The sequence below is a fragment of the Bos indicus x Bos taurus genome, chromosome 11, assembly GCF_003369695.1.
Source record: "Bos indicus x Bos taurus breed Angus x Brahman F1 hybrid chromosome 11, Bos_hybrid_MaternalHap_v2.0, whole genome shotgun sequence".
NCBI lineage: Eukaryota > Metazoa > Chordata > Mammalia > Artiodactyla > Bovidae > Bos > Bos indicus x Bos taurus.
In genome coordinates this window covers 2,385,399-2,456,916 of record NC_040086.1, presented here as the reverse complement: position 1 = coordinate 2,456,916, position 71,518 = coordinate 2,385,399, and the positions used below count along the sequence as shown (strand labels likewise).

At 47.6% G+C, this 71,518-nt stretch overlaps 1 protein-coding gene across 1 annotated transcript; it reads right to left on the bottom strand.

Annotated features, from left to right (window-relative positions):
- Nucleotides 1–34,646: 34,646 nt before the first annotated feature.
- Nucleotides 34,647–68,181, bottom strand: NCAPH (non-SMC condensin I complex subunit H). The gene is made up of 18 exons (XM_027554573.1): nt 68,075–68,181; nt 59,778–60,021; nt 59,554–59,644; nt 58,770–58,862; nt 58,307–58,445; nt 57,698–57,822; nt 50,578–50,767; nt 49,083–49,174; nt 48,086–48,291; nt 43,909–44,057; nt 43,280–43,383; nt 42,849–42,971; nt 40,066–40,176; nt 38,673–38,846; nt 37,906–38,019; nt 37,483–37,571; nt 36,984–37,059; nt 34,647–35,146 (listed from the first exon to the last, which is right to left on the bottom strand). Exons 1-18 carry the CDS (start codon nt 68,091–68,093, stop codon nt 35,087–35,089), a joined length of 2,199 nt encoding a protein of 732 aa, XP_027410374.1. The 5' UTR covers nt 68,094–68,181; the 3' UTR covers nt 34,647–35,086.
- Nucleotides 68,182–71,518: the final 3,337 nt, after the last annotated feature.

The window sequence follows — 71,518 nt, the reverse complement described above, 5'->3', positions numbered from 1 at the left end:
CAGGCCCTCCTGCCATCACCGCTGCCTTAAGCCTCACACACTCTGGGCCCCCACCTCCAAGGCCCCTGACCTCCAGCTGGACAATTGCTGTGCAGCCAGAGTGCATAGCTTAGCAGAGCTGGAGGGACCCAGTGCCCCGCTGTGTTCAGTAATGCCCAGCTCAGTAGGGTACACTGCAGTAATCGGAAATAAATTGGATCACAGAAGTGCATGCCTCCCTTAAGCCTTTGGGAAAGGTCATACTTAGCAGGGAGCCTGGGGAGAGTTCCAGGAATCCAGGGGTTTTCCCGGCGACATTGCTAGGGGACTAGCTCTGAGCTGTCATATTCCAGGAAAAGGTTGCCAAGGAGGAGTGCCAGGCAGTCAGAGGACTTTGGCCACATCTGACACTGGGGTGAGGGTAGAGTGGGGGAGGGGAACCAGTTACAGAAAGGAAAATGTCAGGGCCTGCCCGCCACTTACCTGGGGCCTGACCTGCTTCCTCTTCACGGTCCTCTGGACCTCCGCCTTGACCTCTGCCAGGAGCTGCTGCTGCTCACCATGGATGCCAAAGGGCGCTGTGAGGACTCCCCTGGTGACGCCTGCTACTGCAGGGGACACAGGTTCCATCCCTGGTCTGAGAAGATCCCACATGCCGCGAGCAATTAAGCCCCTGTGCCACAGCTACTGAGACAGCGCTCTAGAGCCACCGCTGCTGAGCCTGCGTGCTACAGCTCCTGGGGCCGCGTGCCCCGTGAGCCTCAACTGGAGAAGCCACCACAGTGAGAGCCCATGCCCTGCAACTAGAGAAAACCCAAGCAAAACAACGAAGACCCAGCACAGTCAAAAATAAAAATAAAGCAAAGGGTGCTGAAAATGGTAGGAGATGGAATTTCACTTCTGCCTAGCCCATGCCCCCCGACAGCTCCCTTGGGTGGGAACTGTACCCACCTCCAGGGACCAACACCCCGCCTTTGGAGGTGCCCACCCAGGGGCTGTGCTGGTGGCTGGGACGGACAAGGGTCTCCATGAAGAAGGCTATGCTTTCGGCTGTCTTCCCTGTGCAGATGGGGCCCTGGTCACACACCTATCTACCTGGGGTGGAGTTCTGATGGGCAGGTTTGCAGTGCACGAAGGACCCAAGAGGTTCTCGATAACCCTGCACATTTTTGGCTGTTGGCGAAGTTAGAACAGAGGCAACAGAAAGGAAGTAACTCTTATTCGTAAGAATATTATTGCATGCTCAGTCACTTGGCCATGTCCAATGCTTTGCGACCCCCATGGACTGCAACCCTCCAGGTTCCTTTGTCCATGGGATTTTCCAGGCAAGAATACTGGAGTGAATTGCCATTACCTTCTCCAGGGGATCTTCCCAACCTACAGATTGAACCTGAATCTCCTGCATTGGCAGGCTGATTCTTTACCACTGAGATTATCGTTAGCTAGATTCTAAAAGCAGATGAGAATAGAAAACGAGAATAGAAAACGAGAATAGAAAACCATAAGCCTATCTCACTTGTGAACACAGATACAATGTCCTAAATAAAACACAGGTCCATAACCTGTTATTCAAGGCTCTGAAATCTAAAAAGCTCTGAAACTGCAATATCTCCCATAAGTCATTTGGAGGCAGAGCTTGAAGTGAAGAGAGGCCAATTATACGCCTTATTTTTCCCACTTAGGTTAATTTTCAAAAGTTTGTGGCAGAAATTTTATGATGTTTAATTACAGCGATCTTCTCTAGATTTGCGTGTTAACAGAGTATATGGTATATCCATTATTTTCCCTTTCTGAGATCCAAAAACATTGAAATTCTGGTTGCACTGTGCAGCCTGTGGAATTTTCCTGACCAGGGACCGAACCCATGCCCCTGAGAGGGTTAATAGCCTTGGTAGGGAGACCAGAGGTCCCCAAACAGCAGGAGGAAATAAGCTGCAAGCGGCAGATTCTTTTTTTTTTTTCCCTCTTTTAATCCTGTGTTGTCATGGAGACACCTGGTTCCACCTGAACTTAACTTTTCTCAAACCTTGAGCTAACCAATGCGTGTTTCTTATGGAAATGTTTTTCTTAAGCTATGTTAATGAAACTATGTATTTACCTTGAAATCTGCCTTTTTTCAAATCAGTTCCACCTAAGACTCAAACCTTGAGCTGATAATGGCTCACAACAAACCAGTACTCCTTACTCATGAAAACCCTCTCTTAAACTATGTTAATGAAACTACCTATTTGCTTGGAAATTTGGCTTTCTTCAGGATTCATGTCACCTGTTTTATTCCCGGGGATGAGTCACCTTGTGCCAATGCTATCTCAAAATGTGTGTTGGGGGCGAGAGCCTGGTGCAGCTCCCTCAGTTTTGAGGCAGTTCTTTATCTGATTAGCAACCTGATAACAGGCATATAACGCCTTGCTAAAAACTATCAGGGGGTCACTTTTTCTGCCTTCTTCTGATGTCTATGTCAGAAGCTTTCTCTATCTCTTTTTATACTTTAATAAAACTTTGCTACATAAAAAGCTCCGAGTGATCAAGCCTCGTCTCTGGGCCTGGATTGAATTCATCTCTTCTGGAGGCCACAAATCCCGGCGTGTTCTTGGCTCGTAGCAGCCAACTTTCACCCCCAGCAGTGGAAGCATGGGAGTCTTAACTGGACCACCAGAGAATTCTAAAAAAAAAAAAAAAGTTCAAATTCTGAAACAGTTCACCCTCACAACTTCTCAGTTTGGGGATCTGGACTGGACTGTATCTCCCTCGAGTTCATATGTTGAAGCCCTCACTGCTCATGTGACTCTGTCTGGAGATGGCGTCCTTAGGAGGTAAGTAAGGTTAAGTGAGGTTGTTAAGGACGAGATCCTAAGCCAACAGAAGTGTGGCCATTTTAGAAGAGAAGGAATTCTTTCTGTCTGCCTGTCTCACTCTCACAGTGAGATTCTGTTAAGTGCTGGAGTCTGCAAGCCAGGAACCCGGTCCACACAAGAGACTGACCATGACCCTCTGATCTCAGACTTCTAGCCCCCAGAACTCTAAGAAAATAAATTTCTGTCTTTGAAGCCATCCAATCTGTGGTATTTTATTATGGCAACCTAAGCAGCCTAAAAACATATCAGATTGCATTTATCGCAGGAATTCAAAGATAGTTTGACATTAGACAGACATGCCATGTCAATCACCCGTAACTAGACCATGGACCTAAGCCTCAGAGGGCTGTCTCTGCCAGCCTCTCTGCAGGGACAAGGAGACATGTCCCCTCAGGGCCCCTCCCTGGATGCTGGAAGTTTAAGATCAAACAGCCTCATGTGGAGAAGGAAATGGCAACCCACCCCAGTATTCCTGCCTGGAAAATCTCATGGACAGAGGAACCTGGGCTACAGTCCATGGGGTCATAAAGAGTCGGACACAACTGAGCAACTAAACAATAGCAACAACAAATGTTGAAATCTTTCTAGTTTCTAAAATATAAAGAGAAAGATTGAGAACATGTCAATGAGAAGGTTGCTATATTTTCAGAAACCCATAGAAGAAAACTATTGTCTGCGAAGTAATGAAATCAACATTGATCATGGAAAATACATTTGTACATTTCAGTATTTCTACCCTCTTGTCCATGTATGAGAGAGTCAATTCCTAGGCAGGTTGATAAGTCCAGGTTCCCCGAGGAGGAGAGAGGGGTCTGGAATTCTCAAGGAGGAAAGGAAAATCATCTTTTTTTCCTCTACATTCCTTAGTCTTAGTCATATAAAATGTTTTTTCCTTAAAGGCCAGAACTGATGATTACACAACAAACTCAGTTTAAACTCTGTACTAAGGATTATATAACAACAATGTATCCTGCTTGAGGACAGTTTCTCCCTCCTGAAAATCTTCTGACTAATTCTGATATTTTAGAATGTATATTGTGGGAGTGGGTCTGGTAAAATTTTTACAACCTTGAGACCTTCTTTTGATTTATTGTAACAACTAATTAAAAAATAATTCCCTTGCTAAAGACTAGCGAGCGGGGCACTCTCCGTCCCCCTTCTGATGTCTATGTCAGAAGTTTTCTTTGTCCCTTTTCTTATTTTAATAAGACTCTGCTACACAAAAGCTCTTGGTCTCTGGTCCCAAAGATAAATCTTCTTTGGAGATCACAAATCCAATATTGTTCACCATAAGCTATCATCTTGGGGGCTTGTCCAGGATCTTCTGGACAAGGTAAGAACACTCAGAGCTCTAGCCTCTCTGCTTTCTCAGTATATACATTTTCCACTTTACTAACTCTTCGGTGTGCTTGTGTGAATGAATGACATGCCCTGCACGAAGCAAGTGATGAGCCCTGCTCTGCGGTTTTGCGGTACCTCATCATGACTGAAGGCAGCCCCAAAAAGGGGAGCCTTGTTGGGTGTTTATACCGACCTGCCAATGCCAAGAGACACCCAAGGTCCCTGCTAGGGAGCGACCAGAGATGGGGAAAGCGTGTGGACTGAACTTTCCTTTCTCGGTCACCTTTTCCTGGTCCTTTTGACCATTTCGTAATTGCGTGGGCAATCAGAACTACTAAACTAATCTGTCAGATCGTAGACTTTCCATGGACTTGTGATTCATGCCATTACTACATTCTTTTACTTAGATCTCAAGCTTAGTAGTTATGGGGAACCCAGGCTTGCCAGCAACATGTTCGGGAACTAGGCAGAACTCTAGCTTCAGCAGAGTCTCTCTCTTGGCTGACTGCCTCAGGGGCCAGAGTCCTAAAAGTGAGTCCGTGTCATAGCTGTGCCTCCAAACTATATGGATGGAAGTGCTGCTAGCGAGCATGAGGTTTCTAAGAATGTAAGTCAGGAATCCCAGTTTGGGAGTACAGTGGGCTTCTTCCTTCGGTAGTACTAGCTCTTAGTGGACTAGATAAAGCTCTCCAGTGGCTTACTGACGTGGTAATGATTCATCTACTGCTGTCAGGACTGTACTCAGGGACGTGAACGGGCACACAGAAGACGGATGCTTACCCTAGTAGTGCCTCCTTGGGAAACATTCCAGGAAACTGCTCTGGAAAATCAAAAGCAGAGACATTACTTTGCCAACAAAGGTCCGTCTAGTCAAGGCTATGGTTTTTCCTGTGGTCATGTATGGATGTGAGAGTTGGACTGTGAAGAAGGCTGAGCACTGAAGAATTGATGCTTTTGAACTGTGGTGTTGGAGAAGACTCTTGGGAGTCCCTTGGACTGCAAGGAGATCCAACCAGTCCATCCTAAAGGAGATCAGCCCTGGGTGTTCTTTGGAAGGAACTATGCTAAAGCTGAAACTCCAGTACTTTGGCCACCTCATGCGAAGAGTTGACTCATTGGAAAAGACTCTGATGCTGGGAGGGATTGGGGGCAGGAGGAGAAGGGGACAACAGAGGATGAGATGGCTGGGTGGCATCACTGACTCGATGGACGTGAGTCTGAGTGAACTCTGGGAGTTGGTGATGGACAGGGAGGTCTCGTGTGCTGTGATTCATGGGGTCGCAAAGAGTCGGACACGACTGAGCGACTGAACTGAACTGAACTCTGGAAAATCAAACAAAGCTCGTGGTGGTATGGAACCAGAAATCAACTCGGGATGCCCTCAGGCCTCCCCCGGTGCATCTCCACCCCGCCTCGGTGGTAGAATCGGGAGGGACGAGTAGGGTGCCTGCGTCTAGAAGGGACAGACTAAGTCCGGCCCGGGAAGGGAAGCTTCGTTGGAAAGTCTGTGTATACCGCCATCTACAGCAGGGGAGGGACACCTCCGATGGAAGGAGGCAAAGGCGCTTGGTGGCCGCTTTTTTCTCTCTTACAGATGGGAGCTACTCAAAGGTCCAGACTCACACCCTTGGATTGTGTCCTGAAAAACTGGGATAAGTTTGACCCCCAGAGTTTGAAGAAGACACACGCCTGACTTTCTTTTGCAAATCCGCATGGCCACAGTACCTGTGGGAGGGTGGCAGACAATGGCTGGTTGGAGGGTCTCTTAATTACGATACTGTTTTACAGCTAGACTGGTTCTGTAGAAGACAATGGAAATGGGTAGAAGTGCCGCATGTGTTACTCTTTTTCTCTCTGTGAGACATGCCAGACTTATGTCCTAAGCATACAGATTTGGGTGTAAAGCCTTCAGCTCCCTCCTGTCCTCTGCCTCTGCCTCTGTATTTGGGGCTCACAACTGAGCAGCCTGAGGGTCAAGGAATCCCTCTAGGAAGGGTTACCTCAGGCTCAACAGAAGTTCAAACAACCCCAGTTCCAATGCAGCCTCAGACTACTTTGGTTTCAACAGGAACTCAGACAAAGTAGAGGAGGCGCAGACAACCAAAACAGGATGAGACAGAGGACGAGGAAGAGGAAAAGCAGGTTTCTCTAATCTGTCCCTGGGAATGTATGCGAAGGGTAGCTAGCGGGGCTGAGGAACAGCCACACAACTTACTGCCTCTTCAGGAGGCCCCCACTGGGGAAAAGAACCAACCCATAAAAATCCACAAGCCCTTTTCTTACCCAGAGGTACAACAGATAAAGAGAGATCTGGGAGACTATCTAGAGATAGTAGAGATAGCAGATCCAGATTCTGGATAGTAGATCCAGAAAGAGATCTGGATACTACCTAGAGATACTACATCCAGAAAGTAGCCTTTAGTAGATAGTAAGTAGTAGCCTTTACGGGACTAACTTTATTTTATGAGCTTACTTGGAGAGATGTAATATATGCCTTGGGACAGACACTGACTCCTAACTCGAGAGATCAAGTTTTGGGGGAAGGTACTGCTTGTGGAAAATTCTGAAAGAGATGGGAATACCAGACCAACTGACCTGCCTCTTGAAAAATCTGTATGAACATTTAGAACTGGACATGGAACAACAGACTGGTTCCAAATAGGAAAAGGAGTACGTCAAGGCTGTATATCGTCACCCTGCTTACTTAACTTATATGCAGAGTACATCATGAGAAATGCTGGGCTGGAAGAAGCACAAGCTGGAATCAAGATTGCTGGGAGAAATATCAATAACCTCAAATATGCAGATGACACCACCCTTATGGCAGAAAGTGAAGAGGAACTAAAAAGCCTCTAGATGAAAGTGAAAAAAAGAAGAGAGTGAAAAAGTTAGCTTAAAGCTCAACATTCAGAAAACTAAAATCATGGCATCTGGTCCCATCACTTCATGGGAAATAGATGGGGAAACAGTGGAAACCGTGTCAGACTTTATTTTTTTGGGCTCCAAAATCACTGCAGATGGTGATTGCAGCCATGAAATTAAAAGACACTTACTCCTTGGAAGGAAAGTTATGACCAACCTAGATAGCATATTGAAAAGCAGAGACATTACTTTGCCAACAAAGGTCCATCTAGTCAAGGCTATGGTTTTTCCAGTGGTCATGTGTGGATGTGAGAGTTGGACTGTGAAGAAAGCTGAGCGCCGAAAAATTGATGATTTTGTACTGTGGTGTTGGAGAAGACTCTTGAGAGTCCCTTGGACTGCAAGGAGATCCAACCAGTCTATCCTAAAGGAGATCAGTCCTGGGTGTTCATTGGAAGGACTGATGCTGAAGCTGAAACTTCAGTACTTTGGCCACCTCATGTGAAGAGTTGACTCATTGGAAAAGACTCTGATGCTGGGAGGGATTGGGGGCAGGAGGAGAAGGGGACGACAGAGGATGAGATGGCTGAATGGCATCACCAACTCGATGGACATGAGTTTGAGTGAACTCCGGGAGTTGGTGATGGACAGGGAGGCCTGGCGTGCTGTGATTCATGGAGTTGCAAAGAGTCGGACACGACTGAACGACTGAACTGAACTGCTTTTGGAGATGAATGGATTGAGGGTGAGGCAAGGGGAAAGCAGGAACATGAAATAGCTCTCCTCCCTATGGGGAGCCAAGCAGTTCCCATAGCAGACCCAGGTTGGGATGATCACAAAGAGAAAGGGATATGGGGGCAGACCCACTTCTTCAATTGCATTATTGAAGGGCTTAAGATAGCTCGAACTAAGCCTCTAAATTATGCTAAGTTGGCTGACATAGAACAAGGAGAGAGAGAAGCTCCCGGCAGATTCCTAGAGAGACTTTGGGAAGACCTTAGAAAGTTCACTAATATTTCTCCTGAGAATGCAGAGGGAGAGACAGCCTTAAAAGATAAATTTCTCACTCAGTCAGCTCCAGATATCCGCTGTGAGTTACAAAAATGGGCGTTTGGACCAAATCAGTCTTTAGAAAAACTGCTGCAGCTGGCTCAGACAATATATTACAGTGAAGAATATGAGGAGGAAAAACGACAACAGAAAAGAACCAAAGGAAAGGCCCAGGCTCTAGCGATGACTGTGGAAAACGTTATGAATCAGCCTGAAGAGAAGAATGCCCAGAGGAGCCCAGGTGAAAAGGGACAGGCTTGCTAGTACTGTGGAAAGGAGGGGCATCTCAAACGAAGCTGCTCTCAGATGTCTAAGCCGCCCCCTGCTCCCTGTCCGGTCTGCAAAGGACCACACTGGAGGAGAGACTGCCCTCAGAGGTGGAGGCCCCAGGGGTCGGGGTCTCAGGACAGTCGGGACTGAAGGTGCCCGGGGGTCCCCACACCAGCTCCTGTCCTAATAACACCCCAGGAGCCCAGGGTATTAATAACTGTGGGGGCCAGTCCGTCGATTTCCTGTTGGATGCTGGGGCAACTTTCTCTGTGCTCACTGAAGCCTCTGGTCCGCTTTCCTCCCGATCTACCACCATAATGGGGCTGTCTGGATGAGCCAAAGGCTATTATATCAGTCATCCCTTACGCTGCAACTGGGGCTCTGTGCTGTTTTCTCACGAGTTTCTGATCGTGCCAGAGTCTCCCTCACCCCTTCTGGGAAGGGATATACTGAGCGAGGTCCAGATCTCTATTTTCATGAATACGGAGCCTGATCTTTCTCTCCCATTAATTGAACAAAATGTAAATCCTAAAGTGTGGGCTGATGGAAAAACGGTGGTCGAGCACAAAATGCTGTTCTTGTCATTATCAACCTCAAAGACCCTCACCTATTTCCATATCAAAAGGAGTACCCACTAAAGCCCGTAAGGAAGGGTTAAAACCTATCATTGAGAATTTAAGGGAGCAGGGGCTACTAATTCCCTGTAATAGCCCATGCAACACTCCTATTTTGTGTGTGAAAAAGTCAAACAATAAATGGAGACTAGTTCAAGATTTACAAATAATAAAGGAGGCTGTGGTTCCTTTTACTCATATGCTAAAAATAAATGGGTTTTTCTTGCTTATAGGTCTGGGTAGACACTTTACTGAATGGATTGAGGCCTTTCCCTACTGTAATGAACAGGCTAAGGAAGTTATAAAAATTTTAATACATGAAGTTGTTCCCAGGTTTGGGCTGCCACAGAGCGTCCAGAGCAACAATGGCTCTGCCTTTAAAGCTGCTGTAACTAAAGAGGTGTCAAAAGCGCTAGGAATAGGATATCACTTACACTGTCCTGGACACCCCAGTCTTCAGGTGAGGTAGAAAAGGCTAATGCCATTATTAAGAGACATCTGCATAAATTAACTCAAGAGACTCAGGACAATTGGCTTAAAGTTCTACCCATAGCTTTAATGAGGGCTCAGACTGCCCCCCAAAAGGAGGGACTGTCCCCCTTTGAATGTATCTATGGAAGACCCTCTTACTCACAGAAATTGTTATAGACCCTGAAGCCTTGGAATTAACTAAGTATGTGACTCAGCTTTCAGCTTTTCAACCTTCTCTTCGGTTGAAGGCTTCCCATGGTGGGTTTCTCCACTTCAAGGAAAGGACTTTCTTCAACTCTGAGAATACCTTCACCAACAACAGTTGTATGTGACGCCTCTTCATGATCTGATGACATCTAGCAGTCCTAAGATGGACTGATATAACTATGGACATAATGTAACTTTTAATTTTGATTATGTTTTAACCTAGTTTAATGACTCTTTTGCCTTACATCTGTAACTGTATAATGGGGTTTGTTTCTAACCATTTGAAAGCTTTTAGGTTACAAATGGTTGTCTAGGCTCCCTCGAGTGCCACAGCCTCCTTCAACTATTACTTGGGGCCCCTGGATCAGAGACCCTCAGTATGAGGGTTAGGAGAATATGGTGCCTCAACAATTTAGGGACAGCGCCCCTCTGCAGCAGGAAGTAGTTATGGAATGAAAACAACTCCCCTTTCCCTTGGCAACATAATTCTCCTAAGAGAAAAGGGGGAGAATGAGTCAATTCCTAGTCAGGTTGATAAGAAGTCTGGGTTCCCTGAGGAGGAGACAGGCGTCTGGAATTCTTAAGGAGGAGGAAAGGACAAACGTCTTTTCTTTTTCTCTACAGTCCTTAATCTTAGTCACATAAACCTTTTTTTCTTTAAGCCCGAAACTGATGATTATACAACAAACAACTCAGTTTAAACTCTGTACTAAGGATTATATAGCAACAATGTATCCTGCTTGAGGAGAGTTCCTCCTTCCTGAAAACCTGACTAATTCTGATATCTTAGAAAGTATATAGTGGGAATGGGTCTGGTAAAATTTTTCTATCCTTAAGTTCTAGTCCTGTTATCTTAAAATGTAAATTGTGGGAGTAGGTTTGGTAACAATTTTTACAACCTTGAGACATTCTTTTGATTTATTGTAATAACAAGTTAAAAGAGTATATAATTCCCTTGCTAACACTAGTGAGAGGGGCACTCTCATCCCCCTTCTGATGTCTATGTCAGAAGCGCTCTCTGTCCCTTTTGTTTCTTTAATAAACTCTGCTGCACGAAAGCTCTTGAGTGATCAAGCCTGGTCCCTGGGCCCAAAGCTAAATCTTCTTTGGAGATCATGAATCTGACATTGTTCACCATAAGCTATCGTGTACAATCCTTTTTGGATTCCTAAAGTGATAAAACTTGACTTTCCTCTAGAAAAAAACAGAAATAACCAAGCAGCCTAGTGCTTTCTGGCAGGCCCTTGCAGACCTCTGCTCAGCAGCCGTCCTCCGATGCAGACTGTGATGCCAGCAAACAGGGCCCTGGGCCAAGGGCTGCTATACGCAGGGCGGCTGCCATGTGATGAGTGGCTGGGCGCTCACATACATGCCTGGGGCCCCTTGTGGTGCAGGATAGAGCAGGGGCTGGGCCATGGCCGAGGCTTTCAATAAGGAAATCCAAGGAGACCAAGAAGTTTAGACTAGACTCGGCCTTCCAGGCTGGCTGAGGACACGTTTATCGAGGTCAGAAAGGAAGGATGGACTTCCCTGGTGGTGCAGTGGATAAGAATCTGCTTGCTAGTACAGGGGGACACTGGTTCAATTCCCGGCCCGGGAAGAGCCCACAGGCTGCAGAGCGGCTGAGCGCGTGTGGCACGGCTACTGAGCCTGCGGTCTAGAGCCTGCGGGCTGCAACCACTGAGCCCGCGGGCTGCAACTCCTGCAGCCCGTGCGCCCCAGAGCTGGTGCTCCACAGAGAGAGAAGCCACCGCGGTGAGAAGCCATGCAGAGTTCCCTTTTGGAAGTCTTGGTTCCCTCAGTTCCTTCGTTAACGCCTTTTCAAAAAGATAAGGGCCATCCTGGAAACCCCACAGCATCTCTGTCCCAGTGTCTTGGGTAACCTTGGGTATTAGGGTCCCTTCATTTAAAGGTAAAAAGATATTGAGAGTCTGGTTGTAGGGGAATACAGAAAAATGCATCTTTGAGGTCCAAAAGAGAGAAATATTGGGTGTTCCCTGGCACGTGGGTGAGGAGGGCATAGGGTTTGGCACCAGTGGGTGAATAGGGATGATGGCCTCATTTACTGCTCGTAAGTCTTGCATAAACGGATACTCCCTGTTAGGTTTCTAAATTGGAAGACGAGGGCTGTAGCAAAGGGCCTGGCAGGGCCTAATGAATCCATGTTTTAGGAATTTACTGAAGAGTGGTTGGATGCTGCTCAGGGCCTCAGGCTTTAAAAGATACTGTCTCTTTTAGGGGTATTTTTCTGCAGGGCTTAATCTTCTTTATTTCAACTCTATCAAAAATTTTTGACAGTGTTTTATTTTGTTGTTGTTTTATGTATTGATATTCTTATCTTTTTTAATTGAAGTATAGTTGATTTACAATGCTGTGCCAATCTCTGCTGTACAGCAAAGTGACTCTGTTTTACACATACATACATTCTTTTTTTTTAAATATTCTTTTCCAATATGGTTATCCCAGAAGGTTGGAGATAGCTCCCTGTGGTGCGCCGTAGGACCTTATCGTTTATCCATTCCAAATGGAAGAGTCTGCCTCCGCCAAGCCCTAGTTTCCAGTCCATCCCTTTCCTTCCGCCCCTCCCCTTGGCAAGCAAGTTTGTTCTCTATGTCCGTGAGTCTGTTTCGTAGGTAGGTTCATTTGTGTTGCATTTTAGATTCCACGTATACGTTATAACATATGGCGTTTGTCTTTCTGACTCACTTTGTTTGGTGTGGTAATCTCTAGGCCCATCCATGTTGCTGCAAATGGCCTTATTTCGCTCTTTTTAGTGGCTGAGTAGGGTTTCACGTGGTATACACACACACCACATCTGCTTTATCCATTCCTCTGCTGATGGGCATTTAGGGTGTTTCCATGTCTTGGCTACTGTGACTAGTGCTGTTATGAACATAGGGGTGCATCTATCTTTTTGATTACAGTTTTGTCTGAATATATGCCCAGGAGTGGGATTGCTGGGTTATATGGAACTCTAGTTTTCATTTTTTGAGAGATCTTCATACTGTTTTCCATAGTGGCTGCACCGCTTTACATCCCCACCAACAGTGTAGGAGGGCTCCGTTTTCTCCACGGCCTCTCCAGTGTTGGTTGATCTTAGATTTCTGAATGGTGGCCATGCTGACTGGTGTGAGGTGGTACCTTATTATGGTTTTGACTTGCATTTCTCTAATAATTGGTGATGTTGAGCATCTTTTCATGTGCCTATTGGCCATCTGTACATCTTCTTTGGAGAAATGTCTGTTTAGGTCTTCTGCATATCTTTTGATTGAGTTGTTTTTTTTGTTATTGAAGGAGCTGCCTGTATGTTTTGGAAGCTGATCCCTTGTTGGTTGCATCATTTGCAAATATTTACTCCCAGTCTGCAGGCTGTCTTTTCATTTTGTTTATGGTTTCCTTTGCTGTGCGAAAGCTTGTACGTTTGATTAGGTCCCATTTGTTAACTTTTGCCTGTACTTCTATTGCCCTGGGAGACCTAAGAAAACATTGGTACGATTTATGTCAGAGAATAAGTTGTGTATGTTCTCTTTTAGGAATTTTATGGTGTCATGGCTTTAAGGCTCATTTTTTTAACCTTGTAAATAAATCCACTCAAATCTTATTCAGTTTGACTACATGAGATCAGATCTCTTTTCTGCAAAACTTTTACAGCTTTCTTCTGTTCATTCAGCCCTTTGTTTATTTTCCTTTTTTCATTCTGGAAAAACCAGTCATGCTACTTTATAATAAAGTTGCTCTTAATTAAAACACATTCATTCCTCGTACATTTCCTTACGGAAAACACATCATGCTTTCCTCGCATACTTTTTGTGCATAATTGTTTCCCTTCATTCATATTGTTTCTAGTAGTTTTAATTACATATAGTAATTTATAATTTTTAACCATTTATAGACTTCCTTTAACAGAGAAAACTAGGAAGTGGACAATAATGAACTGTCTGTCACATACCAGTATTCTACGAGCAGACTAGTAAATTTTTAAAATATAGACCATCTCACAATCTTTTGTAAACGTTTATTAACATATGTGTCACACACACACACGGGAGCACTCAGAAATGAGGCACTCAAAGAGGTGTTTAGAACTTCGCTTTATATACCCTTTTTTTAAAATTCATGTATTTTTCTTTTCTTTTTTTTCCTTTCATTTGTTTTTCTTGGCTGCACTGCACAGCATGTGGGATTTTAGTTCCCTGCCCAGGGATCAAACTCTCGCCTCTGGAGTGGGAGCACAAAACCGTAACCACTGACCCATCAGGGAAGTTCCCCATCTCACAATCTTCAGAAACAAACATGTCTTTATAGCAGTTTTTCATGTTTATTCATAGACTCAAATATGTTTAGCTTTTCTATACTATATAAAAACCAGGTGCCAAGAATATATGGGCTTGGTGATAATTTGTTCAGCTAATGCAGCTGAAGGGATTTAGAACATGCCACCCCAAAATATGCCCGTTTAGAGTAAGGATCCTTTTGACTTGAAGGCAAGTGAGAAACAGCACACACAGGAACTGTTCTCTCACCCTTTCTGCCAAAAAGCAGGATGTAAATGTTCGTTTGTAAAGGTGTTCTCTTCCCATAATAAGAACCCTGGTGACCTCACTTGTTGTCTAGTCACTAAGTCTAAAATAACAGTTTTACAGCCCCATGGATTGGAGCCCTCCAGGCTCTCTGTCCCTGGGATTTCCCAGGCAAGACTACTGGAGCGGGTTGTCGTGCCCTCCTCCAGCGGATCTTCCTGACCCATATCTCCTGCATCTTCCTGCATCAGCAGGCAGATTCTTTACCACTGTGCCACCTGGGAAGCCCAAAGGAGATGCTGTGGCTGCATCAGGAAATAAACAAAGCTTTAGTTTTCCTAGTCACCTTCCCACAGTTATAGCCCCTAAGAACCCAAACCCCCTTTCTCTGTCTAGTTCAGTTCAGTTCAGTCGCTCAGTCGTGTCCGACTCTTTGCGACCCCATGAATTGCAGCACGCCGGGCCTCCCTGTCCATCACCAACTCCCGGAATTCACTCAAACTCATGTCCATCCAGCCATCTCATCCTCTGTCGTCCCCTTCTCCTCCTGCCCCCAATCCCTCCCAGCATCAGAGTCTTTTCCAATGAGTCAACTCTTCACATGAGGTGGCCAAAGTACTGGAGTTTCAGCTTTACCATCATTCCTTCCAAAGAAATCCCAGGGCTGATCTCCTTTAGGATAGACTGGTTGGATCTCCTTGCAGTCCAAGGGACTCTCAAGAGTCTTCTCCAACACCACAGTTCAAAAGCATCAATTCTTCGGTGCTCTGCTTTCTTCACAGTCCAACTCTCACATCCATACATGACCACAGGAAAAACCATAGCCTTGCCTAGACGAACATTTGTTGGCAAAGTAACGTCTCTGCTTTTGAATATGCTATCTAGGTTAGCTGTGGATGTGACTAGTGATAGAAGCAAGACCCGATGCTGTAAAGAGCAATATTGCACAGGAACCTGGAATGTCAGGTCCATGAATCAAGGCAAATTGGAAGTGGTTAAACAAGAGATGGCAAGAGTGAATGTCGACATTATAGGAATCAGCAAACTGAAATGGACTGGAATGGGTGAATTTAACTCAGATGACCATTATATCTACTACTGTGGGCAGGAATCCCTTAGAAGAAATGGAGTAGCCATCATGGTCAACAAAAGAGTCCGAAATGCAGTACTTGGATGCAATCTCAAAAACGACAGAATGATCTCTGTTCGTTTCCAAGGCAAATCATTCAATATCACAGTAATCCAAGTCTATGCCCCAACCAGTAACGCTGAAGAAGCTGAAGTTGAACGGTTCTATGAAGACCTACCAGACCTTTTAGAACTAACACCCAAAAAAGATGTCCTTTGCATTATAGGGGACTGGAATGCAAAAGTAGGAAGACAAGAAACACCTGGAGTAACAGGCAAATTTGGCCTTGGAATACGGAATGAAGCAGGGCAAAGACTAATAGAGTTTTGCCAAGAGAAGGCACTGGTCATAGCAAACACCCTCTTCCAACAACACAAGACAAGACTCTATACATGGACATCACCAGATGGTCAACACCGAAATCAGATTGATTATATTCTTTGCAGCCAAAGATGGAGAAGCTCTATACAGTCAGCAAAAACAAGACCAGGAGCTGACTGTGGCTCAGACCATGAACTCCTTATTGCCAAATTCAGACTTAAATGGAAGAAAGTAGGGAAAACCACTAGACCATTCAGGTATGACCTAAATCAAATCCCTTATGATTATACAGTGGAAGTGAGAAATAGATTTAAGGGACTAGATCTGACAGATAGAGTGCCTGATGAACTATGGAATGAGGTTCATGGCATTGTACAGGAGACAGGGATCAAGACCATCCCCATGGAAAAGAAATGCAAAAAAGCAAAATGGCTGTCTGGGGAGGCCTTACAAATAGCTGTGAAAAGAAGAGAAGCAAAAAGCAAAGGAGAAAAGGAAAGATATAAACATCTGAATGCAGAGTTCCAAAGAACAGCAAGAAGAGATAAGAAAGCCTTCTTCAGCGATCAATGCAAAGAAATAGAGGAAAACAACAGAATGGGAAAGACTAGAGATCTCTTCAAGAAAATCAGAGATACCAAGGGAACATTTCATGCAAAGATGGGCTCGATAAAGGACAGAAATGGTATGGACCTAACAAAAGCAGAAGATATTAAGAAGAGATGGCAAGAATACACAGAAGAACTGTACAAAAAAGATCTTCACGACCCAGATAATCACGATGGTGTGATCACTCACCTAGAGCCAGACATCCTGGAATGTGAAGTCAAGTGGGCCTTAGAAAGCATCACTATGAACAAAGCTAGTGGAGGTGATGGAATTCCAGTTGAGCTATTCCAAATCCTGAAAGATGATGCTGTGAAAGTGCTGCACTCAATATGCCAGCAAATTTGGAAAACTCAGCAGTGGCCACAGGACTGGAAAAGGTCAGTTTTCATTCCAATCCCAAAGAAAGGCAATGCCAAAGAATGCTCAAACTACCGCACAATTGTACTCATCTCACACACTAGTAAAGTAATGCTCAAAATTCTCCAAGCCAGGCTTCAGCAATATGTAAACCGTGAACTTCCAGATGTTCAAGCTGGTTTTAGAAAAGGCAGAGGAACCAGAGATCAAATTGCCAACATCCGCTAGATCATGGAAAAAGCAAGAGAGTTCCAAAAAAAACATCTATTTCTGCTTTATTGACTATGCCAAAGCCTTTGACTGTGTGGATCACAATAAACTGTGGAAAATTCTGAAAGAGATGGGAATACCAGACCACCTGATCTGCCTCTTGAGAAATTTGTATGCAGGTCAGGAAGCAACAGTTAGAACTGGACATGGAACAATAGACTGGTTCCAAATAGGAAAAGGAGTATGTCAAGGCTGTATATTGTCACCCTGTTTATTTAACTTATATGCAGAGCACATCATGAGAAACGCTGGACTGGAAGAAACACAAGCTGGAATCAAAATTGCCAGGAGAAATATCAATAACCTCAGATATGCAGATGACACCACCCTTATGGCAGAAAGTGAAGTGGAGCTAAAAAGCCTCCTGATGAAAGTGAAAGTGGAGAGTGAAAAAGTTGGCTTAAAGCTCAACATTCAGAAAACGAAGATCATGGCATCTGGTCCCATCACTTCATGGGAAATAGATGGGGAATCAGTGGAAACAGTGTCAGACTTTATTTTTCTGGGCTGCAAAATCACTGCAGATGGTGACTGCAGCCATGAAATTAAAAGACGCTTACTCCTTGGAAGGAAAGTTATGACCAACCTAGATAGCACATTCAAAAGCAGTGACGTTACTTTGCCAACAAAGGTTCGTCTAGTCAAGGCTATGGTTTTTCCTGTGGTCATGTATGGATGTGAGAGTTGGACTGTGAAGAAGGCTGAGCGCTGAAGAATTGATGCTTTTGAACTGTGGTGTTGGAGAAGACTCTTGAGAGTCCCTTGGACTGCAAGGAGACCCAACCAGTCCATTCTAAAGGAGATTAGCCCTGGGATTTCTTTGGAAGGAATGATGCTAAAACTGAAACTCCAGTACTTTGGCCACCTCATGCGAAGAGTTGACTCATTGGAAAAGACTCTGATGCTGGGAGGGATTGAGGGCAAGAGGAGAAGGGGACGACAGAGGATGAGATGGCTGGTTGGCATCACTGACTCTATGGACGTGAGTCTGAGTGAACTCCGGGATTTGGTGATGGACAGGGAGGCCTGGCGTGCTGCGATTCATGGGGTTGCAAAGCGTCGGACACGACTGAGCGACTGATCTGATCTGATCTTGGTTGCTCACAACTTTTCTTCCAAGGAGTAAGCGTCTTTTAATTTCATGGCTACAGTCACCATCTGCAGTGATTTTGTAGCCCCCCAAAACAATTCTGACACTGTTTCTACTGTTTCCCCATCTATTTCCCATGAAGTTGTTGTAGGAAGCGGGGGACTCCTACAGGGCCCCAAGACCAGGCTCTTGTCTAACACTCGGAAGAGAATTGTCCAAGGAGACACGTGCTGACCAAGAAAGAGATTTTATTGGGAAAGGGCACCTGGGTGGAGAGCAGTAGGGTAAGGGAAGCCAGGAGAACTGCTCTGCCACGTGGCTTGCAATGTCAGGTTTTATGGTGATGGGATTAGTTTCCGGGTGGTCTTTGGCCAATCATTCTAATTCAGAGTCTTTCTGGTGGCGCGCGCATCGCTCAGCCAAGATGGATGTTGGCGAGAGAGATTCTGGGAAGTGGACGGACAGTGGTGTCTCCTTTAGACCTTTCCTGAACTCTTCTGGTTGGTGGTGGCTTATTAGTTCCGTATTCCTTATCAGGATCTCCTGTCATAAAACAACTCGTGCAAATGGTTACTATGGTGCCTGGCCAGGGTGGGCGGTTTCAATGTCAGTGTGCTTCCCCTAACAACTCCCCCCTGAGAGACTTCATACTCAAGATACTTCTTGGGAATTGGGGCAGAGGTCTCTTGCTCTGTAACTTCTTCCTGCTGTGCATGGGCATAGGCCTGCCTAGCAGAGCAGAAGTCTCTCTCTATCTGATCTAAGTTGGGGTGTTCCACATCTGAAACCAGCTTCCACCCTTGTAGTAACATCAATTTGGCTTGGAACTGCTGGAGTCTGCTGGAAATAAACTTTGTAAGGAGTTGGAGTATACAAACAGGAGGCCTAATAAGATAGTTATCACTGGACCCAAGAACTGGGTATATACTGGTAAAGGCAAGGAAGTATTACTCCAGGCCAGATCTGTGTGGGGTGTAACATACCTTGGGAGCAAGTTCCTGACCAAAAAGGTGGTAGGGATAAATAAGCTTTATCCCCACATATGAAATAGACACCATGACTGGGTTTAAGCTGGGCAGCAAAATGGGTTTGCCAAAGAGAAACAGGATTTCCACCTGCCTTACAACTGCAACATGGCATAATGGAACACGGGCAGTCTCTTAGTAGCTGGGAGGAGACTGTCACTCCACTTGCTGCAAAACCGGCAGCAGTGAGGGCATTTAGGAAGGGATTTAAGTGTTGTGAGGCATCCTGGGTTTTGTCCTCAAGGTAGAGAGTATTTCGTTTAGGCTCCCAACACAGGGTTAGGTTTTCAGGGGTGGGTACCCCTACAAGGGAATAACAGGGGTCAGAGTTGCCTGCCTGATTTAGGAACCAGGATGAATGGGTGTGGTTCTTTGGTCGTCCAGAACAGAACATGGGTTTTCGAGACTGGTTAATAGCATCCGAGGAGAGCCTCATGTTTAGGGATAGATATAGTGTGTCAGTTCTGCCAGAACCTCTAGCTCCCAGACTTTGGGCTAAATTGTAATACCCTAGTGAAATTTCTTGGAGAAGGCAATGGCAACCCACTCCGGTACTCTTGCCTGGGAAATCCCATGGGCGGAGGAGCCTGGTGGGCTACAGTCCATGGGGTCTCGAAGAGTCGGACATGACTGAAGCGACTTAGCAGTAGCAGTAGCAGCAGTGAAATTTCTAGGTCCTGGTTTTTCCCATCAGTTTCAATAGTGAAGGTCACCACACCTTGGGAGTTGCCTAGATCTCCCACTGACGCCCCTGTCAGGGAGTCGCTTTTTAGACAGATAGGGAAGGTCACTTGGGGAATGTTAGTCAAGAGAGAAAATAAGGGCTCAGGTGGGATTGCAGATGTTACCAAAGTGGGTAAAGATAGACAGTTTTTGCTGATACCAAGGCATGAAGTTTTTTTCCCCTTTTTCCCAAAAGGCCATACCGCGACCAGATGGGGTGTGCTGGGTAACAGCATGTAGCTCAGCTGGAAGGGTGGGTAATTGATACCCTGGGATAGGGTGGACATACCCCCAACTTCTGCCATTAATGCAGATCCAGCAGGGGCTGGTTAGGTTGAGTCGAGAAGCAGTGTGGTTTGCAAGTGTATATGCCTCGTTCAGGGAGATATTAATAGCCACACAGAGAGAGATGATTAGAAAGAGGAAGAACATCATATGATGCATTTTTACTTATCTGAGGGAGAGTTGATGGGGTTCCGCCCGAACAAGAGTCTGAGATCTTCAGCAGGTTCACAGGAATAGTTGTCCTCTGGTTTCAGAGCCTCAGTCCCCGTCTCCCCCTCCTGTAGGCCATAGGGTTTTATTCTAGAATTGTGGACCCAGGCAGATGGACCCTTCACTTTTACAGCAGTTGAAGTTACTAGGACAGCCTGATATGGTCCTGTCCGTTTCTCGGACAGCTGGCTTGGACTCCCTTTTTCTTGCCAGATCTTTACTAATACTTGGTCCCCCAGCTCTACCTGGAGATTTTTCAAGTTTTCCTGTGGTCTAGGGAGGATCTGTTCTCCATATTGTTGGAGTTCTTGTTGAAACCTTCCCAGGTCAATTATATGTTTTAAGAGAGTATTGGCGTCCTCATCAAAAAACAAATCAGAAGTTAAGAATGGACGTCCATACATCATTTCATAAGGGCTTAATAATAGTGGCTGTTTGGGGGCTGTCGTACCCTCATGAGGGCTATGGGTAGCATATGGATCCACTTACGTGTTTCTTGACATAGCTTGGCCAGAGCCCTTTTAAGAGTCTGGTTGGCTCTCTCTACCTTTCCCGAAGCTTGAGGCCTCCAGGATGAGTGGAAGCGGTATTTTATGCCTAAGCAGGCAGCCAGGTTTTGGGATATCGTGGCTGTAAATGAGGGCCCATTGTCACTCTGAAGTGATGGAGGCAACCCAAACCTAGGTACTATCTCCTTCAGTAGAGCTTTACAGACTTCTGTGGCTCTCTCTGTCTTAGTAGGGAATGCTTCAATCCATCCTGTGAACGTGTCAATAAAGACTAGCAAATAAGAAAACCCTTGGGTCTTTGGCATGGCTGTAAAATCCACCTGACAGTCCTCTCCTGGGTATGATCCCCGATGTTGGACAGGTTTAATTAGAGGAGGTGGCAAGGGTCTGGTTTTTGGATTATTTCTTAGACAGGTATCACAATTCTGTGTGACCTAACAACCTTAGCCAACTGGGGATGGTAGATAATAGGCTTGAGCAAGATTTCCAGATTATCTCTTCCAAAATGGGTACTTTTATGTCAGGAGTTAATAATTTTCCAAACCTGAGAGTCAGGGAGTATTACTTGGGCCTGATCAGTCTGAAACCACCCATGTGACTGAATCTCCCAGCCCCGCTCAGCGTATCGGGAATGCTCCTCTGGGGTATAATCTGGAGTCAGGGTTTCCTTGGGGAAAAGGAGGCAGATAGCAGTGACAGGGGTAGCTTCCCTAGCAGCTCGTTTTGCCTCCTGATCAGCTTTTCTGTTTCCCTGGGCCTCCTCTTGCCCCTTTTGGTGACCCTTGCAGTGGATGGTAGCTAATTTAGCAGGAAGTCTGATGCTTCCAGGAGCCTGAGAATGAGCTCTTTGTGTTTAATAGGAGAGCTTCGAGCACTGAGCATCCCTCTTTCTTTCCAAATTGCTGCATGGGCCTGCAGGATGAGGAAAGCATACTTAGAGTCCGTATACACATTAATCCTCTTTCCTTCCCCTAATTCCAAAGCTCTTGTCAGGGAAAAAAGTTCAGCTTTCTGGGCTGAGGTGTCTGGGGGAAGAGACCCGCTTTCCTTAGTTTCTTCTAGGCTCACTACAGCATATCCTGCTTTCCTCTCTCCCTTTTCTACAAAACGACTGCCATCTGGGTACCATTTGTCCTCTGGGTCAGATAAAGGTGTCTCTGATAGGTCCGGGCGAGTAGAGTATAACTCGACTGTGATTTGCCTGCACTGGTGATCCAAAGGGGAAGTAGGGGGATCTGGCAGTAAGGTGGCTGGATTTAAAGTCTGACATGCCCTCAACTTTATTTCTGGAGTGTCAAGGAGGAGGGCTTGGTATTGGGTGATCCTTCCCCCTGTCACCCACCTATCCCTTTTAGTTTCCAAGACTGCATGCACCTGGTGAGGCGTTACACTGTGGTGGCTGACCCAGGGTCAGCTCAGATGCCTCCTTAACCATAAGAGCGGTGGCCGCTGCTGCCGGAGGCAAGTGGGCCACCCTCTGGCCACCTCATCTAGTTGTTTTGAGAGATAAGCCACGGGTTGTAATACAGGCCCCATCATTTGTCCTAACATCCCAAGAGCAGTTCCTATCCTTTCAGAAACATAAAGCTTGAAAGGCTTTTCCAGGTTTGGGAGGCCTAAAGCTGGGGCTGTAGTGATAGACTCTTTTAGGGCATTAAAGGCCACCTTGCAGGTCTCATCCCAGTCGAGTGGCTCTTCCTCTTTCCCTCTTAACTTTTCATATAGGGGTCGGGCCAGATTGCCGTAATTAGGAATCCAGATCCTGCAAAACCCAGTCATTCCTAAAATCCCCTAAGCGGTTTTTTTTTTTTGGGGGGGGGTGCGGTACGGGGTATTTAAAATGAGGGATTTCCTCTGGGGGTCGAGCATTCTTTTTCCTTCCATAATTATAAATCCAAGGTATTTTACTTGGGTTAAGCTAATCTGAGCTTTCTTGGGGGATACTTGATAACCCTTTTCATACAGGAAATTTAGTTTTAATAGTGTCCGTTTGAGAGCTGGTAAAGTCTGGACTAGCTATGAGCAAGTCATCCACATATTGTATTAGATTGCTGCTTGTTAAAGTTAATTCCCTTAGTTCTCTCCCCAAGGAAGTCCCGAAAATATGAGGGCTGTCCCTAAACCCTTGTGGTAGTCGAGTCCAGCAGAGTTGTATGGCCTCTCTTGTTTCCAAGTCCCGCCACTCAAAAGCAAAGAGTTTTTGGGATTCAGGATGGAGAGGAATGCTGAAGAAGGCATCTTTAGGATCCAAGACTGAGAAGTACTTAGCATTTCCTGGGACTTGGGATAGGAGGGTGTACAGGTTTGGGACTGTGGGGTGGATGGGAACCACAGCTTCATTAACAGCTCTTAGATCCTGGATGAATCGATAAGATCCATCTGGTTCTTTAACAGGCAAGATTGGAGTATTGCAGGGAGACTCACAGGTGATTAGAATTCCAGTATCTCGGTATTTATTAACTAATGGTCTAAGACCTTCAAGAGCTTCTGCTTTTAAGGGATATTGTCTTTTCCAGGGGTAGGGAGCATTTGGCCTCAGAAGAATCTTTACTGGTGGAACATTTATGGCTAGACCAGGGCTGGAGACATCCCACACCTGGGGATTGACCTCATCTAAGAAAGGGACAGACTCTTCCTTTTCTACATCTGACTGTAAATATTCAGACACTAGGCAAAGGAAATTATCGGCTTTTAGCTTTCCCCAAGTCACTCTGGTCTGGAGGCGGCAAAGGTCTCTCCCCAGTAGGGGAGCAGGGCAACCAGGGATGTACAAGAAGGGGTGGGTTCCTTGCCAATTGCCCACCTTACAATGGAGGGGCTTAGTAAAATTTCGGCTTTGGGGTTTTCCATCTACCACTATCACCATTTTAGTCTGGGAGTCTAGAGGTCCTAATCGGAAAGGAAGAACAGAGAAGGCAGCCCCCATGTCTAAAAGAAAGTTCACATCCTTACCTTGTATTTGTAGAGTCACCCAAGGGTCGGGAGGAGTGATCTGGACCTCACCATTCGCGGGGGTTTCTCGAGCCTCTGGGCACCGTCAGTCCCGATCGCCCAGGACTAATGCAGAGGGAGCAGGTTTAGGGGTCTCCATATACCTTCCCTTAGGGCGATATGGGCACTCCCTTTTCCAATGCCCACCCTCTTTGCACTAGGCACACTGGGTGTGTCTCAACCGCGGTGGATTGTTAAGATCCTTTTTCCTTCCTTGGTCTCTCCCAGACTCTCGCGTAGTGGCAGGATGAATCAAAGCCAGGATTTTAGCCTGTTGTTGGGCCAAGGCCTGGGTCTGCCCCTCTATTCTCCTATCTTTTCAGGCTTCCTTTTGCTCCCTTTTTGCTTCCTGCTCCTGGTCCCTGTTCAAAACACCCTATTTGCCTCCTCCACCAAATCAGAAATTGGGAAATTTTCCTAGTTTTTGTAATTTTCTCCTTATGTCTGGGGCTGCCTAGGTTATGAAGGAATGGGCCAACAGGACCCTTCCTTCCATACTTTTTAGATCTGTCTTGGTAAAGTTTTTAAAGGCTTCTGTGAGTCAGCCCCAAAAAACAGCTGGATTTTCATTTTCTTCCTGTGTAACCTCTTTTATCTTATTATAATTAACAACCTTTTGGACACCCTGGGTCATTCCCTGTAGTAGGCAAGTAATGAGGTGTCTTAAGGATTCCTTTCCTGCCCTTGTTTTAGGATTCCAGTCTGGCTTTGTAGAGGGGATTGCCTCTTCGGCAGGGGCCAGACTGACGTCTACCTGCTGTCTTTCATCAGCCAATTTTCTAGCCTGATCTACGATTCGAGCTTTTTCCTCATGATTACAACACCAGGTGAGGATGACCATTATATCCCTCCAGGTGAGGGAGAAGTTAAGGCTAAGAAGCTCAAATTCATCCTTAAATTTCTGGGGGTTCTCAGAACATGAGCCCAATTGTTCCTTGCATTGGGTAATGTCTTGCATAGAGAACGGAACATGAACGTGCATAGTTCCCCCTTCCCCGTCTGGTACCTCTCTTAGGGGGCAGATTTTGTCTGAGGATGAGCTTTCCTTCTGTGGAGACAAAGCTTACTTCCTGTTCATAACGCCATGGGGGAAGGACCATATGGAGGAGTCCGGGTCCTTGACTTCCGGGGTCCAAGCTCGTGACTCCCGGGCCTAGCCTCCTGACTTCCAGGTCCGAGCTCGTGACTCCCAGGTGTGTCTTACCCTCCATTTCCCATGACTTCTCTGCTGAAGCAGAGGAGGTCAAGAGAAGGTCAAGGGGATCTTCTGTTTCAGACCTTGCTAAAAGGATTTTGGAAGAGCATTTATCAAAGTCCTCAAGCTTATGTTTTCCCTTTTTCCCGGAATCCTGGTAGAGGGCCATAAAGGCCTGGACATAGGGAACTTCCTTATATTTACCCTCGCGTTTGCAGTCTAGACTGAGCTGTAAAATGGTGTTGTATCCAAGTGATCCCTACTGGGGCCATTTTCCCCCTCCTTCCAGGGAGTAAGTAGGCCAGTGTTGAGTACAGTATTTGATAAGTTTTTTCTTTTTTAGCCCTTCCAGTTGGTATCCCTCCCAGTGGGCCAAAAGACAACCCAGCGGGGTGTCTAAAGAGAAGCTAGGCTTATTTCCCATTTTAGTGACAGTATAGTTTATATCTCATTCTCAGGGGACCAGTATTGGGGTGGATGCCCCTATATCTGACTCTAGAGAGATTGTAAGCTCTCTCCTGGTCCCAAATTGCCTGATTGTATATGCACCAAAGGAAATGTTCAGTAGTAAGCACAATCAACGGTGCTGTAGGACTGGTCCCGAAAGGTGAATTAACCCCTAAGGATGTGTCTAGGGTGTTAATTTTCACTCAAGACCAGGTGCGACTATACTGAACCCCGTCAATCACTTCCACATGGAAGCACTCAGCCAAATGCTCAATTAAATGGCTGAATTTATAGAAACAGGGCACCCAATGGAGGGCTTCTAACGCCCGACTGTCTCCCCAAGAACAGAAAGCACAAGTGATGGGGAGCAGAGAGCATAGCCTCTCAGAAAATCTCTTGCAAAGACCCAGAACTTCAGGCCCAAGTATCGACAGACAGAGTGAATGGAAATAACTTGGTCTTCACAGAGAGGAAAAGAGGCCAGGTTGAGAGAGAAGGAGTGGGAAGAGACAAAAGGTGTAAGAGTGGGGGAGAGAAAGAGGAAAAACAAAAAAAGGGGAGGGAAAAGAAAAAAAGGGGTGGCCTTACAGACGTCTCCTGCCACCTACAGATACCCACGCGTTACAGGACTTTTCCCTGGGCCTCCAGAGAAGGGAGGACTGGAACTTGGCTCTACCAGAAATCAGAACCAGAATTCGAGTTCTCTGCCAAGAGGAGGTGATCAGTCTCCAATCCTCAGCTCAGGCTGAGGCCCTTTGACCAGACAGACTCCTGCGTCCAGGACCGGGGGACTAGAGGAATAGGATGGGATAGATTGAAAGGAGGGGTGAGACAAACAACAGAATCTCTGGTTCCTTACCCGGTCGGGGCACCCTGGCCAGTTGTCCGCGTCAGGAGACCAGGGATAAACGAGTCCCAGTTGCGGCCGCTGGGTCAGATCCATTGGCAGGCAAGCTGGTCCTGGAGTACCCCAAGCGGTCTGGATGTCAGCCCCAGTAAAAACGGGGGTGTCCCTTCATGGTCGCCAGTTGTTGTAGGAATGGGGGACCCCTACAGGGCCCCAAGACCGGGCTCTTGTCTAACACTTGGAAAAGAATTGTCCAAGGGGACACATGCTGACCAAGAAAGAGATTTTATTGGGAAAGGGCACCCGGGTGGAGAGCAGTAGGGTAAGGGAACCCAGGAGAACTGCTCTGCCACGTGGCTCGCAATGTCGGGTTTTATGGTGATGGGATTAGTTTCCAGGTGGTCTTTGGCCAATCATTCTAATTCAGAGTCTTTCCTGGTGGTGCGCGCATCGCTCAGCCAAGATGGATGCTGGCGAGAGGGATGCTGGGAAGTGGACGGACACGCGGTGTCTCCTTTAGACCTTTCCTAAACTCTTCTGGTTGGTGGTGGCTTGTTAGTTCCATATTCTTTATCAGGATCTCCTGTCATAAAACAACTCATGCAAATGGTTACTACGGTGCCTGGCCAGGGTGGGTGGTTTCAATCAGTGTGCTTCCCCTAACAAAGTGATGGGACCAGACGCCATGATCTTCATTTTCTGAATGTTGAGCTTTAAGCCAACTTTTTCACTCTCCTCTTTCACTTTCAACAAGAGGCTCTTTAGTTCCTCTTCACTTTCTGCCCTAAGGGTGGTGTCATCTGCATATCTGAGGTTACTGATATTTCTCCTGACAATCTTGATTCCAGCTTGTGCTTCTTCCAGTCCAGCGTTTCTCATGATGTACTCTGCATAGAAGTTAAATAAGCAGGGTGACAATATACAGCCTTGACATACTCCTTTTCCTATTTGGAACCAGTCTGTTGTTCCATGTCCAGTTCTAACTGTTGCTTCCTGACCTGCATATAGGTTTCTTAAGAGGCAGGTCAGGTGGTCTGGTATTCCCATCTCTTTCAGAATTTTCCACAGTTTATTGTGATCTACACAGTCAAAGGATTTGGCATAGACAATAAAGCAGAAATAGATGTTTTTTTGGAACTCTTGCTTTTTCGATGATCCAGTGGATGTTGGCAATTTGATCTCTGTTTCCTCTGCCTTTTCTAAAACCAGCTTGAATATCAGGAAGTTTACGGTTCACATATTGCTGAAGCCTGGCTTGGAGAATTTTGAGCATTACTTTACTAGTGTGTGAGATGAGTGCAATTGTGCGGTAGTTTGAGCATTCTTTGGCATTGCCTTTCTTTGGGATTGGAATGAAAACTGACCTTTTCCAGTCCTGTGGCCACTGCTGAGTTTTCCAAATTTGCTGGCATATTGAGTACAGCACTTTCACAGCATCATCTTTCAGGATTTGAAAGAGCTCAACTGGAATTCCATCACCTCCACTAGCTTTGTTCGTAGTGATGCTTTCTAAGGCCCACTTGACTTCACATTCCAGGATGTCTGGCTCTAGGTGAGTGATCACACCATCGTGATTATCTGGGTCGTGAAAATCTTTTTTGTACAGTTCTTCTGTGTATTCTTGCCACCTCTTCTTAATATCTTCTGCTTCTGTTAGGTCCATACCATTTCTGTCCTTTATCGAGCCCATCTTTGCATGAAATATTCCCTTGGTATCTCTGATTTTCTTGAAGAGATCTCTAGTCTTTCCCATCTGTCTAGTTATTTCTCCACAGTTTATCACCCTTTATTAAGCGCATAAGCGCCAGTGTCTCCCTGCTTTTGGGGTTTTCACTCCTTTTCTCTGAAACGCCTATACACACAAAATTAAAATTGCATGCATTTTCTCCTGCTGATCTATCTTCTGTTAGGTTCTGTGTAAGAGGAAAACTCTACTCAGTAAAGTGCTAGTTCTACCCAAGGGACCATTTTAGTCAAAATTAATGAAAACCTCCCTGCCTTCACCCTTCTAGCCACTCAGAGACAAACTCAAGTTGCCTGCCTAATACAAGTGTCCCCCCAGGTAATTAACGAAAGGAGAGAGCAGACACTGACCACACATGAGGCCTTGATTCTTCCTAGTCACCCCCCACACCCTGCATGGGAAGGAAGACAGAGTAGCAAAGGGAAACAAACGGTATATTACATGTGCTGCAGGAGAAACCCACAGAAAAGTCACTCACGGTGGTGGCTTGGAACTCTGGCTCATAGAGCATCCTCAACAAAGAGCAGTCAACGTGTGGGAGGATGGCAGGACAGAGGAAAGCCTTCCCAGGGAGCCAGACATGGGAAGGTAAACATACGGGAGGAGATAATGGACAAGGAGTGAGCTTCACTTGTGGATTCCTCTGGTGCCGTCTCTGGGCTGATAAGAGTCTGCCTCCAGTAAGAGGAGAATTTATAACCTGCCTTTAAGTGAAAGAGGGGGAGGATAGAGGCAGTTTTTCTTTTTTTTTTTTTTAGAGGCAGCTTTTCTGCACTTCTGCCTCTTCATTGCCTTCAACTCTGAAGCACGTTTATGCCAAAAGGCACATTTTGGGGTGATGTTTTGATTTCCTTTGCTGGCTTCGTGCTTAGGCTATAATAAAACCATTTTCCTGCTACCTCTGTGGAGTTTAATGGGTTTGGAGAAGATCGTGCTTTTTATTGTATTTCCCCAACACCTCTCTTCTGCGAGGCTGCCCTTGATGAGTTCTTGTGGGGAGCCCTCCCACCACTTGGTGCGTTGACCCCAGCCGGCGGCTCACACAGGCTCTGGGCTCGAGAGGTCCGGGTGCACTCCAGGACAGAGCGGCCGAGTGGAAACCAGGGACAGCAGGATTCAGAGAGATGGGGTCATGCTTGAGGGCAAGAAGACAGGACAAAGTGGTGGGAGGCTGGACTCCACGAGGCCAAGTTGAGGCCAGCGCCAGCCAGGCTTGGAGGCCCTGGGACTCTCAGTGCCCTGTGGGAGGGGCCAGCCAGGGTCAGCTGAGCAGAGAGACACAGGGGCAGGACCCGGGGGCAGGGGGCACACAGTTGACCTCACTGTAAGCAGAAAAGCAGAGAAGAGACCCCCATCCAGCGTCATGTATCCTTTCAGATAACCAGTCCATTGTAACTCGCGCCTGGAGGGCACGTTCTTTTCAGCCAGCTGTGGGTGCTGACGTCCGTGATCTGACATCAGTGTCCCCGCGCCGCTCCAGCCCCGCAGTTCCTGAGGCCGACTGAGTGCGTCTGCCCGGCTGGCACACTGGAATCATTGTTCTCAGCAGATGAAAACCAGGCCAGCTGGAAGAGGTCCATTCAACCCCAGTGTTTACATATGAGGGGCCCAGGGCCAGAGCGACAGGAAGCGACTTGCCCACATTGCAGAACGAGCTGCTGGCAGACTCAGGCCTGCCTGTGGATCTCCGCCCACTGCCCCAGGCAACTCCCTCCACCCTGCAATTGCGATAACTTACAGTGTGGCCATCCCAGATGGATGGATATTGGGGTGCCTCCACCTTTGGGCTGTAGTGAATAATGCTGCAGTGAACACGGATATGCGAATATCTCCTGGAGAGCTTGCTTTCAGTTCTGTGGGATACATACCCAGAAGGATGACTGGATGATATGGTAGTTCTAGTTTTAATTTTTTAATTAATTATGGCTGTTTACTTATATTTAATAACTTCATCAATGGTAGACATTTAGTATTTAGATATTTTAATTAATTAATTAATTAATGCTGTAAAGAATGTTCTTTACAAGCCTCTCTGTGTACCTAGTTGAGTATGTCTCTAAAAGAAAGATCTAGAAATGTCATTGTTGAGTTGGAGGGTGCCTATGTTTGTTATGAAATATCTACTGCCCAATTGTTCTCCACAGAGGCTGCAGCAACATCCACTTCTCCCAGCAATGGGGAGAGAGAACCAGTTTCCCCACAGTCTTGCAAACCCTTCATAAGATCTTTCATTCCCCACTGTTTGATCCCTTTGCTGCCTTGACTTGCTTTTCCCTGCTGGCCCGCATCTCCTCGCCTGCTCTTGGTGTGTCCTCAGGGGTGAGCTGCCTGACTGCGTCTGTGTCAGAGGATGAGACTCAGCTTCATCTAACAGAAAGGGCCACGTCACTGTGGTTTCAACACAGTGCTTTTGTTTTCACATCAAAGGGATTCTATCATAGGCTGTGGGGGACTGACCTGGCCGCTGCGGGGTCACTAAGGACTTGGATTCCTTCTGTCTGTGTCTTCTGCATCCCTGGGATGTGGCTTCCATGCTCAAGGTTGCCTCCTGCTCACCTTGCACCCACAGTCTCAACCGTGGTTAGGAGGAAATAGAAGAGAGGCTCTCTTAAAAAATGTTTCTGGGAATATTGCGTGTGTGCTAAGTAGCTTCAGTCGTGTCCGACTCTTTGAGACTCTATGAACTGTACCCCACCAGGCTCCTCTGTTCATGGAATTCTCCAGGAAAGAATACTGGAGTGGGTTACCACGCCCTTCTCCAGAGGATCTTCCCAACCCAGAGACGGAACTCCCGTTTCTTAGGTCTCCTGCACTGCCAGGAGGGTTCTTTACCACTGGCGTCGCCTGGGAAGTCCCTTAAGTAACCATCCTCAGCTCCAAACCCACCACCTATTCTCTTTTGGGCGATGCTGCGTCCAGTGCACTGCAGACCACATTTCCACCTTGCCAGCCGCTCCGTGTCAGTTGATGCCAAGGAGAGGCATGTGAGGAAGGCTGCAGGGCTGCAGGAAAAGTGACCTGCCCCGTCACTTGCTTCCCCATCCTGTGAGGGTTCCCAGCGACTCCCACCCCACCCCCAGCAGCAGTTATTCCTTCCTGAGGCTGCAGTTTGTACATTTCCCAACACTGAGACCCAGCCTCACTGCGTCCCCGTCAGCCCAGGTCAGTTTCCGCTCTGTGGAACTCCTGTTCAAAGTCTCTTAAGTTTTTCTCTTTGTGCCCATGGCTTTCCCAGTCCTTGCCTGGTTGCTTCTGGCAGTTGCTACTTACTTACCTGATACCCTAGAATGAGTTCTCTTCTTACCCTTTCAGTATCAACAATTCTTTACACCCAGTAAGCAGTTCTTACTACAATTTCTGTGTTCATGTATCGGATTTCTATCTCCTGACTAGTCTCCTGATGGTACAACTCCCGTCTTGACTTTAACATAAGGGGGGACTGAGGCCCAGAGGCAGTACCATAAGGTTAGCACTCTCATTCATCTGTAAGAACAGAGAGATGGTTTTCCAACTGGGCTTCCCTTTTTTAAATTAATTTTTGTTGGAGTATAATTGATTTATAAAGTGTTAATCTCTGCTGTACAGCAGAGTGAATCAGTTGTAAATATACGTATTATTACAGACTGTGGAATAGAGTTCCCCATGATATACAGTTGGGCTTCGCGGGTGGTGCTAGGGTAAGAGAATCTGCCTGCCAACGCAAGAGACACAAGAGACATGGGTTTGATCCCTGGGTTGGGAAGATCCCTTGGAGGAGGAAATGGCAACCCACACCAGTATTCTTGCCTGGAGAATCCCATGGACAGAGGATCCTGGCGGACTGCAGTCCATGGGGTCACAGAGTCGGACACGGCAGCACACACACACACATTGTATACAGGGTGTTCGTGTTGTCTGTTTTGTATATAGCAGTGAGTATAGGTCAATCCCAACCTCCCAGTGTATTCTTTTCCATCCTAGGCCTCCATATTGACACAGTGAAGCAGCTGTGTTTTGGCCAAGACACCCACGTTGTAGCGGTGTGTCCACCTCCGTGTCTTTTCTTCTTTCCTCACTAACCTACTCTCCTGGCACATGGGAGCTTTCCGCCTCCTGTCTCCCCATGACCTGTGTTCCTGCCTCATCGCTCTTTCTGCAAGCTCAGACTCTCCTCATCTCCTTTCCCTCCAGGGCTTGGTCCCTCTGCTCCCTGCTTCTGCAATATTTGTAATTCCTGAGGAACTGTCACCAGATCCCACTTTGGGAAACCCAGTCGTATGTGAATTCCACTCATTCTCATCCAAGGAAAACTGTCCCTAGGAAAAAGATTTCTGTTATGAAAAATACTCTGGGCTTCTTTTCAGAAATCATGACGTTTGCCCCAGAGCCTCCTGATAAGCAGGGAAATTTGGGAGACTGAGCTCCACAAGGAAACCTTCCAACCGACCATCCCCAAAGAACAAAGGAAGTTTATCTTTATTGGAAATGCACCCCCAACTGCCCACTGCAGCACCACAAAGTCTGAACTGTCATTGCCAAGATGGGGCGGTGAAATTACAAACAAGGAGAGACGTTTAATCGAGAATGAACAGGATTAAGATATCAACCCGCTAAGAGAGAGGCCCTCCACAGCCTGTGGGATGACAGGTACAAATGCCATATGGTCCCATTTAATCTGTAAGGGTTTTTTTCTCCCTGATTTGAGGATTTTATTCCTTTGAAAATCTTATAAAGGGACACAAATGCAACCCCAACATCTTATTTCATAAACCTTTGATTGAAAGTGTTAGTTGCTCAGTCGTGTCCAACTCTTTGCTACCCTGTGGACTATAGCCCTCCAGGCTCCTCTGTCTGTGGAATTATCCACGGACAAGAATGCTCGAGTGGTTGCCATTTCCTTCTCCAGGGGATCTTCCCTATCCAGGGATCAAACCAGGGTCTCCTGCACTGCAGGCAGATTCTTTCCAGCAGGGAAGCCCAAATTTTTGATTAGGTCCTATTTATATTTGCTTTTATTTCTATATGCAGTTGCCCAACTTTCCCATCAGCTCTTTTGATCTGAGATTTTTTTTTTTTAACAAAAAAACACATTAACAAAGAAAAACAGTGTATTAGCCTGCATGGGGGAGAAACCCACATGAAGAGTAACTCCAGTGGCCAAATGAATCCTGGCACAGCAACCATGTGAAGGAGGGGGAGAAGCTTGCAAGAAGCAGGATGGAGAGAAAAGGAATTCATTGAAGAAGCTGTTACCACCCCTGCCAGTTTTATTGGCAGACCAATTCAACGGACATGAACTTGGGCAAACTCTGTGAGGGACAGGGAGGCTTGTCCTGCTGCAATCCATGGGGTTGCAGAGTCGGACACAACTTAGCAACTGAACGACAGGCCCTGGCCAGGCCCCATGACAGAGATGTGTGCTGGACAGAGGAGGGGCTTGGCTGGCGATCGCAGCAAGAGGACGGGCGCTCCCCAGACCTGGAGAGAGGTGCTGCGGCTTCGGCCCAGGACGGGGTGTGGATTCTCACTCAGCACTGCTTTTCCTCCTGAAGCACGTCCATGGGTCTAAACCTCTCCATTCGGCAGCCTGGGTGGTATCTTGGACACAATTTGGAAAGTACATTCCTCGGGAGACGGGATTGGCTTAAGATTTTTTATGTGGACCGTTTTTAAAGTCTTTACTGAATTTGTTAACAATATTGTTTCTATCTTGTTTTGGTTTCTTGGTTATGAGGCATGTGGGATCTCAGCTCCCCGACCAGGGATCAAACCTACACCCTCTGCATTAGAAGGTGAAGTCTTAACCACAGGACTGCCAGGAAAATCCCGGGACTGGTTTTTGTTTTGTGTGCTTTGGGGTTTAGGAGCAAGTTATTATCAGGAGTAATCACCAGGCACATCCTTCACTGCTTCTGACCGAACATCCAAGCTATTTACCCCATGGATGGTGACAGGGTGCTCTGGCAGAGACCCAGGACCTGCCAAGGATACAAGTATTTGGATCAACATCTCCAAGTATGGAGCCTGTGACATGAGCACGTGGAGCATAGTAGCTAATAATAAAGATCTAAAAGCAGACTTCCTGGTTCAAGGCCAAGGTCTCGGCAGTTGGCCGTCTTCTCCCACGTGCGTTACTTTCTCTTCGTGTACCTGTCTCTCCTCTGTAAAGTGGGAGGGATAATACTTAACAGGATGTTCCTCACAGGGGATTCTGAAAAGGCTGAAAAGTCAGCCACAGAAAGTACTTAGTAGTCACTTAGTAAATGTTGGAAATTTTTACTCTTATCACCCTCTAGCAGAACTACAGGCCCAAGAGAACCAATCTTTTCTCTTTTTTTTTAAAGCAAATCTGTTTTACTTGTGGCTGTGCTGGTCTTTGTTGATGGACTGGGTTTTTCTCTAGTTGCAGCAATCAGGGGCTACTCGTCACTGCAGTGCCCGGCTTCTCATTGTGGAGCATGGCTCTGGGTGTGCGGGCGTCAGCTGTGGTTGGGAGCTCAGCAGCTGTGGTGCACAGGCTTAGTGCCCCGCGGCATGTGGGATCTTCCCGGACCAGGAATTGAACCAGTGTCCCTTACGCTGCAAGGTGGATTCTTAACCACTGGACCCCCAGGGAAGCCCCTCAATGGACCCAATCTTGAAACCCCTATTCTACAAGACAGATCACCTCAGCCCTTAAGGATTTCCTGCCTGATACCAAACAAGTGTTAAAACCAGGTCTGATACTTATGTAGTGGGCATTCAGCTAGTTTGTAAAACAAATTATCAAAGGATTTTATTTTTAAGCTTATATACACATTCATGAGCATATATATGGTGTATATATGCTTTATATACAAGGTTTTGGTAGCTATTAAAGGACAAGTCCTACTGGGGAATTCCTTTCTACAAGAATAAAGTACGGAGAACAGAGCAATGGAGGACACAAACTACATGGGTACGAAGAGTGGACACTGTTCCCGTAATCAGGGACGGTATCCTTGCCCTCTCTTCCCTCCTAGGTGGTCACCACAGAACAGAAAATTTCGATCAAGGACAGAGTTGGTCAGGGAGCTGGTTCTCAGACAGTGAAGGGGAGAAGGTGCGCTGGGAGAAGGCAGCCACGGCAGCCTCGCCTCGAACGCCTGGCATCTCAGCCCCAAGTGTGGGCATCCTGGTCACTGGGAGTGAGGAGCGCCCCACGAGCTCAGTCCTCCTGCCACACCAGAACATCCGAAAGATCCTTGGTTCCTTCCAGCTTCAGATTCTGAAGGAAGATCAAACACAGGTGAACGCTAGTACACAGAAGATACAGGAACCAGAAACCAAACTTGGAGGTAACAAGGTGGTAACCACAAAGAACCAGGCTTGTCCCCGTGCTTATAAGTGACACTGTCAACAGCGACTGTAACCTGCATGAAAAAGCTGGCTCCAAAGCTCTGTCGACTGCTGGAAGGAAAGCAAAATGCAAGCCTGGCTCCTGCGACAATCTCTGTAAAGGACCAACGGCTGAGCTGGGAGACTGGGGGAAGTGACAGGGAGCCCACCAGGGGCCACGGCACAGGCACGTCAGCCCCATCCATGCGTGGCCTTCCTGCCCTGCCCGAAACCTCCCCCTGGGTGATGCCCTGACACCGCTCTCTCTCTCCCATCTCTGCACAGGCCTTTTTCTGCCTCCCACTTCCTCTTGGACCCTCCCACCTCATGGATCCTCCACCAACCCTAGGCAGCTGTCCCCCCAGGGCTAAACAGCTGTCAGCAGCCCCTTGGCACACGGAGGCCTAACTGTACCCGGACCACACACCCCTTTCCAGGCACACCTTCCCCTGCGAAAGATGGAGAGCACACACCTCGCCTCCCCCATGACGGCCGAGGGGCAGCTCGTGACCAGGGGCTGGTGAGGAGCCCAGATGGGATGAGAGGCTGGGAGGAGGCGGACCGCACCAGCGCCATGCTCTGGCACAAGGTGTGAGACCTGTCTTGGTGGCGCTTAAGCTCTGAGTCACCGTGGATCCCTGGGGATTATCTGGTAGCTGTCAGCCAGTGCTGCCAGTGAGATCTCCTCAAACAGTCCAAAGGCCAGCCCAGCAGGTGCTGGTCTGGGAACACCTCCTGATTCTTCCAATGCTGAGCACTCCAGGGCCCCTTGGAGAAATCTGATCATAGCAAAGCAAGCAAAGCTGTCTCTGCTGCTGCGGGCGAAGCGGTGGCAGAGCATGCGGACCCAGTGAAGCCTGCAGTCGCTCGCGCTTCCCAGCACTGTCTGCCCGGCCCCGGCCGCCTGGGAGTCGAGGGAGGGTAATGAAGGATCGCTCTCAAGCAGACACGAGGCCCTAGCCAGCGCTGACCCTCCAGCTGGCTCAGTGGTGGAGTCGCTCACACCTTCAGAATCTGGACTCAGGGTGCTTCTGAGCTTCGGGGGTGGCACTGTGTTTCGGGGGCCTGGCTGGGCTGGGAGAACACACCCAAGGGGGAGCCCACAGCACCGACGTCCACGAGGGAAGCTGGCAGTGACACCATGAAGGCGTCTAGCTCCAGCCCTGGCGAAGATTGCGGCTTGTGCTACAGCCCAGCTGTGTCCTGGGCACACGAGAGGACACCACGCTTCAGGCAGCACCAAGTGCCCGGGCTTGCCGGCTGCTTCGCTGGGGCGCCTGCCTCCTGGAAGCGTCCACTGGGAAGACAGGTCCGGCCAGCTCCGCAGTGACTGCCCCATGGCCACTCCGCTCAGTCAGCTCTCCTTCAGCGTCTGTCTCCTTGCTGCCTCCTCGCTCCCCTTTTCTCCACCACGGTGCCCACCTGTCCTGACTTTCACACTGGAAGGATCTGGCCTTTGACGCCCAGTGATGTAAAAGCACCTTACGTGTTTTCAAGTTGAGAACCGACAGATCACAACTTCAACATCTAAAATTTTCCCACTGGGATCCTCCTCATAATTTTCATCTCTACTCATACATGTTGGCCTTTTTTCTCAGCAATTTTTCAGTATCTGGTTAATGCTCTGGGTTGAAGGTAGGTACTATGTAAGTCACTGCACTTAAGTTATCCCATAAAAAGCTCCTGTAGGCAGACTGTAATAGTCCATGCTTACCAGGTCTACCTACCTTCTCATTGGCTAAATGTAGGAGGCACGCAAAGGCCAGAGGTATGGAGAGGTTCTGAGCCATAAGGGGAGGCAGGCTGTGAAAGAGAAAGGCCAGGAAGTATTTAGCTGTCACTGCAACTCCAGGAACAAAGGCGCTTTCATCAAGTATGAATACACATGCCTAGTGAATAAACTAATGGGAAACAAAGAAATATTTCAGATGCCTTTTAGAAGCAGGTTTTTCCAGTTTCTTATTTGGAAATATTTCCTGTTCTATTCCAGCCACTGGTACAGAAAAATGCCTTTTTTAAAGGTGGGCTACCTTAACTCATTTATCAATGCAGAGAAGGAATGGAAAAAATGCAAGAAGTGTGAAAATGGCATGTCCTGTGTGGAGGGGGGCTCTGTTACACCAACAACTTGGGGAGGAGCGGGAGGGGTGAGGAGGGGAGGGGTGAGGAGGGCAGGGGTGAGGAGTGCTGAGGCGGGGGGCAGGGCTGTCTGCGGCACGCACACACCTCTTCTGCAGGTCCTTTGTGAGACTGCTGAGTTTCTTGTCAGGCCCCTCCTCAAGGGGTCCTGCTTCTCCATCCTCACTGTGGTTTACCTGACAGAGGAAAGGACACTCCAGGATCAGAATGGGCCCAGTTTACTTTTTGACAGCAACGTAAACCTATGAAGCTGGAACTCGAAAAAGGAAAGCCTGCATTGGAATGAAACCGAAACAATTTCTTTGGTGCATTTGGAAGAAAAAAGATCCATCTGTACCACCTTCCGTGTGACCCGCCGGTTCACACACTTGGTCCACTTCCGTTTTGGAGGTCTGATGTCGTCCTTGTATTGCTGAACAACTGCTTTTCAGGTTGGCGCTACTGATGCTGGCGCACAGACACGAGCCGCGCCCGCCTCGGTGCCGAGCACCAGAGAGAGGAACCCGTTACCTCTGCATCTGCCTGCTTGGGGGTCTCCGTCAGCAGACTCCACATGCTCTGCTTCAGCTTCTTCATGTCCATCTTTTTGGCAGTCTTGGCATACTGAATTTCAATTTTATTTACCTGAGAACGGTATGTGACAAGTAAAACTAAGCAGAAGAAGCATTTACCATCAGCTCTTTGAAAAAGTCTGGAGATGAAATAATGAATAAACCTAGTTTACACTACCAAGTTTGAGCTTTCTTTGGACGTATTAAAATAGAGTCCCTCATTTCAATCTACTGATAATTTCTTTTTGATCAAGTACAGTCTTCATTAAGGGTACCCTGGAATTGCAGTGTAAAAGAGAAAAGTGAATCAAATATATATAAAAGCACCAAGCCTGCCATTTTGGTATGGAATAGATGCTTGATACATGTTAACTTTATATGAGTTGAATCTGGTCTAGATTTTCCAAAGCTACACCTGCCCTTACCCAGCCCACTTCTCTTTCTGCAGGCTTCACTCGCGTACTGCGCGTGCACAGCAGGCTTGTCCCTAGTCATATGGTTTACCACAATCTTTGGAGAGATGGCTGGTTCCACACAAACATAATCGGTATCAGCCCATTCTCTACAGCCTTATTTAAGAATCAGCCACTTAGAGAGTAACGGGTTAAAGTCAAGAAGGAAAAAAAAAAAAAAAAATCAAGCTCAGACTAATACGATTCTCATATAAGAGGCAAATTAAGCAGCTCTCAGGCAAACATCGGCTGTAACTCCTGGCTTCGTCTTTACCTTCTGAGGCTCAGCTACCAGATTTGACTCCCTGTAAGTGGTGATGTCCAACCCGTGGGCCTCAGATGCCTCGTTGCTGTCTTGTGTGGTCGCAGGTGGATGGTCAGAATGGCCAAGGGTTCCACCTGGTCCCTCAAATAAGTCATCAGACTCTTCATAATCGCTGTCAGCGGCCTGGGCAAGGAAATAGCTCTTCAAGTTAGGCAGAGCTGTGTGAGGGGCTCAGAAACAGCTTTGCAACAGATCCCATACCCAGCAAGAACAGAGCACCTGAGAGGTCATGGGCTTCGAGGTCCTCTAGTCATCTTCCTGTTGTGCAAAGACGGTACTAGGGAGGCATCTGTTAACTAAGACCTCTGCAGTGAGAGTTCAAAGGAACACGGTCATCACCACAGCGTCCTTTGTCTCTAAACAGTTTAGGATCTCCTTTTACAGAAAGCATTCCTGAAACCCCAGAGACGTGACCTGCCAGCTGGCCAGCGGCAGGGGTCCTGCTGGGAGCTGGTGACAAAGACATTCTTGGACTGAGCCCAGCAGAAACAGACCAGATCTCTGGGTGGGGCCTAGGAGGTGGTTTTTTAATAGGCTCTCCCAGTGATTCTTACGTACACTAAGTTTGAGGAGCACTGGTCAAGTGGCCAACTAGATTTTCACTAAAATATAAATAAAAAGTAATATATAAATAAAAATATAAAAAATAATATAAAATATAATAAATATAATATAAAAAACTATAAATAAAAATATAATATAAAAAGCTAACTCTCTTCCAAGAAAGAAAGTACAGTAAATAAACTGTTCTTCCTATTCTTTCTCCTCTCCTCATTCTCAGGAACACATGGGATCTAATATCTCCCCCTCTGTCAGGCTATCTCATTCACAGAGTCACAGAAGGGATTCTGAGATTATCTAGTCTAAGCAAGATCTAAAGCGGGGGAGCAGTTTGTACAAGTTCACAATGTGTGAACCACAATCAGGGCTATAACGTGGTCTCCTGAGATCCACTCCATATACCTTTTCCCCGTTAGAACACACTGGCATCACACGTCTATGCGTTTTGTCTCCCCACCCAAAACTTTAGTTCCTGAGTGGGAAGAGCGTTTCTTTTCCTTTGAAATCTGAAAATAGCCAAGCTAAGTGCTTTGTACAGGATGAACACTCCATCCACACGTTGACTGGACTATGTCCGCTTTTCTCCTGCGTGCAGAGCTCAGCGTGAGGCAGGCCGAGGTCCGGCTGCTCCCCGGCTCTGCTCAGTTCTGAAGCTTGGGGCAGGGCAAGCACACACAGACCCCTACCGGATCAGAATGTCCTGCAGCCTTCTGCCTACAGGAAAAGACAAGGGAGGCAGAGACCCTGCCGAAAAGAGGACAGAATGCTTGCCCCTGCTTACCTGTAACCCAGGGCAGAAGTTGGAGGTGTCGTTAGGGTTGTTGTAATCGTAGTTTCCAATTTCTTCACAATGCTCGGTCCCTGCCTTCTGACCTTGGGCCACCTTCAGTAACTGAATGGAGCAAAGTACAGCTTCAGAGAGCAATTTCTAGAAAAGCAGCTAGTAGACTAGGCTAGCCTTCGGAGAAGGCAATGGCACCCCACTCCAGTACTCTTGCCTGGAAAATCCCATGGACGGAGGAGCCTGGTAGGCTGCAGTCCATGGGGTCGCTAAGAGTCGGACACGACTGAGAGACCTCCCTTTCACTTTTCACTTTCATGCATTGGAGAAGGAAATGGAAACCCACTCCAGTACTCTTGCCTGGAGAATCCCAGGGACGGGGGAGCCTGGTGGGCTTCCGTCTATGGGATCGCAGAGTCGGACACGACTGAAGCGACTTAACAGTAGCAGCAGACTAGGCTGGGGAGATGACCTTAGTTCCAACAATGCACATCCCAGAGCATTAGGGTCCTGGAAAATCACCTCACCCAGTCCACTTCTAACTCACCGCCCAACTCCACTCTAGAGAAAGCCCAGGGCAGCGGGGCTCCTAGCTGCCAGCTATCCCAAAGACGCAGAAGCAGCCAAGCCACAATTAGGTCTGCCCACAAATTTATTTGAAAACATGTTCCTTCACTAAAAACAAAACCACCTACGCCTATCTGAAACGAAGTCTACTTGAGGCTGCTTATTGACTAGTTTTGACAGCTCACTCACTCCCTGTTGTAACTCTCAGGCAGCCAGTCCCACTCCTGGGCCGTGACTGCTCCCCAGCAGCCCTCCTTTCTGCACCACACCCAAGGGCCAAGAACCACCTTCGAGGGGTCTCACAGAACAAGTCTGCCTCCTCTCCTGGGAGTGCCTGTCCACCACAGCCCTCCAGATTTTCAGGCCTTTAGGGCACTGATCTTCATCTAGGGTGTGTCTCTGGGGTGGAGGACATGAGATTAAAGGTGTGTACAGTTTACAGAAGCACACTGAATATTTCAGTATAACATAATATAATTATATACTCCAAAAGTAGCCCCCAAACCTCAATGTTTTTATAATACAAATCCAAAAATAAACAACAGATTTTTATTAAGAATTACCCACTTTCTCCCACTTTTCTTCATATGATGATTTCTAAATCCCTCCCTGTGTGGAATACTCTCGACACACTCTAAATTGTCCATAGTCTATTAGAAATGTTTCAGGAAGGGTATGTGAGACCCCTCATGTATTCACTGGCTGCTATTAACATCGCTCTTTAAGATATTAAAGAGAATGGGTGGTTGACCTGTATAGTCTTTATCCAGATTGGGTCTTTGCTTAATAATCATTTGGTGTCTACTTTCTGCTATTTAATAGTCACTTTTCTAGTGTTGCTCTCCTGGAAAGAAGAGGTGAGGAATCCTGGGCTTCTGCCTGCCTGCCCTGATAAACATGAAGGGAAATTTGTTCCTGTGGATAATCAGAAGCAAGAATTCTTTCCTCTCTAAGAAACAATGATGGGAAAAAACACACAAAATACAAAAAAGACAATTCCTGGAGTGCAGTGATGCAATGACCTTGTTTTAACCATTTTCACATCTGAAAATGCAAATTACCACCTAAGCCACACCCTTCAATGTTCATATGGCTTGAGAGAGGAGGAGGTGGCTTGTGGCTTGTGGCTAGGAAAGCGGCTGAGGCTGGGTCAGTTTGGTGGGGTGTCTCGCTGTCTTCCTTCCGCCCCCCAGCAGCCTGGCTCTGCCCCTCCACCTCAGGGCTCTGGTTTCTGACTCGAGCAAACAGCTGCGTGTCTGACACTGACTGTGGCCGTGGCTGCTTCTGCTACTGCGACTGTCTCTCCTTCTGCATTATTTTAAATTGAGGTTTAACTGACATATAACATATTCATTCTTTCCACATTTTTAAGAGCATTTCTGTTAACTGAACAGTACTGATTAGAAAGAAAATGACCAGTGTTAAATTATAAGAACAGAATGTGCAATATGAGTGAATTCAGGGAACTGTATATGTATCATTAAGACTTGTGGAGAGACAGGTAAAATAAGGCAGAGGAAACTATCAACTGTTTGTAGACTTGACAGCAAAGATGAAAACAACCAGGAATGCAAATGAGCAGAGGGTCCGGGTAAAAGGGACTGAGCACGACCCACTGCCTGGTTACCCCGGCAACAGGAGTGCAGGCTTGCTGCTTAGCATCACCGGGGGCCACGGGCAAATGAAGCGAACAGCGACTGCGGTGCACACCGGCGCAGCCAGAGCGCTCGTCTGAATAGGCATGGAAGGAATGCAGGCAGGCTGTGCAGCACTGGGGGCCCGAGGACTGGCAGCTGCACCCCCCGCACATCACAGGAGGCTTGAGCGTATGGCGTGATTGTGGGGAGGCTGTGAGAGCTGGAGAGAGCACCTGGCTTCTGAATCCACAACTCTAATGAGAATCAAAGAATCAAGGAGTAACCAACGCCATGTAAAACCTGGACAAAGCGCTGTTCATCCCCCTTGCCCGTGAGGAGGTAGGCCAGAGTGTCCGGCGTTCGAGGCAGGTGAGGCACTTCATCTGTCCTGCCAGCATTACCCTCCAGCTCTGCCCTCCCCACGCCATCTCCTGGCAACTGCCTTGGGCTCAGACGAGTCCCACCTCACACGCTCCTCCTCAGAGGCACCAACGGTCACACTACTGGCCACTGATACCTCTGATGCTAAGAAGGGGTGCAACGACAGCATGACCTCAGGGAACCAAAGAGCAGCTTTACCCTGGTGCCTGGTTTGAGATGCAGCTGGACCAGATTTTCCGTCTCATACTGGAAATCTGTAGGAAGGGTGGTGGCTCTCCAATTCTGGTTCTCCAATGTGAACTTGGTCAGAACAGTAACAGCCTATTGATTTTAAAGAAAAAGAAGAGTAGTTTTTATGCATCTTTAATAAAAATGGTCTATATACATACAGCTGCAACAGTCTTCCCCTTTCTGTGTAAAGGAGTGATTCTGTGAGACATTATTCATTGTGAGTCTCTCTGCCACTGAGTCTGGGACTCTTTCAATTCCTTCAGGGACTGAGGGAGAATGAAACTATCCATTTACTCTAAGAGTTAAATTTATATGAATTCTTAAAAAGCACAGATGAAAGGGGAAGAGGAGTGCAAAGAATTTGTGAAAGCACAAAGAATAATAAATCTAGCACAAACCTTTGTTTTTCGAAAATGTACATCAAAGTCAATATCATCGTCAAAGTCAATTTTAAAGTCCTTTGAGCTCTTCTTTCTGTGCTCTGATTGTGAAGCAGTGTCACCTGCAGAAACGAAGTCACCTGTCAGCACTGCTCGCCTCTCGGGGCCATTCATTTGCCCATCCTGCGACTCTGCCTGACAGCCCTACTGACCGCGAGAGTGCACTTGTATCGGAGCGTCGGAGCAGCACTAGGAAAGGCAAATCTTATACCCAATATCTATCCTTACGATCTCTGTTTCTGCTGAGAAAACTCAATAAAAGGTACGCTAATTAATCACTTCTCTTCAAAGAGAGAATGCAAAAGTCACAGTGCTGGCGGAGCCCTCAGGGGGCTGCAGCGTGCACCCATGCAGTCACTCACTCGGCACCTCCAGACCCTCCCACTTAGAGGCTTCAGTCTTAACTGATCCCTCATCCCGGGCCAGGTCAACTGCCTGTCCAACCAGGAGGCTGCTTATCTTGTGTATTTCCTACAGCTTGTTGGGAGGTACAAGACTGATGGGCATTTTCCCATCCTGAGCTGAAAGGCAGACTGGCTGGGTATCTGCACTTTCTCTTCTTAACAGTTCTGTCTAGAAGTACATACGTTTAAGTCGAGGTCTAAAGCGCCAGTGATCCGGGCCAGCCCACATCGACATAGTACGGGGGCTAAAGTAGGAATACTCTCCAGGTTTCATGGACAGAAGGGGACACAAGGTCCAAATGTCTCCGTCCCCGAGGGGAATCACTTCGTCTCTGCAATGCATAAGATCCATTTTTATATGTACAGTCATATGTGTGTCGATGTAGACAATACAATCGTGTATTTACACATAAAGCAGAATACAACCCAGCTGAAGACACTACTTTTCCAAAAATGAGCAACACTGCTAAGAGTAAGCCCAACATAAACACATCACTGCTGCTACTGCTAAGTCGCTTCAGTCGTGTCCGACTCTGTGCGACCCCATAGACGTCAGCCCACCAGGCTCCCCCGTCCCTGGGATTCTCCAGGCAAGAACACTGGAGTGGGTTGCCATTTCCTTCTCCAATGCGTGAAAGTGAAAAGTGAAAGTGAAGTTGCTTAGTCGTGTCCGACTCTTAGCGACCCCATGGACTGCAGCCTACCAGGCTCCTCCATCCATGGGATTTTCCGGGCAACAGTACTGGAGTGGGCTGCCATTGCCTTCTCCGAAACACATGACTAGTAATCCTTTAGTTTACTCAGTCAGTGCTTTTGCTTCTCTTCATTTTGTAACAACACGATCATATCTATGCAAGTACTTCGGATATTTCAAAGTGCTTCATAAAATCCAAGTTTACCCACTTGAGAGATAAGAAAACAGAAAGAAACTGAGTTTTTGTATAAGACTACATGGCTAGTAAAATGCCAGAGCTGGGGACTGGACACCATTCCCTGAAGCCCAGCCTCAGGGTCTTTCCACACACAAGGCTTCCGGCCACATGACACGACTGTCACAGTTCTTGCTCACCATCTTCCCATAAACGAGGGCTCCGCTAACACTGCTGTAGTTCCTACTGAAAGTGAAAACAACTAATTTATGTCTCCCACATGACTGGGGGACAATAACCTATCTGTTAAACCATCTACATTGTATTTCTTGCTGTGTATGAAGGGTCTAACTGGCCCATCCAGCATGGCAGTTTTGGACTGGTGTTTCGCCCTTTCTGCAAGGTAACTAAAACGTGTCGGGTAGGTTTCACCCACAGGCCCTGCCAGGTCAGAAAGCCTGTTAGCGCTGCTGTACTGCCCTCTAAAGGTAAAGACAATGACGACCTTTTCACCTGTACTGAGCCGTACCTATAAATCCCCTTTATATCAAACCTTATGGTATAAGATAAAAGCTTTAAAAGGACTTTGCTTTCATCTATGGAATCTTTTTTTAAAATTTTATCCAGTAAACTGTACCTGTACATTTAAGGTGTAATGAAAACAATTTTTAAAATTAAAATACACTAAAAAATCCCCACTTCTAGTCTGTAACTGCCTTCCTATGTTAAGTAATAACTGCACTGCACTCTGCTGTATTTCTCCCAGGGCAAGAGAGAAGGTGGCTTTGGGAGCATCCCCACTCAAATTCTCAGGTCCTCGTCTGTCAAAATGCTGGCAGCTGAGCTGGCAGTTTGTTGGGAACTTAGAGGTAAAGCTATAAAGAGCTTGACTCCTATCTTCTGAGAGTCGGACTTCTTCTGAGGGCCAGAACTGGATGAGGCCCTGGAGGCTTTTAATAATTCTTTCAATACAACACAGTGCTATGTGGCAGGCACCTGACTCCCCCACTCAACAACCAGCCTGATCCAGTCTACCCCTCTGTCAGGCTTCTCTCATCCCCTTTGGAGGAAGTGTTTATTTCTCCTACCCCACCCCAGCCTACCACAACCACAGTCCTTCCTTCAATTTAGCACCAGCTCAGTCGTGCTGCACGAACACCTGCAGGTTGAAGGTTTCCTCTCAACCGTCTCCTAGCACCTCAGCCAGCATGCAGCAGAAGGCCTCAGTCTTTCGAGCACAGAGCAGGCTGTGGTCTGGGCTGGACCACGGGCGAGGCCTTTAACCACAGTGAGCGCACGCACCCAGGAGATCAGAGAGCGTACACGGCCCCGCAGCTGCAGAAGACGGAGGGCAACTGAGCAGCCCTAGGTCACGAAGCGCTTTCTCGGTCACCTCCTCACTAATGTACGACGTGCACAGTGGTCAAAGGGCTGCCATCCAGGGACCAGTCACACAGGGCTTCCTGCAAGCACTGGTGTTTCTAATTCGGCATCGCTCCACCCCACCTTGAACTAGAGAAGCTCTTAAAGACCCTGCAGTTCAGTACTGTGTTTTCAGCCCTGCGTACTGCACAAGCCCCAGCAGCTCTGGGCAAGTTATGAGGCATTCCTGGCCTTAGATACTCCTGAGTTAGTGCCCCGGGGTGGAGCCTTCCACCTATAGGTCATCACATACGGCCAGATTGGTCAAGGGTGCTGAGTAACTCCCCAGCTCCACCTTTATTTACCCTCTCTGAACCCGTTTCCTCACCTGTAAAATGGGGTAACAGGACCTATAGGGTTGTTGTAAGGATTAAGACATTACTTTTACATATTATATAAATTATGTCAAATATGCAGGTAAGGAACCCGGCAGAGTATCTGGCACAATCAGAATAATCAGGAGCTCAGGAAACATCAGATACTACAATACTATTAATATTATCATCAGGTCCCAATCACTCACTTTACAGGTGAGAAAACAAAGACCCCAAAGATGAGGCCGCTTGCCCCACATCTCCCAGCCATCCGCGGCAGGGTCGGGTCTAGTTCAGTTCACACACTTGCTGAGCTCCCAGGAAAGGCCAGCACCAGACCAGGGGCAGGCATTTCAAGGCAGACGAGACCCTGGACTAGAACCTAAGCCCTGTGCCCCTAACGCAGGCACTTGGCAGGATGGAGTCTAAACTTTTATTCTGTCCAACTGGGGCGAGAAATGGAGACTTTTGTTCAAGATGTGTTCAAAATAACCATCTATGGGTTATATGGTTATAACAATGGAAGTGAGGAAAACCCTGCTACCTCAGTTCCCCAGATGCCACCTCACTGTTTACACAGTGACAGCTCTTCCCTGACCTTTGAAAATGACATTAAAAGAGCTCATCCCATCAATCTGCCTACCAGTGCTCACTTCTCGGAAGACAGGATGGGAACAGGGACAAAACCACAGGTTGGTAATAGCACACGCCAGGAGAGGCGGTTTATAAAGGGTCTGGGGGGCAGAGGTAATTTTTCCTTGAAGTCCACACAGCCCCCTGACTTCTCAGATTTGAAGAGGCACTGTCGACCTCATCATTCCCCATGCGGGCAAACAAAGTGAGTCCAGAAAGCACTCTCAGCCTGGACACTCAGTAAGGCTCTTGAAGGAATTTTGCCTTGGTGGGAATTACGCTGGACAACTTGTACAGTTTCACCCACTCTGAACCAGCTGGGCTGTCCCTGACCCGACTTGCCAAACTGCTGCTATGGGCACAGGGCCATCAGAAGGTCTGTCTGTTCTAGTCTCATGGAATCTGGTATACCCAGGCCCATTTAAGACCGTTAGAGGCCCTCACACAGCAGGACTGTGGGATCCTGCTTCCAGATCACACTCAAAATTAACATAACCTAATCTAGTAAGTACACATAATAAAGATAAAGCAAGTCCAGATTTTCCTATGACGCTTACTAGAGTAATCAAAAATCTAAATTATCAGAGACCAATTCTACCATCTCCTCAATCTCATATGCTCAATTTTACCTGCTGCCTCAGTTTTCCTTGCTTTGCTCATCCCCAGTCTACCAATCTGATAACCAACTCTGCTCAGACCCCTCTGCCCTTTAGGTCGGGCCCACGTTTTCTCAGTTATCAATACATAAGCCTGTTTTCTGCCTACAACTGAGATGGAGTGATTCAGCCAAAAGCCAGACCACGTCCAGGGGCTTGAAAGGCAGCACAGTCCGTGCTACCAAAATGGAAGTGGTGATGACAGCCGCCACTAAAGGAGCTACTATAGCCCAGCTTTTTATGTCGTAGTCTCATGCTTATCGACTCCTGAAATGTCAGGCTTATGACCAGCAAGTGGCTGAGCCGGTATTCCAAGGCAGATTGATTCCATCGTGAGTCAGAATGGCTCAGCCTGCGTAACAAGACACACCAGCCTAGCAGACCACAGAGACAAAATCGGACTGTCCCAGCAGGACGTCTGGGAGAACTGCTATGGGAACACTTCCCGAGGCCCTGAGCGCCTTACTGGCAGCTTTGAACCTGGCAGGGCTCCTTCCAGCTCCTGAGCTCGGTGCGATCCCCAGCTTCAGTCTGGTCTGCTTCATCATTGGCATCGAAGTCATCCTCCAGGGGCCCATTGGGGAAGTCCTCGCAGTCACTGTCCTCCACCTCAGCATCAAGGTCAAACACCTGATCCTTCTTCTTAAACTTGTCCACCAGGGCCGACACTGACTGGAAGAGACAGAGAGCTCCCCAGTCCCCCACATCCCCATCACCAGCCCACTCCCATCACCACCCCGCCACTGCGGGGAGACTGCCCCACTGGAGGTGCCTTCCTCCCCACGCCCGCCTCCGCGGAGCCAGCGTTCTCTCAACAGCAGAGCGCTGAGGAAGTTTATATTGTGCGCACAGGATGGAGCTGGATTGTGATCAGGCACATTTTGTAAAACACAAAACCGGAATCTGCATCCTTTAACCCCATGTTTAAACAGTTTTCCATGGAGACCATTTATTTTGGAGGTTGTAGTAAGTAGACTAAAGGGGGCCAGGCTAAAAATAGAGGAAAACTTCACACATGACAATTTCTCAGGAAACTCTGTGCCAAGGGACTCAACTCTGAAGAGCAGGAAATTCCTTGAGCTTGACAGCAGCCTGAGACCAGAGGCCACTGGGACAGCCATGTTTGAGAGTAAATCTGATAAGACTGTGCACCCAGGAATGGAAGGACTGCCTTCCCCTGGGGGGAAGACAGGAAGAAACACGAAGCTGATCCCCACACGGTACTCCCAGCTGTTTAACGGGCCTGCAGAGGGCAGCGCACAGCCCCACTCCCAGCCCTGCCCCAGTGTTCAGTCCCTACAGAGGAGCCAAAGCAAACACTTTCTGTACTACTGCCAACTAAATCAAAATGATGCCACAGTTTTGGTTCCCACTGGGCAGAACTCATCTCAGGCCATCTCACTGAAACCACGAGCTGCTGGAGAAATGCCCAGGGCCCTTAGAAGTCCAGAAATTGACCACACCTCATTATGTGCTTCACTGTCCCATTTAGTGAACTGGAAGCCGGCCAGGGAAGGGCAGATTTGGCGATCTTCCGCACACTGCTGCAGGGCCGCTGGGAGGACAGGAAGATCACAAAGAAGGATCAGAGCAAGCTGGAGACGTGCCTCAGCCCCTGGAGATGATGGAGCAGCCGCGGGGAGGGGGAGGCGCAGCCACCTCCTGTCCTCGGACAGGGAGCAGCCCCATGGAGGGGGAGGCACAGCCACGGTGCAGCCACCTCCTGTCCTCGGACAGAGGCTGGCCGGCCACCCACCTGTGTGCTGACCGCTCTCCCAGGAGAGGACGTGTGCTCAGGCTCACACCAGTGCCAGAGGTAGGCTCCACACTGGTGTTCCATGAATCGGGAAAACACCAGAGCAGAAGCCTGAAGCACAGACTTTTTGACTCTGGAATGGACTCTGTGTCCCATGCTGGAGCTGGGAAACCAAAAACCCATCCTTAAAGCGTACTAACTGCACAGACAATTGTGCAGTGGCACTTACTGTAGCCCAAAATAAACTTGGTACGGGCTTCCTTAATGGCTCAGAGGTAAGGAATCTGCCTGCAATGCAGAAGACGTTGGTTTGCTCCCTGGGTCGGGAAGACCCCTGGAGAAGGGAATGGCTACCCATTCCAGTATTCTTGCCTGGAGAATTCCATGAACAGAGAAGCCTGACAGGCTGCAGCTCGTGGGGTCCCAAAGGAGTTGAACATGACTTAGTGACTGAACAACGACCAAACTAGGTACAGATTACGCACCTCACAGGATTAGAGCCCCATTTGAGGGCACACCCCTGGACAACTGTTAGTACTAACCAGTAATTCTTAGCAAATTCTAGACAAGGACAGGAGGAGGATGTGCACCATAATATCGGTGTGGTCCTGCAGAGGGGAGGATAAATTCCATGTACCACAAAATTGTCCCACGCTAGTGCCTGGCCTTCACACTGCCCACCACATCCTCAGAGGACCCCCAGCAGTGGGAGGGGACAGGCTGGATGGGCGGCAGGGGGCTGCGGAAACCACTGCTAAGCCAGTATAGGGGACTGACGGCAGGACAGATCTGTTCTCAGACCACCATGGGGGATTCTGAAGACAGTTCATACAGCCCTTTTCTCCTCAGGGTCCCCTGGGTTAATAACACGTGAACACAAGGCCTCTGGTGCAGCAAGTCTCTTACAGCCCCTTTCCCAAGTCCAAACTCTCATCCTCCAGAGAACCAGCGGCCCACAGGGCACCAGAAGGCCTTAGGACACATAAGCCATGAGCACTGGCTACTACTGTTCAAGACTCCATGCTGCAGAGAAGCCAAAAGTGAGTTTCTCCTGAAAAAAAAAAGAGCCCACTTTGTCTTTCCAGAGGAACCTTCTGGGTAAATAAGCAAAACAAGAGCAGAGTGGGCTTGCTAGCCATGGTTATATACAGAAACCTCTCTGATGACTGAACTGCTCTGGTAAGAGCCGGCACTGGACTCACCTTTTAAGTCGGTCATTTCCACCCAGCCCAAATCCGGCAGCTCGGGAGGCTCCCCGCTGGAGAGGGTCTGGATGTCGGCGGGGAAGAGCAGCTCGCTCCTGTAGTCTGGGCAGTGGAGGGTGGAGAGAAACACACCTGCTGTGCTACACTCGTCAAACGAGGCTGCCGTCTTCTGGAACATGGGGTCAACCTGAGCGCAGAAACAGAGGGGACCCCCAGAGTTATGGGAGGCAGCCAAAGGAAACAGGAAACCCCATTCACTGGACCCTGCTCGTGTGCAGCTGCATCTACGGGATCAGAATGTCTCTGCACATGATCAACCGACCAGGTAAAACCGCCCCCCCTGCTTCAAAAGGAGGGCTGCGTGCGCTCGGAGGGAGAAAGGCACACAGTGAGTGGTGAGAAGCTGACACCTCGCCAGCGGGCTTGCCCACAGTATTCCCGGACAGGGACCTTCTGCTGGTCTCTGCACAGTCAAGTGTGGGCTCTGTGAAGATTTTATTTATTTGGCTGTGCTGGGTCTTCATTGCTGCACGCAGGCTTGCCCACAGTATTCCCGGACAGGGACCTTCTGCTGGTCTCTGCACAGTTAAGTGTGGGCTCTGTGAAGACTTTATTTATTTGGCTGTGCTGGGTCTTCATTGCTGCACGCAGGCTTCTCATTGCAGTGGTTTCTCTTGTTCTGGAGCATGGGCTCTAGGTGAGCGGGTTTCAGTGGTGGTGACTGGAGAGCTCTAGAGCACTGGCTCTGTAGTCATGGAGCACGGGCTTAGCTGCTCCGCGGCATATGGAACCTTCCCAGACTAGGGATCGAACTCACGTCCCCTGCACTGACAGGCAGACTCTCAACCCCTGGATCACAAGGGACGCCCGTCCACCGTCACTTTTTGAACATCTATCTCTAGTAGAATGCTATCACAACAAACTCAGCTGATTTATAAAAAGTTTCTGTGAGGGATTTACAGAATCCCATCAATCCTCTGAACAACAATATTTTCAAAGATGTGGAAGAAAGAACCCAAATAAGAGATCAGGCAAAGGACAGGCAGAGTCATCAGAGTTAGATGGCTGGGTGACACAGGGCAGAGGTGGTCAGAAGACCCCCAAGGCTGAGGTCAGGGTGCAGGAGGGGCATAACCATGTGTCATCAAGCCCCACAGCAGCATGGGGCCAGGCACAGGCGCACAGGCATGTGTGGCCAGAGGGCAGGAGCCGCCTCGGACTCTCCAGGAGGCCAGTGACAGGGAAGAGGCTGGGTATTGGGTTCACAGGTCTTCCTGACGGCTTAGGACAAGGCTACTCTGCAGACCGAACCCTCAATTATGAGGATGGACATGGCTCTCCGGCTCTTTACTGGCCCCCTCAACCCTGAGCCCAACCTCACCAGAACTGAGATTCTCCTCTCACTTCCTGATACGCAAGCCCCAGAACAGCACGCACGGCACCCCTGCGCTCTGCCTCCTCACCCCTCACCCAGTCAGCACAAGGCTTGGTGGGCTTTCCTGGTGGGCCCGTCTCTACCACCTACCTTGTCCTTCCCACCCTCACTGCCATTAATATAACCCCTGCCTGAGTTAACCCTTGTCTCTGCTCTCTCCTATGCCTTATCCTAAAAATACCAGAGGTGCTACTCCCATGCCCTTCCTCACAGGCTCACCATAACAATGGTTTTCCTCCTGGATCCCACACCTCCAAAGTCTTATGCAGGTAGTTACCGAAACTCAGCATTTCAAAGAGTCCACACGAAATCTGCACATCGACCCACATTAACAGCTGAAAACACTAAGATAACTTTCCTCACTTCTGCCTAGAATTAGATCACATCAGTGTGAGAACAATGGTTCTTTCATGTGAATTAGATTTGACTTACATCTTTGAGTGACTGGATGGGAAAATGAATCACTGCCGGCTATGCAGTCTGGAAAAATGAACTCTTTGAAATAAGGGTCCCAGCAGGGGAGAGAAGCAGTAAAAGCAGGCCTTGGTAGACAGCAGACTGCAGGTTGAAGTCTAGAGTCATTTCAGGAGTAAATCCTCCCTTCCAGTCCAACTTGGACACTGTCCAGCTGCTGAAGGAACCAGAACTTTCTCTGCTTCATGACCTCTGCTTGTGCTTCTGCCCAGAGTCCCCTTCCTGTCACCACCTGGCAAACACCTACCCACCCTTCATGGCCCAAGGCAAATCTCACCTCTTTCGTAAACTCTGACCTCCACCCACTCTGGTCTCCTGAGTAGGAGCCTTGGCCTTCCTCACATTGTCTGTCTGTGCGGTCCTGGCCTGAAGAACTAGAACAGAAGCAGGCTGGACCCCCCGTGGCAGCAAGAATTCTGCACACAGTAGAATCTGTCCAAACCAGATCAGCTCACACGCAAACAAGGGTTCTCAGTTGGTCCAGACCCACCCACAGAACATCTGCTTCCCCATCTTCTGCCACCATCCAGAGAATGTGGGTTCAACAAGCTGGAAGTTCTGTTGAAACTTTAAATTTTAGGTTTGTGTGCATCCCCTCCTCCTTCTTTATCTTCCATTCTTTCAGTTATTACAAGTTTACTGGAGGTTACAGAGCAAAAAAGGCTTTCCGACGTGGGGGAATCTCGGTGTCTCTTCAACACCCTGTTGATTCACTTGCATAAACAGACCACAGCCCGATAGCCGCAGGCTTGCAGGGAGCGGCACTGCTCGCTCTTGTGCTCTCTCTAGGACAATGGAGAGGCCAGTGTAAGCGTCCTCAGGCTCCCCAGAATTGGGTTTACCTGGGAAGAAAGAAGATGGCCGGAAAAGAGAACGTCCAGCCACGCCGTTGGACATTCCGTGTAGCACCAAAGCACGCGCACGAATGGTGGTGAGGGACTTCCCTGGCGGCCAGTGGCTAAGACCCACTGCCAACACCGGGGCACCAGTTCCATCCCTTGTCCTGGCGGTCAGTGGCTAAGACCCACTGCCAACACCGGGACACCAGTTCCATCCCTGGTCCAGGAAGATCTCAGGGAGACCCAAGTGTTGACTGGCCATCAGACTACATTTCCCTAGTCCCTCCACTCAACACCCTCCTGGACGAGTCTCTCCTACCTAATTCTCTCCTCAAATCTCCAACACGTTCCTCCTCTACACTCGCTGTCGGTCGAAGACCTGGCTTACTTCACTGATGGGGCAGGAGTGGGTGGAAGGGGAGACACAGCCAGAAGAGGATATCCAGAATGTGCCCACGTGCACACACTCAAGCCCCATTGCTCATCAGCCACTGTGCTCCTCCGCCAAGCCCCATCCAAGCTGTCCACTCCTTGACCTCTTCACACACTCAAACACCACCCTAACATTTATCCTCCCTTTTCTGCATCATCAATAATTCTTTCTCCACTAGATGGGTGCCATCAACAAGTAAACACGCTGCTAATTCTCCCATTTTTTTAAAAAGGGTATTTTTCGCAGAATAAGAACACAGAATTATAAAATTCGTATGGAAACACAAAAGACCCCGAATAGCCAAAACAATCCTGAGAAAGAACGGAATTCATGCTCCCAGAGTATACTACAAAACTACAAAAATCAAAACACTATGGTATTGGCACAAAAAACAGACCCATGGGGACTTCACAGGTATGCCAGTGGTTAAGAATCTGCCTGCCAATGCAGGGCACATGGGTTCAATCCCTGATCTCGGAAGATTCCACATGCCATGGGGCTACTGAGCCTGCATGCCGCAACTACTGGAGCCAACGGGCCCCGGAGCCCACATCCAGCAGCAGGCTGCAATGGGAAGCCCACGTGCTGCAACTGGAGTAGCTGCCTCTCGCCACAGCTAGACAAAGCCCACGCTCAGCCTTCTGACCCACTGCAAAGACCCACTGCAGCCGAAAGTAAAATAAAATTTAAAAAGAAAAAGACAAGACACAGAGATCAATGGAACATGATAAAAAGCCCAGAAATGAACACATGCACTTATGGTCTATTAATCTATGACAAAGGGAGCAAGAATAAACAATGAGGAGAAGGCAGTGTCTTTAATAAGTGGTGCTGGGAAAACTGGACAGCTACATACAAAAGAATGAAGTCAGAACACTCTCTAACACTTACACAAAGATAAACAAAATGGACTGAAGACCTAAATGTAAGACTGGAAACCACGAAACTCCTAGAAGAAAACAGAGGCAGACACTCTTTCATATAAATCATAACATTATTTTTTGGATCTGTCTCCTAAGACAAAGGAAACAAAAGCAAAAATAAACAAATGAGACCCAGTTAAACTTAAAAGCTTTGCACAGCAAAGGAAACCACTGACAAAATGAAGACACAGTCTACTGAATGGGAGGAAATAATTGCAAGTGATATGACTGATAAGGGGTTAAAATCCAAAATATATAAATAGCTCATACAATTAAGTAATCAGAAAAACAAAACTTTATCAAAAACTGTGCAGAAGATGTAAACAGACATTTTCCCAGAGAAGACATACAGATGCCAGACAGACACATGAAAAGATGTGCAACACTGCCAACCATCGGAGAAACGGAAACCAGAACAACGAAGTACCACCTCACACCTGTCAGAATCGCTACCGTTAAAAAGACCACAAATAACAAATACTTTGTGGAGAAAAGGAAACCCTTGTATATGGTTGGTGAGACTGTATGTAGGGAAATTAGCAGCCACTATGGAGAACAGTATAGAGGTTCCTCATTAAACTAAAAACAGGACTACCATATAATCCAGTAATTCCACTCCTGGGTATAACATCTGAAGAAAATGAAAACACTGACTTCAAAAGGTATATAGTACATGCATCTCAATGTTCATCGTGGCATTATTTACAATAGTTATTTACTTTAATTATTTTACAATAATTAATTTACAATAATTATTTACTTAAGTATCCATCAACAGATGAATGGATAAAGAAGATGCTGTGTATGTGTGTGTGTGTATATACACATTTACTTACTCACACACACACACACACACACACACACAATGGAATACTACTCAGCCATTAAAAAAAAAAAAGATGATTTGCCATTTGCAACAACATGGCTGGACCTGGAGGTTATTACGCTTAGTGAAATAAGCCAGTCATAGACAAATACTATATGTTATCACTTATATATGAAATCTAGAAAATAAAACAAAGCATGTATACAACAAAATAGAAACAGACTCAAAGACATAGTGAACAAACTAGTGTTTACCAGTGGAGAGGAGGGAGGGACGTGAGAGGTGGAGGACTAAGAGGTTTAAACTACTGTGTAAGAAATAAATAAGCTCTAAGAACATAATGCCCAGCACAAGGAATACAGCCAATATTTTACAGTAACTTTAGAGTATAACCTATGAAAATTTTGAATCACTATATTGTACACTCAAAACTAATATAACATTGTAAATAAATTATACGTGAAAGACAGTTTTTAAAAATAAAAAAAAGAATATATTCTGCAAATATTCCCATGTCAATAAATACTACATCATTGTTTAGGAAAGAAAACAAAAAAACCCCACGCAAACTCTGGACCTTACTTTCCCTGCATTTGCCATTCTACTACTCTGCCCCAATTTACAGCAAAACTCTTCCTCTCTCCCCACTTGTTTTCCTCTCCCAATTTTTTACGAAAAAATTTTCAAACCTACAAGGATGTTGAAGTAGTCATAAGAATCTCTGTTTACCTTTCACCTAAATTTCCCAACAGGTGACATTTTTCATGTTTGCTTTCTCCCTGTCCCCCGACCAACAGAATCTTCTTGAAAGTGGGTATTACAAGACTCTGGCTCTCTGCCAGTTATTAAGCTATTGCCACTCAGCTCCAAGCCTACCATCTATGCTCTGCCCTGTGATGCTGGGTCAGAGGCCACATCTCAGTTGTGTCAGCAGCTCCCTACTGGGCTCCACCAAAAGGAGGCACTAGAGGGAGCTGGTAGGGCTGGAAGGAGAAGGGACCGCTTCTTTCCACAGGACTCTGGTTCCTGGGAGTGTCAGGCAGCAGTGACGCCCCGCCCCAGCAGCAGCAGGCCCACCTGCGGCAGCAGCCGAACTTCACTCGCGCTTCGAACTTAACTCGCGCTTCGTACTTAACTCGCGCTTCGTACTGACGCTCACAGAACCAACCTTATCCAGAGCCAGGAAGAGACACCAGCACCAGCAGGGACGCCCTCCTCAGAGGTCTGGGTCCTGAGCCCCAGGCCCCTCCTTCAAACTCAGCCAGGGGGCACCCCTTCCTTGGAGGCCTGGGCTGCACCTCCCCAGGGCCCCTTCTCCAAGCTCACCAAGGCCTAAGGCCGCCATATTTGACACAGTTGACTATTTCCCCCCTCCCTGAAACTCTCATTTCAACACCACATTCTCCTAGTTTTCCCCCAGCCACTGGACGTTTCTTAGTCAGCTTTCTGAACTCTTAAGATAGGGGTACCCCAGGGCCCTAGTCCTTTTTCCATGTACACTTGTTCTCTTGGAGATCAATTCCACTCTCGTGACATTAATCACCATTTGCTAATGTTATGCAGATAAGAGAAATAACTGAGCCCATTGTTGGTGGGAGAGTAAATTGATACAACCATTTCTAAGGGCAACAGAAATTCCATGTCTCAGAATTTTTTTTTTTACAAATATACTCCCACAAGAATGCAAATATGTACAAGAATGTTCACTGAAATTGTTTTCATTAACAAAATTGTTTTTAAATTTGTAGAAATATCTGTTTGCTTTAAATTAACTGCTAATTTATAAAGAAGCCTCCGGAATCATTCCTGTAAGCAGATTCCTTGGATTTGCTAAATCATGTAAGGTTGTTTACAGCAAGGACTCTGGAGGCAGGCCGCTTAGCTTCATGCACCTCAATTAGCTCCTCATAAACTGGAGCAAGGGTGCTGTGAGGACTGAACGGGCTGTCACAGGCCTAGGCAGCAAGATGTGCCCGCAGACACACCGCAAATGTACTCAATCATTCTGAAAACGGGGGAAAACAGGGACCGGCCCTCTTCAGTCTTCACTGAAAAGCTGAAGGATGACAATGCAGAGAGACCAGCTGAATGTTTTACTACCCTGAGGCCCGAACAAGCACATACCAGCACTTCCACCTCTGAGGTTCTGAATTAGTCAGAGACCACACTGGGCACACAGTTCCTCACCTCGCACTTTCGATCAGCGCTGGAAACATTGAGGTTGTTTACATTCTGCTCGATGGTTTTGCACGAGTGCTTCTTCCTTGGCTTTGGGGCCTTCTTGGCTGTTCCTGTTTCAGTTGCACTTCCATCTGTGAGAAGGAGTAAGACTGTGCACTGTAGGGGCTGCTTTGGAGCATGTGACTGAATCTATCAACACAAGCTCTTCAAACTCTAAAGAGTGATCATCACTGCAACACACACCATCCCCTCAAAGCAGCAGGCACATCTAATCCTCAGGGGAGGGAGAAACCAAGCTACTAAATTAAGTATCTGGCTTCTGATACAAGTCAATTTCCAAAGACACATCCCCCCAAATCAGAAGCCCCCTAGTTGGTGATGTTTACTCAATCTTGTCTAAATAAAATTCAAAAGCTTTTATAAGGCCCTTCTCTTTTCCAAAACAAACAAGCAAATCTAGTGTTTGATTATCTTCTGAAATACAATTCTGAAAAAAGTCCATGTCTTCAATAAAATGGGAACTATTTCCTGTGACTTCATTCCAGCATGTTACCTGAACAACTACCTGCTATGTCCTTTGAAAAGCCCCTTATATTCAGATCCCAGCCCGTATACCTGCACCATGGTCCTCTGCTTCTTCCGGAGGTGGCGCGTCCTTGCCCAGCCCCCCTAGGACTTTGTATACGTCGGCATGCACGGCATCTACCCGCACAGCATAGATCTTGGTGCTGGCATCCAAAGTGCCGGCAGCTACCTGGTCAAACAAGCAGAGGGGTACGCGTGCGGATCAGAGAAAGGAGCAGCTGAACAGGCAAAACACAGCAATCTGCATCAAATATTTACTTGCCCTTAAGAAAAAAATGACAAAGATCCCCCTAAAACTGATAGGGAATAAACAGAACATAATGGAAAGATATCAGCTCTTCATCAGTTTAGGAAAGAAAGTAAAGTAGGTAATAAAGTGTCCTAAACAAGGAAGCCTCGCGTGTATTTGTAGAATCCAATTATTGTGCTGTGTTAAATATTAGTCATCATCAGCATTCACTCAGATGCAAGAGTAGGTGGACATCCTTCTTACTTTAAAGTTGGTCGGTTCGGCATCTTTCTGTTTAAGAATCTCTGACATAAAATCAATCAAGTGCAGGCCGAAAGCATTCTTGGTGGTGATTTTCTGAAAACAGAAAATTGCAGAAAGGCCTGTCATTTAGAGCCTAGGCTCATGTAAACAACGCTGCCTTGACAAGGGGAAGCTAAGTTTGCAACAGGAATAGCCCACATCTCAACACAGACATCGAACCCCACCCACACCTGGTGCTGCAGCCAAGTCCCTGTGTGCACTTCTTCCTTCTCGAGGTCTGCAGTGACGGCACAACTCCCGAGTGTCCCTGTGCGCACGCCCTGTTCTAGGTGCTGACAGAGGGGCTCAGTGCCCCTCAGAGCATCTCTGAGGCAGGGATAGCTCACTCTCATTTCACAGAGCAGGACCCTGGGGCACAACGGCTGGGTGCCTTGCCAAGGCCACGCAGTGTGTAAGTGGCCGAGACAGAATTTCAACTCAGGCCAATTCTAGGACTCACAACGAGTCCACAAGCCTGGGATCTATCTACTGTTTAGCTCCAGAACTACACTACTAACTCTAGTATGCTGCCTCTCTAGTCACACTAGAGGGGTCAGGCAACTTGTCACAGGGGTGGCCATGGTCTCTAAGAAACAGTAAAACCACACTGAAAACACCAGCATGGAAGAGTCACTGAAAGTGTAAGTGCACCATCACCGACCATGCACTCTCTACAGAACCAAGGCTAGACCTCCTCTCCGACCAGGCTGCGAAATCTTTACTGATTAATCCAGCAGACACTCACATTTTCAGTAGACAGTTTGATACAGGTGGAGTAATGTTCAGTAATCTGTGTGTTTGTAAACTTGGGCATTGTCGCTGAAATTTCAACATTCCTAAAGGAAAAACAAATGAAATGGGCGCTGTTGAGAATCCAGACCTAGAAAGCATGAGGTACTGTGGTGATGCAAACCCGCATGACCCATGATGCGGTGGCTGCCACAATGAGGCGGCCCAGTGCCCACTCACCTGCCGGAGGGGGAGGCCAGCAAACGTGGGGAGTCTGTGCTGAACTGCAGGTCAAAGACCCTGGAGCGCCTCCGCTGCAGCTTCTCCTTCTCATCATCATTCTGAGGGAAGTCTTCAAGGACTGGGGTGCCAGGAGTGTTGAGAGGGGCCTTCCGGGGCAGGGCCGTGGGGAACGCCCACTCTGCAGGTGAGGCAGTGCTGTGGTGGCGTCCACGGGGCCCTGAAGGAGAGTTCTTCATTGTGGCTAAGGGCGAGGGAACGAAACACTGGCTCAGGAAACGTTCAGCAGGACACTCCCCATGTCTAAAGGGGGGCCGCAGCCTGTCGCAGGGCGGACACTCACTGAGCATCTCCCACCAAGATCTTTCCCAATTCTAATATTCTGTGGTACAACCTCTATGGGCTTCAGGTGGTGCAGTGGTAAAGAATCTGCCTGTCAGTGCAGGAGACGTGGGTTCAATCCCTGAGCTGGGAAGAACCCTGGAGAAGGAAATGGTAAGCCACTCCAGTCTTCTTACTTGGGAAATCCCATGGACAGAGGAGCCTGGCGGGCTACAGCCCATGGAGTCTCAAAGAGTCAGACACTACTTAACACACACACACACACACACACACAACCTCTATAGTTCAAGTTACTTGGCGAGTGAGGGGTTTCTGATGCTTCCTGCCAGTCTGGACAAATACCCACTGTGCAGTTACTGTGAACCTAAAGCACCATATGGGATATAAAGGTGGTTAAGAAAAAGTCACTGCCTCTGAGAAGCCCACAAACTAGCAAACAACAGACATGTTCAACCATAATGCCAGGCAAGATAGAGAAGACGAGATGCTGAGATAAGGGTGAGGTACGGGCTATCGTGTCAGACAGACTGGGTTCTAATCCCAGCAGGGAGACAGAAAAAACAATACAAATATGTAAAATAGAGTCACCCAAAGATTACTTACTAACTGCAGAGGGAAAAATGTCTCTTTTCTCTGGGCATGTAGGATCTTAGTTCCCTGACCAGGGACTGAACTTGTGCCCCCTGCAATGAAGTATGCATGTGACAGGGAAGAAAAGTAAATGTGGCAAAGTGTTAACAACTGTTGGGTTTAGGTTGTGAGTGTGAGACTCTACTGTCTTACTCTTTCCATGTCCCTGGTGTGTTTGAACATTTTCATAACAGGAAGTTAGAAAATGGATGGCATGTTAGATGGAGATACAAGCTCTGGAGAAAAGTAAAGCATGGAAAGGGAACAGGACTGGGGAATGGAGGTGGGAGGTCATTTTTAATACAGTGGTCAAGAAATGTTTCAGCGAGAACATCACATCAGAATCAAGACCATGTGGATGTCTGTGGGAGGTCACGTGGAAGCCAGGGGAACAGCGAGTACAGAGGCAGGTACATGCCTGGCACACCCGGGGGCCAGTGTGGTGCAAGAGGGATGTGGGGGAAGTGAGAGAGGTCACAGGGTGTCAGATTTGTGAGGCCTGGTGGCTCAGGAGCACCCAATAGAGTAAGGCTGGGACGACGGGTAGGGGTGTATGAGCCCTACTTATGGGCCACTGTAAAGGCTTGGGCCTTCATGAGAAGGGAAGTGATCGAACATGCTTAGAAAAGGCATAAAGTGATCTAACTTATGCTTCGTGAAGACCCTATGGCTGTTCTGTTGAAAACAGACTGAAAGGACGAGCAGGAAGACCAATTAGCAGGGAACTACCAACAGCCAGGGGGCTCCCCTGCTGGCCCAGTGGCAAAGGGCCCAAGAGGAGCTCCCCCACGTCCGAGGTCAGGGGTGGCGGCCGAGAGGAGCTCCCCTACATCCAAGGTCAGGGGCGGCGGCCGAGAGGAGCTCCCCCACGTCCGAGGTCAGCGGTGGCGGCCGAGAGGAGCTCCCCCATGTCCGAGGTCAGGGGTGGCGGCCAAGAGGAGCTCCCCCATATCCAAGGTCAGGGATGGTGGCCAAGAGGAGCTACCCCACATCCAAGGTAAGGAGCAGCAGCTGTGCTTTGCTGGAGCAGCCATGAAGAGATACCCAACGTCCAAGGTAAGAGAAACCCCAGTAAGATGGCAGGTGCTGAGAGAGGGCATCAGAGGGCAGACAGACTGAAACCACAATTACAGAAAAGTAGCCAATCTGATGACTCGGACCACAGCCTTGTCTCACTCAGTGAAACGAAGCCATGCCGTGTGGGGCCACCCAAGACGGGTGGGTCATGGTGGAGAGGTCTGACAGAATGTGGTTCACTGGAGAAGGGAATGGCAAACCACTTCAGTATTCTTGCCTTGAGTTCAAAACCCCATGAACAGTATGAAAAGGCGAAAAATAGGACACTGAAAGAGAACTCCCCAGGTCAGTAGGTGCCCAATATGCTACTGGAGATCAGTGGAGAAGTAACTCCAGAAAGAATGAAGAGACGGAGCCAAAGCAAAAACAACACCCAGTTGTAGATGTGACTGGTGATAGAAGCAAGGTCCGACACTGTCAAGAGCAATATTGCATAGGAATCTGGAATGTTAGGTCCATGAATCAAGGCAAATTGGAAGTGGTCAAACAGGAGATAGCAAGAGTGAACGTCAACATTCTAGGAATCAGCAAATTAAGATGGACTGGAATGGGTGAATTTAACTCAGATGACCACCATATCTACTACTGTGGGCAGGAATCCCTTAGAAGAAATGGAGTAGCCATCATAGTCAACAAGAGTCCAAAATGATGCAGTCTCAAAAACGACAGAATGATCTCTGTTCGTTTCCAAGGCAAACCATTCAATATCACAGTAATCCAAGTCTATGCCCTGACCAGTAACACTGAAGAAGCTGAAGTTGAATGGTTCAATGAAGACCTACAAGACCTTTTAGAACTAACACCCAAAAAAGATGTCCTTTTCATTATAGGGGACTGGAATGCAAAAGTAGGAAGTCAAGAAACACCTGGAGAACAGGCAAATTTGGCCTTGGAGTACGGAGTGAAGCAGGGCAAAGGCTAATAGAATTTTGCCAAGAGAACGCACTGGTCATAGCAAACACCCTCTTCCAACACAAGAGAAGACTCTACACATGGACATCACCAAATGGTCAACACCGAAATCAGACTGATTATATTCTTTGCAGCCAAAGATGGAGAAGCTCTATACAGTCAGCAAAAACAAGATTGGGAGATGACTGTGGCTCAGATCGTGAACTCCTTGTTGCCAAATTCAGACTTAAATTGAAGAAAGTGGGGAAAACCATTAGACCATTCAGGTATGACCTAAATCAAATCCCTTATGATTATACAGTGGAAATGAGAAATAGATTTAAGGGACTAGATCTGATAGAGTGCCTGATGAACTACGGACGGAGGTTCGTAACATTGTACAGGAGACAGGGATCAAGACCATCCCCAAGAAAAAGAAAGGCAAAAAAGCAAAATGGCTGTCTGAGGAGGCCTTACAAATAGCTGTGAAAAGAAGAGAAGCAAAAAGCAAAGGAGAAAAGGAAAGATATACCCATTTGAATGCAGAGTTCCAAAGAATAGCAAGGAGAGATAAGAAAGCCTTCCTCAGCAGACACGAGTTTGATTCCTGGGTCGGGAAGATCCCCTGGAGAAGGAAATGGCAAGCCACTCCAGTATTCTTACCTGGGAAATCCCATGGACAGAGGAGCCTGGTGGGCTATAGTCCATGGGGCTGTAAGAGTCAGGCACAACTGAGCGACTAAACAACCACCAACCCCAGGACAACAGATGCTGGTGGCTCAGACCAGAGAGGGGATGGTGGAGGTGGTAGAAATAGAGAAAGCAAGAAAGAAAAAATAGAAAGAAAGAAAGTGTAGCTGCTCAAATGTATCCAACTCTTTGCAACCCTATAGACTGTAGCCCGCCAGGCTCCTCTGTCCATGGGATTTTCCAGGTAAGAATACCGGAGTGGGTTTCCATTTGCTTCTCCAGGGGATCTTCCGGACTCAGGAATCTAACTCAGGCCTTCCTCATTGCAGGCAGATTCTTTACCGTCTGAGCCACCAGGGAAGCCCATGGAGGTGGTAAGCAGAGGTCAGACAAGATATAGTCTCAAAGTAGAGCCAAGATGATTTCCTGGTGGATTAAATGTAGGGCATGAGAGGAAACAGAAGAATGAAGAGTAACGACAACACTGCTCTAAACAACTGATGGAAGGGAGTTACCAGGGCCTGAGAGAGTAAGACTAGAGAAGAAGCATATCTGTGGAGAAAGGAGGCAAGGTTGGGGCTCAGTCTGGTGCCTGCTGGGCTTCAGAGGCTTACTAGTCATTCAACGGGGGTAGAGAGTCAGATACTTAAATGTAGAGTTTAGGGAAAAGTTTTGGGCTGGATATATTAATATATATGTGGATGTTGTAAGCACAGAGAGGATACTCAAAGCTACGGGGGATGAGAAGACCAAAAACAGGAGGACAGTTAGAAAAAAGCAAAAGGCTAAGTCCTAGAATACTTCACAGTTTAAAGAGAAGGGAACCACAAGGAATCAGTGAAGAGACGGGTAATGTATGACAAGTGGAGGAGAGGGTGGTGGTCTACAAGTCAGGTGAAGAGAATATTTCAGGGGAGGAAGGAGTAGTGCACTACATCAGATGCGCCTGACAGGTCAATTAAGTGAGGACGGAGAACTGACCATTAGATTTAGCAGCCTAGAAGTTACTGACAAGAGCAGCTTTCCGAGAGTGCCAGGAACAAGGAAAACCATCATCTAAAAGGACGCTGGGTGCAGCAGGGAATACAGCGTGACTGCTGGGCATCTGTAGGGTCCCTGTGAGATGAAGGGTGCAAGGCGGGTGGGGCAGAGTAGGGATTAATCAGAGTTGTGACTTTGTCACAAGCAAGTGTAAAGAGGCAAGAAGAGGGTAAGGGGTTACGGGCATTAAGAAAGAAGTGATTACACTGATTGACCACGGAATGTAAGCTATGTAGGAGGGGAACAAGGGCGTGAGAGAGGTGAGAGACAGGGAAAAGCAGAACACAGGTCTGCTGGGTCAAAGGGGAGTTGGGGAAGGAGGAGTAAGCTGGAGCGACAGGAGTGTTGGAGAGGCAGGGTGCACTGGGATGAGAGTGGCACAGTTCTTGAGAATGATAAGGGCTGCTGCTACTGCTGCCGCTAAGTCAGTTCAGTCGTGTCCGACTCTGTGCGACCCCACGGACGGCAGCCCACCAGGCTCCCCCGTCCCTGGGATTCTCCAGGCAAGAACACTGGAGTGGGTTGCCATTTCCTTCTCCAATGCATGAAAGTGAAAGTGAAAGTGAAGTCGCCGAGTCTTGTCCGACTCTTAGTGACCCCATGGACTGCGGCCCAACAGGCTCCTCGGTCCATGGGATTTTTCAGGCAAGAGTGTTGGAGTGGGGTGCCATTGCCTTCTCCGAATGATAAGGTCTAGGGTATGATAAACCCCACTCCAGTGTTCTTGTCTGGAGAATCCCAGGGACGGGGGAGCCTGGTGGGCTGCCGTCTCTGGGGTCGCACAGAGTCAGACACGACTGAACGACTTAGCAGCAGCAGCAGCAAGGTATGACAACACGGTGAATGGCCACGGCCGAGGAGAGTAGATCAAGAAACGATCACTGGAAGGGAGAGCTGAAGGAACCTGGGGGCAGTTTTCAGATTTAAGAATCAGAAGACTTGGCTTCAAATTCCAGCTCCATCACTTACTAGCTGGAGAAATTTTAAGTAAATGCTCTAACGGTTTGCTTCCTCATCCTCCAAATGAGATTTAGAATGTATACCTTGGCTGGTTGAGAATTGGTAATGTGAAAAAACTCCCACAATGTAACACAGGTTAGATAAGAACACATTAGTTTCATAAAAACACATTAGTGACACACAACGAACACTAAAAGGCTGCCATGGGCTTCCCTGGTGGCTCAGTGGTAAAGAACCCGCCTGCTGATGGAGGACACAGGTGTGATCCCTGGTTCGGGAGGATCCCAGTGCCCAAGTGAAGCCCAGAGTGGCAGTGAAGCCCCTGTGCCACACCACTGAGCCCTGGCTCTAGGGCCCAGGAGCCACAGCTACTGAGCCCACGCGCCACAACAAAGAGTACCTCCTGCTCGCTGCGAACAGAGAGCCTGTGCAGCAACAAAGACCCAGCACATCCAAAAATAAAATAAATATATAAATTTAAAAGGCTGTCCAAGTAAGAGAAGGAAAGGAATGATGATTGAGGATAAAAGAGAATTAAAAATACAGCTTTATAAGTTTCCCTGATAGCGTCTCACAAGCTAAACGGTATGATTAACAGAACCTTCAGCTGAGGTCAAAACAAAAGAAAAATAAAGTAAAAATAGGAAGGATGCAATAGACATTTTTAGAGGCTAAATCAAGAGGACTTGTGACTACTTGAATGTGGGCACTGCAACCAATGTAAGGAAGGAAGTTGGACCTGAGAAGAAAAACAGATATAGAAAGCACTAAAGGAGGAATCTGTCCAAGAGGGAAACTCAAAATGGAAATTTGAGCCACACCTTATTTCTCAGAATTGTCTTTCCTCAAATTTCTCTCCTTCCCTTTAACATTATACATCCATTCTTTCAACTGATAGTTACTTTGTATATCCACTTCCTCACCTCCTACTCATTTTTCAACCCCTCTGGTGTGGCTCCCATGCCCACCACTTTATGAAAACTGTCTCGTCATCATCACCCACAACTTCCATGTTGCCAAACCCAATGGTCACTTTTCAGGCCTCATCCCACCTGAGAGAGTGCCTGCCTCTGAGATTTCAGAGGCTTCTTGGCTTCTATACCACCATGCTTTTCTGAGTTTTTCCAGCTCTTCCTTTTCTAACAAGCTTCTAAACATTGGTCCCAAGTGTTTTCTCTACAGGGTGTTCCTGATGTTCTCACCTATTTCGATGGTTTTGCCAGCTATACAATGTAAGTGAAAGTGTTGGTCGCTCAGTCGTGTAGCTTAGACTCTTTGTGACCTCAGGGACTGTAGCCCGCCAGGCTCCTCTGTCCATGGGATTCTCCAGGCAAGAATACTGGAATGGGTAGCCATTCTTTTCTCCAGGGGATCTTCCTGATCTAGGGATCTAACCTGCCTTTCCTACATTGCAGGCAGATTCTTTACCATCTAAGCCACCAACGAGCTGGGAGCTATACAGTAATGATGACCAAATTTACTTCTCAGTCCATAGGCCACTTCCCTGAGCAGTCTGTATCACTGCCCCCAGTGTCAAACTCTTATCCAAGTGATTATTGACCCTTTCACCTGACCCACTCAGGTAAGTCACTTGCTGCTGCTGCTGCTGCTAAGTCGCTTCAGTCGTGTCCGACTCTGTGCGACCCCATAGACGGCAGCCCACCAGGCTCTGCCGTCCCTGGGATTCTCCAGGCAAGAACACTGGAGTGGGTTGCCATTGCCTTCTCCATTGTGTGAAAGTAAAAAGTGAAAGTGAAGTCGCTCAGTCGCGTCCGACTCGTAGCGACCCCATGGGCTGCAGCCTACCAGGCTCCTCCATCCATGGGATTTTCAAGGCAAGAGTACTGGAGTGGCTTGCCATTGCCTTCTCCGGGTAAGTCACTTACCACGTCCAAAAAAAGTAACTCTCAATTTCCAAACCTGGTCACAAGACCTACAAAGCCCCTGCCTACCGGTCGGACGTCACTCGATGTTCAGTTACAATGTCATGGTCCTTGCCCGTGTAAGGCTCTTTCTTGCTTACTCTTTTTGTGTGCTTGCTTCTTCTGCCTGGAACTCGTTTTCCAGAATCTGCTTAAAGATCTCTGAGTTCCTCCCCCGACTCTGCTCTTCTCAAAGTGAGCACTCAGCCTCATCTGTAACTATTTAGTTTCCTCTCTTCCGAACTAAAACACATGCTCTAAGAGGATGGGATCTTATCTATTTTGTTATTTATTGTAATCGATCTCTACATCTGAGAGAGGGTCTGGCCCAATGGGGACACTGGGTACTTGTTGAAAGGATGTAAAAATAAATGCAAGCGTAATAACCATATAGCGGTAACCTCCATACTTCTATGGCCCTGAACAAACGTGCACTCCGGGAAAATCTCTTTTTTAACGAATAGACACCACCCAAGGTGTAAGAGCCCGAGGAAAAGGCGTCTGGTATCCCGCTCACAGCCGGAAGTGCAGCCCGGGCCGACGCCGCGTCCTGATTGGCCGGACCTGCCCGCCTGCCCACCCCGCGCCGGCCCTCCTCTCCCAGTCTGCCGGCCTCTCGCTCAGCCCCGGGAAAACAAAACCAGCGACAAGGCCGAGAATAACCGCACTCCCCGCTCAGGCCCGCCCGCTTCGCACCGCTTCGCACCGCGCCCTTCCCGCCTAGCCCCCGCCACACAGCCTCACCAGAGCACGGAGGTCTCATCTTGTCCTCCGCGTCGCCAGAGCTGGTTTTAAATTGCGCGCCGAGACGCCAGGTCGCCGTAACGGCCGTGATGACGCCAACGTGGGCGGGGCCAGAGGCGCGCCTGCGCAGACCGCTTTAGTCCTCCGCGCGGAGAGTTCGCCCAGCGCGTGGAAGTGAGAAATCAGGGTTGAGGGCTCGCGGCTCGAGTCGTGAGGGTGGACCGTAGTGGATCTGTGGAGCACGCCATCCCCCCGAAATAGTATGGAGACTCCATCCTTTCAAGCGCTAGACGCGAAACTGGGTCCTAAGAACCGAGCGTGGAGCTGAGCGGGCGGCACTTCTGATTTCACGAAATTCACTAACGGAGGAGGCAGGTGACCAAGGAAACGAAGGTTGATTTTCCCATTGAGACCTGTGCTGTGAGGGCAGCAGAACACCCACTAAGGAGGCGGGAAGTGATGGACTGGATGTGGGATGGAGGTGAGAGGGAGCGGACACCGGAATGAAGAGCGTTAACAGGCGGGGGAAGAACTGATGCAAAATATTGTGTGTACTTTAATGAAGACTGTCGTTAATATATATTCTTGCGAAAAGATTCCTAGATATCTTATCCCCTGTCAAAAAAGTAAGGTTAAGATTGGAAGTGAGACAGGTGTTTTTGTGCTGCCTGTCCGTTCATTCCATCATTGCATCCAAAGAATTGTATTATGGGAGAAAAGACTGTTCCCCCAAGTGTTCCTAGAGCATCCTATAATTTCTTAACACATTGCATTTTGTACAGTGCCTCTTCGCAAGGGTGCTATTGGCATTCAGGGTGAAACAGTTCTTAGCATGTGACACTCTTGCCCTCTCTGTAGGACTGTTCAGTGTCCCTGACACTGAATGCCCTTCAGTCATTTTGGTAACCAAAAAAAGTACTACCCGTTGAAAACGACTTTTTAGGCCGATTTACCTTTTGCACAAACTTGTGCTCCCAGTGACCACCTTCAAATCTTTCGTATAAGGCAGTGTTCGATAGAACAAAGAAAACAAGTTTACCCAGGAACCCAAATCAGCACCCAGGAGCCATCCTGGACACCTCCCTCTCCCTCACTTTATCTGCTCAATCCATTGCTGGACTCTCTTTAGTTGCTAAAAGTCTCTTCAAAACTACATCTCTTTCCATCCGTTTCCTTCCTGCTGGCCCACAGCAGCCACAAACCTGCTCAGACCCCCTTCTCCTGGGGCCCAGGGTGGTGTTTCCTAAGTTCAGGATCCTTTTCTTCTTCATCTTCACCCAGTTAACTCCCATCATGTTTCAGCTCACGTCCTCAGGGAGGCTTCCCTGATACACTCAAGTGTCCTTACCGGAGGCATCAGTAGAACTTGTCACCCTTGTGGATTTTGTTTTCGTGTTTTTCTTCGGCTGCACTGTGCCATGTGCCATGCAGGATCTTAGTTCCCTGACCAGGGATGGAACCCCGTGCCCCCTGCAGTGAAGGCACGGATTCTTATTCACTGGACTTCCGGGAAGTCCCTACCTTTGTTAATTTTACATCTGCTGGGGTGACTCTTTTGTATCTGTCTCCTCCATAGACTGTCATCTCCATGAGGTCAAAGCATACCTTTGTTCACCATTGTTTTCCCAGAGCTTGGTGCTAGCCCTGGACACAGCAAGTGCTTAAATACGTATTGAATGAGCAAAGTTGGAAGACAAGTTTAAATCCTGGGGTGGGCATCTTAACCTCTGGGCTACATGTTCTTCCCCATTTATAAAGCAGTGATGCTCATACCCCCCTGTCACTAGGCTTTATGAGGAATTAGATAAAAGATCCTGTGAGCACATGGACTCAGGTTACACTAGGGTCCCAGCTATCGTTCTCTATGTGCATTTGTGACAGGAAGTGGGAATGAGTGTGATTCTCTGGATTCCGTGCATGCACATCTAAGAGCAGGGGGGTTGGGAGGCTGGCAGGTGGCACTGAACCTAGAGCCTCTGAAGAACTGGCTTGGAATGTGTGGCAGGAAGGCTCCTAGCAGACCCATAAAGCTGTTCGCTGGTTATAATGCAGCCTCCTAAGCAGACTGCGTGGGGCTCCACTTGCAGGGAGGCAATGCCAGCTCCACCCCCTGCATCTCTGAGCCAGGCCTGCCTGCTGCAGACAGGTCTTGCATCTACCGTTGTGAATGCCTTCTTTGTTTGGGGGCATTAGGACTACAGCGGGTGCCAAGAGATGGATTCATCAGTGGTGTGCAAAACTCAGCTCTGCTGTCTCCAACAGTGAAAGTCCCGGGGCCCCTCCCCCACCCCTCATGGCCAGAGCCGTGCTGGAGCCATTTCCCCTTTCCTATTTTTCACTCCTCACCCAGATTCTGCTTCCTCAAACAGAATGCCAAACAGCCTTAGTTTAGGTGAGGAATAATAGTGTTGTCAGTTGGCTACCTGTACAAGCAATCTTTCAGCTTAAATTTGCCCAGATCTTCCAGCCTGCAGCTGGCTCATATCATAATGTACATAATGTACTTCCTGATATAAACCAAGTCACTGGGGTTCAAGATGTAGCTGAAGTGGCTCTGAGCAAATGCCTTTTTCTATGTGGAATGAAATTCCTGACCTAAAGACTGAATGAAGAACCAACAATTTCTATTTTCCAGAATTCCCAGACAATAATATACCACCTTTTATCTTAAAATTAGTATAGTGCTTTTTGCTTTTCAAAACTCTGTAAACCCTACATCTTGATTTATTCCCAAGACTATGCTGGAAGGTGGTAGGATGGGTACTTTCTTTAGCCTCTGCCACTTACGAGCTATGTTACTGGGAGAAGTTGTATCCTCTTAAAAAAAAAAATGTACTTGGCTGTGGCACTTGGGTTCTTCGTTGTGGCATGCACGATCTTTAGTTGTGGCACGTGAACTCTTAGGCACAGCACGTGGGATCTAGTTCCCTGACAAGGGATCGAACCTAGGCCCCCTGCATTGAAAGCATTGGGTCCTAACCACTGGACCACCAGGACAGTCCCTGTGTATTCCTTCTGAGTCTCAGCTTCCTCCTAGGTAAGACGGGGGGTTACAGCACCCACTTCACGGGGTTATAGTGTGAGGATTAAATGAATTACCAGATGTGTCTGGGCCATTGGCAATGCTCAATGAACACTAAGTATTCCCATTATTATAACTGCTGTTGTATCTTGGGTACTAGCCAGATATTGTTTGAGAATAAAACGTAGCTTCCTAAATATCTGGAAGTTTCCCCTTTTATTGTAGAAATATTCCCAGAGCACAACAGCTCTGCTCTTCTCATTACTACTTGTTTTTCCTATACTCTTTCTTACACACTCTGCCGCACCCAAGCTTTGCTGACTATTCCCTTTGTATTCTTCTGCCCACTCGTAACTTCACATTTTCTTCCTTGTCTCCTCCTAGACTAGAAACCACCCAGTCCTAGATCCACCTTCTTTCTA

What these genes read in the sequence shown, in the direction of transcription:
- NCAPH (XM_027554573.1), bottom strand. An exon ending in TACATTTTCGAAAAACAAAG is followed by an intron (nt 42,972 to 43,279) that starts GTTTGTGCTAGA and finishes TAAAATCAATAG; the next exon opens with GCTGTTACTGTTCTGACCAA. An exon ending in CCAAGCAGGCAGATGCAGAG is followed by an intron (nt 37,572 to 37,905) that starts GTAACGGGTTCC and finishes TTCCTCTGTCAG; the next exon opens with GTAAACCACAGTGAGGATGG.